A 72,089-nucleotide genomic window follows, 5' to 3' on the forward strand; every position below is an offset into this window, starting at 1 on the left:
TCCTAAATCATCAAGGGAAGTAAAGATGAGAACTGACTGCAAAGAATTCCATTACTCTAAGCAACAGGGTAAGAGATCCAGATTACTTATGTCTACATTGATAAAAAGATGCACTGGGAAAACACAATCCTAATTTTACTTACACAAGGAGGAACTCTGAGTTACTATTACCCACAAATGAGATTTTGGGATTATAATAGCTAGCTCTATGAAAATGTTAGCTCAGTATGCCATGGCAATTAAGAAAAGGCAAATTCAATGCTGGGAATTATTAGAAAAGAAATAAAGAATGAAACAGATTATTATGCCATAACACGAATCGGGTGAAGGATTTACATCAATGATTTTGTGCCTGGTATTGCAATTCACAGTACATCTCTGGAGAGAAGCATGAAGCAGAGGTATGCACGAAGAATTCCATTTACTTCCTGGGTTTCTCTCTCCCGCTTATCTGAACTCAACAACTATGACATTCTCTGGTAGAACACTGGAGCCGTAACTGGAAAGCACATAATCACTAGAACATGTTCTCAGAAGCTGTAATTAAGGGAATAAATATTATAATGAGCTTATTTATAAGTAGACAATCACCAGGTATGATGCATCTCTGTATTTTAAAGGAAATGGTTCGATAGCTTGGGTGAAATTCTGCCTAGCATTGATTCTAACAGACTGAAATGTGCCCGTTATGAAAACACAGCAGTAGCTAAGACAATCATGGCTGTTACCAAGATATAACAGTAAAACATCCATGCAATTACTACACACAGCACGCACTTTACATTCGTAATTTAAAGGGAACTTCAGGCTTGCAGCAATCAAGATCACGTACCTTGAACAATTTGTATTACACAAGCAACTGGGAAACAGTAGATGCCTATTCAGTGGAGACCAAACACAACATTCATCTGAGAAAGGGAACCAAACAGGCCTGTTTTCCTTCTACCCTTGCACAGGTAAAACAAGTCATGTTTGGCAAGTTCTACTTCCAGCTCCTTTGGTGAGAAGGCTTCAAGCACCAGCAGTCCCTGGTTAGTAACACACCAGAACACAGAGATCCAAAAAATGGAAATCTTCAAGTATATACATTTAGTACCATGTGGTACCTGCCGGAAAAGTCTTTTGTTTCACATTGACTATATAAGGAATTTAAGTCAGACACCTTAATGAACAATACTGTTAATATCTTATGCCTTGACTCATTACAAATGTGAGGAATGTCATTGCTCAGCCACATCTGGCACAGGAAAAAGTTAATGTGAAGATGTCAATTTACAGTACATCAGTTATTCCATTGAAGCTGCCTGTGTATTTACTTTTTGGGTATATGCTCACAGAGTAATTTACTTCACAGTCACCACATGTGTCTGTGGAATAGCATCACAAACCTAATCAGATGCACTGCCTCAGCTCTTCAGTAGTAAATTCATACCCCTACTTATCTTGCTGCGCCTTGAGCAGATAACTCTTATCCTGACAAAGCACCTCATCCAGAAGGTAACATCTACTGAGATTTTCATTTCTGAGTTGTTCTTTGTACAAAACTGTCTGCCTTGCTGATAAAAGGCAAATGGAGCACAGCGCTAACAAATAAATTACCTGCTGTCTGATAATAGAAACTAGTGATAACCTAGGTCACCTCAGAAATGACAACAGTTTGTCTTGAGGAATGATTAGTTGAAAAACAATACTAAAGAGACAATAAGCACTATTATTAAATTCATTTTGACATCATCATTAGAGGAATCAACTTTTCTGTTCTGTGTTAATTAAATCAGTTAGGAGAAGCTCAGAAACAGAAACATTAACCAAGTCAATCTGAAACATCCCGGGGACAGATGGAGAGAAAGTCAGAAGGGATTTTTGGATACTCATATGAAATTTTGGAATCCCCTTAAACCAGTCTTTCAAGTCGAGACAAATGAATTTAATCCTTCCACCCCCTCTGGTAAAGTACAGAGTACTTTGTCAGGGAGCTTCTAACTGAGGCCATAATCAGGTAGTCTGTTTTGTCAATCCATTAAATCTTCTGCACCTCTGACAGAAGTCAAGACTTCCTCTCATACATTACTGTGCTCCCCTCTCAAAGCCAGTGTATTTAAGTGATGATAAAGATGAAATTTAGATCCTATGAACTTTTTCTGTTAACAGACCCCATGGGTATAGAAAATGACTTGTTAGACCAATATCACAATTATTTATAGCATAAAAAGTAATGTTGTGCGGGACAAAATAAAGTCTTCTGTACCATAATAGTTAGGAGAATGACACCTACCAGAATAAGCCCACCCCTGCTGCAAGTCTTCTGTGATTGCTGCTTTCTATCTGAAGTTTGCAAGCCTACCAAAAAGATCATTATTTATCCTAGAATAAATCCAGAATTAAAATCTTGCAGTGCTTTAATCATAGTACCCTTGATATGGTTGATCCTCTTGCATCAGGTTGCCTTGGAGGCCAGCAGCCAAAATCTGAGACAGATGACCCATAAACCTCTTCTTGGAAGGAGAAAAGATCCTTCTCCTCTACCAGCCAAAGAACATTTCAAGAGAAAGGTCCAGAGAGAAAGATTCCTAAATCTATCTCCAGATTATCTCTACTTTACATAGAGGCAAAAGATTAAATATTACTCAGAGACCTCCCTTTCCTCTCACAAAAGGTGTAATAGGTACAGACAGAAATCAGACTCTGTCTTGAGATCTATAGGATAGGACACGAGTATGTGTTACAGCACTGATGTGATTTGTATACAGCAGTCCAGTAAAGCAACCGCAGGACTGTACCCTTCCCCTGCTTGCACTCAGCCAAAGGAATGACACAGAGAAGGCTGCACCTCATACTACTGAGGCACATTTATCTGTTGTCTGACTTCATACTGCACATTTGTTACTATTTTTTTCATGACACTGATGTTTTATACACAAGAGTACCTTCTGAGCTTTTCCCTCTTTTCCAAATGCTTGAGCACCAAGGTGTAAAGATTTAACATGATTTAGAGCAGGAAGCAGTTGAAGAGGAGCGGCTAGGCAGAGAAGAACCTAGTAGAGGGAAACATTAAGTCTGTGACACTAGGACTTCATTCTCAGTTTGGTTTTAACACTATTTCCATTGGGGAAGGTCTGAGAGCTACAACAATCCAGACAACTGGATTTCTACGGTTTCTGGTAGGATCCTGTCAATCCAGGCAAGTGATACCCTCCATCAGAGATATACTCGCATATCATGTAACAGAGAAGGCTAGTATGCTTTCAGGCAAACAGTGGAGTTTTGTGCCATCAGACTTCTTGAAAGCTTTGCCTGCAGGAGGAGCTTTCAGGAAGTGAGAGCCAAGACTGACAGGAAACTAACAGGCACAAAACTCCCAGGTAAAGTTACCAGAATATGGAGATGCGGCTACCAACAGAGTTGGGCATCTCTCCTCCTTGTCTCTTTATGAACAGTATACAGAGAATAAACAGAACCAAAAGAGTCGAAAGCCTGCAAGTAATTTTACCCCATTAGGGCCTTTAAACCGTGTTATCTTAGGCAACACTTTAACAGTAACTAAGACCTACAGCAATTTCTAGGTACATGCCTATGCTTATCTACAGAGATAGGAACGAGCATCCCTCACCACAACTGCTTTTCTCCTTTCTACACAGTACCCTACTGACAAAATGGAATCAAGAAATAAGAGGTGTGATTAGTTTGCTGGGCAGCCCATCCCTGCAGCAGTTAGGGGTCTTTACATCAGTATCTGAGGGCACAAGAGAGAGGAAGAATGGATGTCTTGTTTCCACACACCTTTCTACATCTGACTGGGTAGATCGGCTTCACACTTCCTACATGGCTTCTTCATTACAGCACTCCTTACAGCATCTCCAAGTTGGTCCTGATAAAATATAGCAGAATTATTCAGCAAAGCAGGCTGAAACTGGACCTCCAGTCGTGTTCCGTTTTGACACCTCTGTACTCTGCTGTATTCCAATGCATCCCCTCTTCTTCCAACTTAGAGTCCAACATTTGAATTTGTATTATGATGGGCAGCGGGTTCTGTGCTTCAGTTTGTGTGTGTGTGTGGGGGGGATCTTGATGCCACAATGCTTCTCCAAAAAGGATACTTGCTGCTCCCCTTAAAAGCCATTTAAAACTCATGTGCTCCTTCAGACCAAGTAGCATCTCACACCACTTGCTTGGCTAAGGCTGAACTGTGTGGAATCCGGAGCAGATCATGCAGAAATCAAAGATTTAAAGCATTTCTGGTACACAGGAAAAGGTGGATGACTGGGTAGAACCATAATCCCCAAAGTGTTTTAACTAGCACACAGTAGACTGAACCAGTTGCCCTCTGGATATTGAGTGCCTGTGAAGGCATCAAAACACCTTTGTTTTCTCTCAACTGGATCTGCTTTGAGGACAAGAGTCAAATCCAAGCAGCTGTTTTTTATTCCGTAGCTCTACAGAACAGTCCTTTCACTGGGTCTGTCATAGCCATACATGAGAAACATTTTTCAATCATTCAGAACATTGCTTCTGTGGTTTTATTTACCTGTACAAGGGCAACAATCACGTCTAGGAAAATTAAAATGGATATAGATACTAAGCACTGATTCTTCTCTATTCAAAGCAATTCTGCCAAAGGGATGAATCTGGCTGATCATATTTCTATCAAACAACAAGAGTCAAAAAACTCTCCCTTAAAAGTATTCATTTAAATGTGCTTCCTCAAAAACTGCATAAAGGCATCAAGGAGATCCAACTGTACAAGAGTCGAGTGATTATCTATGCAGAATGCCCTTCATCATCTGCATCAAAGATCACCTTGGCCACACGTGACAATTTCCTAAAAACACGGTAGTCAGCAGTATAAGTTGAAATATTTAAACTTTCAAAAGCAAGAAACGAAACTCATCTAAAAATATTTTAATGTAGCAAGTTTGGCTATAGAATCAATGCAACACAAAGAGGTCACCCACTGTATAACCAACTTTACTGCTTAATCTTAACAGAGTAAGCTACAGATGCAACTGCAACAAATTTACCACAGGTTATTAGGGTAAATTAAATAGTGTAGTTAGGACCATGCTGTTTGTAGTCGTGGCTTTACAGTACCAATGTTCAAATTGGCTGTGTTAGTTTTACTGTAAGTAAAATGCAAGTTTACAGAGAAAATAATTTAGTATATTATGCTGTATTCTGTTTCATGCTCAGTCACAATGATAAAACCTTAGACAGATAAACAATATTTCAGCATTATGTTAATAATGCCAAAACATACAGAATTTTTAATGCCAAATTTACAACATAATACAGTGCATTACAAACAGATGTCTCATGTTTCATGGTCAAGTGAAAATGCTACATAGGACTAAAAAGCATTCAAGCACTATTCATAGTGGGTAAGCGAACCACACTAACAGGAATGCTTTACTTTTTGATGGAATTATTGTTCTAGAAGTTTGTGTCCAAACATAATGCAGTGTAAAGTGAATGTTAAAACCCTTGCCTCAAACATGTGGCAAAAGTCCTACACATTATTTACAAACTCAGACCAGTAAAACCATCTTAAAAATAGAAAGAATTGTGATCACTTGATAAAGTTGACAGAGATTGTATACTGTATTATGTGAACTAGAATTGTAATGAAGTTGTAAACAAACTTAAACCAAATTAGGTTACTGCATCTATTCTTAACTCAAGAATATTGTCATCTCAGCACACAAATTTATAAAGCTAAGGACACTGTCAGAGGTTTCATTTTTGTTTAAAGCCAAAAATGATTAAAAAGGAAGATGGCAAACCAGTATTTGTTCCCTATTAGCATGCGTTAACTTTTCCATTGTGTTGAGCTGGATTTTCAAAGCCCCTCAGTTCTAGCCTAATTCTGCTTCTACTGAAGTAGCTTGGTAACAAAGCTGGAACAAACACTAAGAACATTTGAAAACTCCTACTAAGAGTGGTTTTGTTTTCCAGTATTAGGTATGAGATTAGATTGCTGACATTGTTCTACAAAGAAAAACAAAAAACAAAAAAAACCCCACCACACACTAAAGCATTCATTTTTAATTTAAAAAGAGAAAAGCTTCCCCAAAATTAAATAGACTTTGCAAATATGCAAAGAAATATATAGGTAAGTCAGACTGGAATCTGTCAATCACAACAGTATCCTTTTCATTCTCGTCCCCTCCCCCTTTTTTCCCCCCCTCCCCCCCTCCAAACTGAAGGCATTGCCTAAGTGGTTGATGTGAAACTGATAGAATTAAATTCACTCACATGAAGTCAGGCTACAAAGTAGAAAGAAAAAGAAAATTTGTCCCTGCCGCATTTATTTTTTGTCTTTTTCCTGCATTTTGTAATGAACTCATGCAAGCATAAAGGTTTTTTTTGTTTTGTTTGTTTTTTGTTTAAATACAGGCATAAGATTTGTGAGACAAAACTGAACAAACTGCCATTTCACTTCAGAAAGGTCTCACATAACCAATTCATTTCTCTTCATAACTAAAGCTGATAAAAAATAAATCCACAGTCACCAGTTAATAAAAATCTGTAGTCAAGCTGCTCTTTCAAGTACGTTTCTCCCCTCATGAATGAATTGCATTAGCCATACTACTGATTAAAACCTGTGTCATAATCATCAAGATTCAGACCATAGGTCCAGATCTACTGGATCTCAGGTCTCCTTAGCTGGATCCCAGCTGAGTTCATACAAGACTGGAAGCAGGGAGGGTGATGGGTACATATAGATACATTATGCCACATTTGCAACTTGCTGTTTCTTTTCTGTGTCTCTGGCAATTCAATGCGGTGATACACTGACTGCATCTACTATTACACCCCCATCACATCCCCTAAACAAGAGAAATGGCACAGGAGCCACAAAGCGATCTCTGAGAGGTACCATCATCCTCTGACAACCAGGTGCAAGTCTGCTTCGTGCTGATGGAGATGTACTTTGTAGACCTACTAGACTGGAGAATTTTACTCACAATCCATCCTAAAAAATTTAACCATGACAGTTGTTTCTATACAACATGGTATAAAACATATCTTAGCATTTCATTCAGTCTGGAATTCACATCTCAATCTATGGCAATTATGGAAGCCAATGAAAAGTTAATGAGAGGGATTCTGCAAGAGTTGGTCCCAGCATTAAACACCAATACATATGAAAAATAAAAATGGACAAACTACCAAGTCGCTGTTAGCGACAGTGGTAAATTCAACTTTTCATCTTTCCTTCCCAAATTCATCTCCTATTGATGCAAGAGAAAATTGCGACTTTGCAGCATGTTTGTTCACATCAGAAGTTTTCCCTCAGGAACATATTTTGCAGTAACAAAATATGGTCTATAAAGTTGCAAAGTGCACAAGCTGAAGGCACAGAGTACAAACATATAGGAAAACAGATTTTAAAAACAGAGGAAGTTACAAAAAACAGGTGAAAGAAGATCTGAAGTTTAAAACTCCCTGACAGAAGATACTTTTATATGGGACCAACTCTTAAAAGGTGACATCATTTTTGTACTAATGAACAAATACTGCAAAATAATGAAACTTTATTCTTATTAAGTAAAAGCTCCAGAAAATACCTTGAAGTTTAAAAACTAATACACTGATGTGTTAACTAGTTTTAAGAACGTCCTTAATATTAAGAAAAGAGTGCAAAAAAGATTCTTCCATTCTAACACTTTTGGAAGCTGCTGATTTCGGCTGCCCATTTCCACTTTGAAAGGATTGTTTTTCAAGGTGCGTTCCTCACAAAAATCGCAGAACAAGAACTTATTGAGAGACTAGACCAAGGAATCACGTCTTTCAAAGTCATCCCAATTGTAGCAGCAACTGACATTTTATTATATAAAGAAGAAAGTCCAAAACTCTTCTTCGAGGCATAGTTCGTGTCAGAGCTCGAGTATCAGCAGTTGCCAAAGGAGGCTCCGGATACCACCTGTGCTCCTCCAGTGTCTGTTCTGGCTAGGAAAAGAAGCTGATCCAGTATATTCACTATCTGTACCCCCTGGAGCTTGCACAAGCTGATGAGCCATCTGAAATTATACAAAAAAGTTGAAGAAATTCTCTCATATTAAACTTCCACCCCATGTCCTTTGTCCCCCCCACCCCTCTCAACAATCCTAAAAACAACATTACCTGCAAAACATTAACAGTGTAACCTGAAGCTGATGTACCAATTAAACAGTCATTCATTTATTTCAGATTGTAGTAAGAGTTCATAATGCTGTATGACATTTTAGGGAAGGACATAAAGTGATCATACCCTGCTTTATTAAAGCACAATAGGAAAACAGGCAGAAAGAATGCAATAAAGTGAACTGAAATTAACAACAACACCAGAATAGACACCATTACTTAATCCCCAAGACTACTTAATGACAAACAATCAGGATCTTATTTCTAAATCCTGACCTAGAATATATGGGACTAGATTTTCTCCGGTGCAAACTATTTACTCAGCACAGAAGATATAACCAGTCCATCAAGAATCAGTGACTGACTGCACACCAGTTAGGGATCTCTGGAATAGAGCAGCCAACTGGGAATGGAAATATCACTCCTCTGTGTGTCTCTCCCCATTCCCCACCCATCCCCAATTTATATCAGAGGAATTAAGGGAATAACAAAGTGAAGAGCCTCACAGTTAAACCTGCAGCAACAAACTTCATCTACAATTGGAAGAGAATTTCCCTGCTGCAAGACTCTTGAACATTGGTAACCAAATTACAGCTTTTAGTATCTCAGCTCAGATTGTTTTCTATTAAAGACATAATTGACCATTCCAAGTTGAAAAGCACAACTTCTCTAAGCTTTCTGTTCTGTCTATATATAGAAATAAGCAAAGGGTAGTTTAGACTAGAGGTGGACTGGCTCATCATTTCATTGCCTGTATGTGTATACAGGCTAGGTAGAGACTTCGGGCAACTATGCTCTTTCCTTAAGACCTCAGCTGTGTGCTTAAATGAAGCAGAAGCATCACAGGCTCAGCAGCTAGGATATCTTCCTACCTTAAAAGGTGGCTGTGGGAGCCTGGCAGAGTCAGCCAGGCTCTGCACCTAAGAAGTGTGTATTATTTCTCAGAATGCTAGTGGTTACATCAGCAGACAGCTAGCTGCATGCTGAAGTGCAGCCTTTGACACCCCTTCCTTCCTCTCAAAACCCAAAGGCCCCTTATTACTTGTATGCCCAGTCTGCAAGGGACTGCAGCACACTGCAAGGAAGGGTTAGAATTCACATTCAGTGTGTGCCCGCATTATTCTTTTCCAAATTTGTTCATAAATACTGATTACTGTACCTCTGCAGAACCATATCTGACAATGACCATTTGACATCCCTCAATTTGATAGAGAAGCTCTGCTTACTACTCTGAGAATACTCTACCAGACAGTTCTGCAACTATCTAGTTACAGCTGAGCCTACACTTCCTTGACACACTTATGCAATTGTCAGGCAAGACTATCAAAATCCTCATTAAAGCCAAGACTACTGCTTCTAAGCTGCCCATGAGGTCTATTATTCTATCATGAAAGGAAATTAGATTTGCAATAAAATCTAAGCATGACAGTTCAAGAGGATCACCTGCTAGAGAAACACATGCACAGAAATAGTCTGTCTCTTCTTGCTTGCTGGCATGCACGATAACCAGAGCTGATAAAATACCAGAGTACAGGATTCATACTTACTGTAAGTTAACTCTTCTCCAGCTCTCTTGCGTGACTGGTCACCCCTAGGAAACAGCAGGAAGATAGATACTTATTGTATGTCTACTTGGTTTCAAACTGTCTCAAACTTACTTCTCAGGCCAAATGCACAGCTTTTCTCAGCCCAAGTTCTTATGGCTTTGTTTTCAATGTCTTATTTCACATACAAATCTATCCAAAAAAAGTTTTCTCTACAGAAAGCCAGTGAACAAAAGTACTTTTCTCTCTCCTAACTTTACAAAGGGTGGGTCTACAATAGCATTTTGGGGGAGCGGGGATATTACCTTTAGGTGAAACTAGAGCATGAAAGCCAGTAGTAGGTTTAACATTTACCATACCCATATCAGGTGGATGCTCAAACTATGGGGCCCAATTCTCACTGTTCCATTGGTGACAGTAAAGATGAAGATTTTTTTTTTTCCCTGCAGAAATAGGTATAGCAGGAACAGAGCATGTTAGCTTCCCCAGCCTGATCTTGGTTTACCAGGCTACTGCAAAAGTAGTAAAGTATTGTGGCCAAAGTGCTGTGCTTCTGCCTACACAGTTAAATAAAAGAGCAGACAGCAACAGGCACAGTTCTGCGCAAACAACAGTATAGCTAAAGAACATTTTCTGCTGTCTCTTTTACTGTTTGCTCATTTTTTTCCAATTCAAGACCCAGTCAGAAAAGAAATGTCCATTTGAAATAAATACTAAAAATAAATAAAATTAAAACAGTACAATTGACTGTACTGTTATAAATTGCTTCTCCCTATCCCCAGAGCTATCAACTGACATTTTCAGAAACATCATTAAAAAATTATCAAACTATCAGTTTATAGAAAATAAATGGCCTAGGTACAGGGCTGAAAGAATGATCATGCATTAAAAGTTCAATCAAAACACAGGAGGCATGAACTGTAAGTGATCTGTTTCATGAAAATATTTTAAAACTGATGATCTTCTACCTCTTATTACCATCTGCCGAGTTTGTAGGGGAAAATTAGGGCACATTTCAGATACTGAGCTTTGAATATTCTTGATTAACTCAGAATACTTCTCAATATTTTTAGGTGTATCCATTTTTACAGTTTCAACATTGTCCAGGACAACTGCTGTTGAAGGCTAATAACTATTACCTAGTAAATCCATTCTGCATAAGCTCTCTTTGAAGTTTCTGATCTTGAGCAGCATATTCCTGAAGCTCAGATTCCACAGCAGGGGGTAGAATGTTTGGGATGAATTTTGAAAATAAAGCTGGTGCCATTTGTACCCATTCTGTAAGAAGAGAGAAAATAAAACATGTGAAAGAGATTTTTTGTAAAAATTTTATACTCTAAAAAGAAATGGTACCTTTGGTCTATTTTAAATAACTTTTAGGATCCTGAATTACATGTATCAGGCAAAAATCACATGTATATTTATTCAAGAACTTTCCCACCAAAAGTGGGCATCATCACTGGTACTAAAGCTATGTAACTGTAGGATGCATTCTTTGAAGTCTTTCACTTTTGTAGTCATTTGCCACAGCATAGCAAAATATTAAATGCTATTAGTTCACAGCAGTAATTATCCACACCTTTTAAACCAACATAAATAAGCTAAGKTTAAAGTGCAAAGAATCTGGGCACCATTCTCAACATCTCTCTAGACATCTAGACTTCAGAACCCAAGTCTTAACTAGATTAAGGATTTTTTTTTTTTTATTGTCCTCCTTGTCATCAAGGTGAAATTCATTTCTTGCTGTGCCTCACAACAAACCCTTGCAGATAACCTCAGTTATAACATTACAAAGCTAAACAATCCCAAGGATAGACACAACCACTCAGCAAGTATACTTTGACAATCAGATCATCTGAAGCAGTTTACTTGGGGAAGTAGAGTCAGAATTCACACACATTTTCCCAAGCCCTATTTCTAGAAAGCACAGCTATATCACTACACAACCCTGGTTCTCCTTCTCCCATTTCAAATGAACTGATGCAATTCTCTCTACTGAAGATTTACCAAAGTTCCTAGATGATGAGCACTTTTTAATGTTCAGATAGTTTTAAACTGTAGGAATTCAGCTTCAGGATAACAGATATGATCTAATTTCACTACACTGAATGTTGCCTTACAGAAGCAAGACTTAGCTTAAGCAAGATTACCTTAAAACTTCTTCTAGGCTGACAATAAAAGACCCAGAGAAGACTGAGTGAAGGCTGAGAACTGGGTTTATAGCAATTGTGTAAGAAGTTCTGAGAAGAACAAATAATTATTTTTAAATCCAGATTCTTAAGAGGTTGTAACAGCTTTCTTAAACCTCCTCTTTACATGGAAAAAAGGGATGCTTTTAAGTATGCTCACTAAGGCACACAACAAGTTTTTATCTAATTCCAGAGCATGGTTACTGGTTGAGATAAACCAAGCTTCAATAGTCTCCCCTTGACCAGTAAGCATATTAACAAAGCTGATATAACATGCTCATAAGAGAAGGTATAGGATTCCTGGAGAGTGTTCTGCTGAGACATGTCGTAACTGGAGTCCACTCTCCAGCATTAAAAAGGTCAGACAGTCCTGGAGGATTTATTCCTTAGCCAGTGAGAGCTTATGAGTCAGGTTAGTATTTTACAAGTTCTTTATCAATAAAGAAAAGTTTTAAACTGCAGCCAAATGCTCTAATAAAGCAATCCTCTAACAGCTGTATTCCTAAAGGGAAAGAAAAATGAGAGGACAGTTCCTAAAGAGATCATCTGCACACTTCTGTGGGCCTGTTGAGGAGAGCTGCTTTGTGCTCCCTGAGTTCAGGTGACAGGGAGAACATTTTTAAAAGAGTGGCAAAATTCTCCATTCCCATCACCCTTCTTGCTCCTCACCAGTTAGTCCTGTTACTCTTCCCACCTCACTGTTCTATACAAGTATTTTGAGACAGATGCTGTTCTTGAAGCTAAGGCCTCTGTGTTTCCAGGGCAACACCATCGATCGTGTGGAAACAAGTTACTCAATATCTTTGCACCTCTAAAATTGCTCTATAGTCTCCTAGACTCATGCTTTTCAAGTGCCCTTAAAGGAAATATTAGTAGGGTGTCACTGGAGAGAATAACAGGGCATACTGCCAGGAGGATGGGGATGCGTCAGGGAGAGGCATGGAGACTGCAGCTGTGCTTAGGAATGCTCTGGGAATGCAGTGCAGACCACAGAAGAAGAGAAAGCCTATGGCCACCAGCAGCATCAGCACAGCTTCTCCTCCTGCTGTGTTGTCTAAGCAGAGGCTTCCCAGTGCTGCTACAATCCCCCAACCACCTCCCAGCAGCCAGATTTTCTGCTTTACTGCTATGGTTCCCCATTTAGTCCCCTATCTCCATGATACATACAAAGCAACATGCCCCACTGAACAAATGCAGCACATCRTACATACCATGGGGAAAAAAGAGAGGAGTAAGGAAGAGACAGGCCAAAAGTTTGAGAACCACTACCTTAGACAAACTCTTGCTCTAATTGTTTTAGAATTAATTCTCAAGGACCAGCACCAAAGAACACTCTTTCATAATAAATGACATTAAAGTTCCTTATTTTCTTTCTTTTCTTCCCCCCCATTCGAACAACAATGGTTAGTTTTGCTGAGAGATTAAACGATTGAACTTTATTTAAAATTAAAAAAAAACCAAACATGTAAAAGCTGAGAAGCAGTGCATATAACATATTGAACTGTTATACTCTGCTTTAATAGTCTTTCCTTAACTCTTTCCAAAGACATTCTGCTTTATTCCAAAAAGATAGCTATTCTTCACAGGTTGGCCTTCAGATTGGCCATATAAACCCTAATTATCACCTGCACATAAATCAAACTTGCTCTTAAAACTTACCTGAGTGCTTATTTTGCATACAACATTCAAAAACACTACATAGAAGATAAAATTTGTCTAGCAAAATATGAACTCCAATCCTGGTGTCAAATATTTAACTGAAGCATTTAAAAAGATGACATGTTCAGAGTAGGCAACTCTAACTCCTGATTTTATTGGAAATCTTGTTGGGCTGTGTTTGGGCATTTGCACCTAAAGCCCAGAACCTGAACTTATACAAAGTGGTTTTTAATCTAAATTACTAATTCTCAAAATTATAAAGAAAGACTTTCCAAAATTAAAACTTCAGATTCAGAAGACAAGTGGAAAAAGAAACAAGCAGTATTTTAGAAGTCTTCCACTTTCCTAAGGCATGACTTACAACATATAAGCATGTTGTGTTAGAAACATGAAATCCAGTCACTTTGAACTGCAGTAAACTGGTTCATATGTTGTTGAGTACTTTGCTTAAAAAAATCTGGCTATAGAAATTAATAAACTTAGCACCTCAAGAGGCTGAAAAGTTTGAAGAGCAGGTAATTAAAAGCAAATCTGTACCTGTGTAAGCAAGAGCTTAAGCTGAACAGAAATCAGTCCCCTGGGTGTTCCTACTAAGCCGTGGAAAGCAGATTTCACAAGTTTAGGAACAACCTGTACACTTAAAGATCTTACAGGCTTAAGACAACTATTCAAATCTGATCATATCAGCAATACCAAGCCAAACTAACATCTACCTGTTAAGTAAACAGCAGACGGGGATCATCTGAAATAGACAATAAGGAAGTCACAGGTCCATCAACTATAATGGACTTGTGCAGTACCACAAAATTACACTGAACTGCTTTCAAAAGAATCATACTTTTATACTTAAATATATACTCTCCCTTTCCTTGGTATCGAACAGTTTTAAAGTGATATTCATTTCATTTTTAAAGTCATGACCAGGATGTTAATTTTACTGTTGTATGAAAACAAAGCTTACCTACTAAAAGTGATTTATCTACAGGTTTTGTAAAGGGACAGTCCACAACATTCATAGCTTGTATACATGCTGAATATTGCACTACAAAAAGAATCTGGGGTTTTTTGTAAAGTTTTATCATCCTCATTTCTATTTGTTTAATTTGGGATTCCAAAGGAAAAACAGATTGCAGCTAGGGCACAATCCTTCTCTCAGTTACCCCAAGATAACTGAGAGATGGTAGCAGTATTAAGAAAAAGAGGCAGTGGGGGGGGAGGGAAGCAGGCCCAATTTGGTCATTTAAGGTTTTTTGTTTTTTAATATAGGAAAAAAAAATAGACAAACATTTTGATTCTGAAACTTCACAAAAAGGCCAAACCATTTCTTTTCAGTTGTCAAAGAAAGATACAGCTGATAAGAGAGATTTACAGCAGGAACTGCAACGGATCCTTAGAGCATAAGAAATATAATTTTAATATTGCTAAAACTATACATCTTACAAGCTGAACTGCCATTTAAGCACAAAAATCAAGTTCACAGCAAACTTCAGGCACCATTTATTTGTGAATATTTTAAACACTTCCTGCACTGCTAAACTCTTTTCTAATATAGACTAGAGTTCTACTCAAGTCTCCAAACCTCACAGCATCACAGTTTTCAGTACAAAATTGATTAAAATCTACATGACTGGCTTCCTGTCAATTATAATTATTGTTGGGCAAGTTGCCTATTATGTACCCAGGAGTTAAGCTCTTCCAAGAAATAATATCAACCAAATAAGGGTTTCATAGAAGAAACAGTCATTTATTTCATGTCAGAGATCAGGCCTTCTGAAAGACTACTTGTAATAGAACTCTCACCATTTCATTAGTTCCTATTCTTAATGCGTCAGTCATGGCAGAAATTTAACAGCCTTCTTTCCTTATTTCTATAGAGCACAAGAATTATGTTTCCCTGTTGTCCTCAGAGCAGAGGGTTTTCTTAAAATGAATTTGATATCCCTGTGGTTATTATTCCACCTTGTGCAGGTCACAGAGATGGGCAGTAAGCAGAGCCAGGGCCTTTACACAGTACAGCTGAGCATTATGATGGATAGAATCATAATTTTTTTATTTTATTTTATTTTTCAAATATGCATTACATAGTGACTACATATTTAGGGAAACATCTCAGAACCACAATATGAGCTACTCCTAAAAAGATTTTTCTTTTTTACCTGGTCTTAGTGTATACAGGCCTTTCACAATATTTGCCATGGTTGAAGGAGTTATTTGAAACGGTGTTGACTGAGCTTCCAAAAGTAAAGCTGAAATAAAATTAAAAGACATATAATTAGCCATCATCTTAATCAAAAATACAGGCTCTTACACATGTAGTTTTGTGTAAAAGAAACACACTAATACTTTTCCTGTTATCTGATGTTCTCACAAAGGAAACAGCCAGGTATCTGACTGACAACTTAATTCAAGAGTAATAAAAGATAACCTTATGTAAGAGTATCCTATTCAAATTATGCATGATGAAAGTGTGAAATAAGTTATTTTCATCCCTTTTCAGCTAGGTATCCGGAGCTGCAAGGAGGAAAAAAAACAAGGAAGCAACAGCTTTGTAAGTTTTCAGATACAGAAGTGAAGTAAATTTATTTTTAGAAGCATTCTCACACTACGAACACTGCTGTGGTAAATGCCAACAGGACCACAAATCCTTGCATTATGGTATTTAAAATCTCGTCCATAAAACTGAGGCTGGATTGAAAGTCTATGAATGAAGTACAAGTATGAAAATGAACATGAAATCAAATAAGAAAAAGGTGTTTGTTCTTCAATCAAAAATGAACATTTCTATTTCGTTCTTGGTATCATCTGTAGTAAACATATCAATAACGGCATCTGTCTCTTGTGGAAAAACCTGTTAGTAGTAGCAGATTGTTTATATTATGATATCGGAGCCTTTAGCCTGGCTTGAATTTAATTTGAGGTTTGTGCATATATATGAATCATAAAATAGACAAACTAATAAAAAGAAATGAGTAAAGTTATGCCAACTGCTGCTTCTCAGTTTTTGTTTCTACAAAGAATTTGTACATTATATAAGCCACTATATAAAGGAGAAATGACTGTTACCATTCTGCCTAAAAGGTATATCTCCTCTGCTTGCAGTACTCTGGTTTTTAACTCCAGAGCTTCTCCAGTTCCATCTTTAGCATCTGCCACTATGACAATTACCATAAAAAGGAAAACACTTTTGTATTACCCTGAAACTGGGTAAAGCGGCTCACAAAATAGGGAGACTAAGGAAATATTTTTCTCTAACCTCTTGGTCCAAGTTATCAAAGCAGTTATATTTAACTGTTATAGATGAATTTACTTTACAAATAACTTCATCTTAAAGGGGCTTGGTTCTTCCACAGCTGAAGCCTTGAGATGGTGAGGGCCTGTGATTTGTTTTGTAATGACACATTTACAGTCTCTTCCCTAAACATTATTCTTGAAACAACTTCCTGGCAGCCAAGAAAGTTACAAATTGTAAAATTAAAAAGGGGAGAAGGCTTTATGAAGAAGATATGTAGACAGCCATACACAAACCATACACTATACACGTTTTTAATTAGACTATAGCTATTTCAATACAAGTCTCACCAAAAGATTTGTAAAATGGCCAGAGAACTGTAAATTTGTTCTTCATATTTTCTATGATGCCCTAATGTGTTCTATTATGCTCATGCCACATACATATAACAACTTATTTAAAACGAAGTAAGTCTAAGCAGTTATACAGATGACAAAATCCGGAGTTAAAAAACACTTCAACATTTAAATTTTAACAAATGTTAAGAAACAATTTGATTAACATAGCTATTTGAGTTTATTACTGGCAAACTGAGAACTGTACTCACCAATAATGTCTAGGTTATAACCAGCAAGAGCAAATTAAAAATATTTCGGAAGCTATTTCATATACTTGTACATGGACAGAACATATTGTAGGAAAAAAAGCCATTCAGAGCTGCTTTGGGGACAAACCCAAGCTTTAAAGCAAGCTACCCCACAGCTACATAACTAGAACGCATGTCACCATTTACATCCTCTGAGTAAATGAGAAACTTCAGGTCAGACATATTCCATCCATTTCAGATGAAATCTGAAATAAGATGCCCATACCTTGACCACACCTTCACATATACTGTCATCCTACAATTAATTTTTTGAAAAATAACACAGAACCAGTAGGTGGCAGAGACAAATGAAAGTTGTATTTTATGGTATATATGGATCAGAGAGAAGAGTTTCCAAGAGGCTAAGAGTCCATCAGACTGTCTCCCCACCCCATTCCTCTCAGATATGTCTCATGTACTGGAGACATGCCAGATGTGTAAGATGTTCCACCCTTTCTTCTTCTCTTCCAACCAGTGAAAGCCACCACTGCAACCTGTACACACACACACCCACACACCCCACAAGCAGTCCCTTAATATGTTCAAAGTGCTGCCGAATGGCAGAATAATTTGCACAAGTAATAGTTTAATATGATAATCAAGGATAATTCACTACTACAAACATGCAATATTTCTCATAGGTTTCTTCTGAAGCTAATTTTCACCTATAAAACTCTCAATTCCACTATGATCCTATCAGATCACCTGTGAACAGATGTATTTGTGATAGGAAGCAAGTGAAATGATCAGCAATTTGTTTTTATTCTAGATTGCTGACCATACCCCCTGTAGAAACCAATTTCATGAACAAGATCAGTGAGAGAATTCACCTGGAGATAAAACCTCTTAGTACAGAAGTATCTTCTTCATCACTCTCTATTGCTGCGTGACATGTCAACACTTCTTTGTTTTGGCAAACAGCTTATACCACATGCTACAATACGAGTGCAAATTGCTCACTCCTGGTTTACAGTCATGCATATAAATATGATAGTACTATATTCAACAATAATATAACAAAGTAAGGGCATGTATTTCCTGTTGTTTCTCAACAGGATAAAGAAAACAAAGAATATTTCATTTATTAAACCCTACAGTACAAACTAATCCAGCCAACACTTTTTCTAAAAGCTAGATGTATTTTCAGAACGATTTCCGTAAGAATGAACAGGACTCCAAGTCTCTCTGGATCTGAAAATCTCAACTTAGTTTTATAGACAAAGATATAAATATATAATAGATGCAAACTCATTCACAAACAAATTCATCTTCAGTTTTGCAATGAAACCTAACCAATTCCTACCCAAACTTTCAATCCAATATTACTTATTAACAGAGCACCATTTGAAAGCTCAGAAAAAATAAGAGCAGAAACATCTGTGTCAGACACACAGAAGTTAGCTATGTTGTTGTTTTACAATCTTACATTACAAAAGACCTGCAATTCATAAGGTTTAAGCTCTTGCTTTTTTTAGAATAATTAGCGAGTCTACAACAGAGAAGCTACACAGACTCCTTCTACCTACTTCCAGACAGCTCTGCCTGCAGCATTTACACAGATAGGGCAGGGTGAGGCAGAATAAACTCAAATCTCAGGTGAACAACAGTGGTAATCATAGACATGATACTATCTGACCACCTCCACAATGCTTAGTTTGTAAAATGTAATTTTACTTCACAAGTAACCAATATGCAAAAGATTTAATTAACCTGCAAATAGCCTTGAAAATAACCCATGGCAGAATCAAAGAAGTGCGGGTTCCCACGATGAAATGCTTTGAGTGCAGAAAGCTATAAGATGCTTTAAAATATTGTTAAACTGAGGTAAGACACAATACCCATAATCACCTCAGGACACTAGAGGAACAGTGGATGAACCATACTGGAGTCACTAAGGTATGAACCTGCAGCACTTCAGGTACTCTGCAGTAACCAAATGTATGCTGTTACTCCACAGTAATACTGTAGTAGATTACCCCTGAATGAAGGTTTAAGCTACTTCATAATTACAGTGGGGCACTTAAGGCAAGATGAAGAACTCCAGTAATTACAAGAGGAGCAGACAATATGTTACAAGTTCACTTGTTCATAACGCAAGATTTACTTGCAAGAACTAAGGGTTTGCTATTCTGAGACTCTTTTTCTATCCTTCAAAATTCCTTTCAAAGTAGAGTTATTTTACTCAGCAAAGATGTATTTTTTTCTGAGCAAACAGTGAAACTTCTGCATGTAGGCTCACAAGATCTTTCTTCCTTTGTGGTGATCAGGTAGAACTTCATAATAAGATATTGTAACAAATCATATATAAGTATGGCTTAGGGCAGACGTGCTCAAAACCATAATTATTCAACACACTTTCAAAAACTGTAAAACATATTCACACTAAAAGCAACTCCAAAAACTTTCACAACTAAGGCATTAGTTAGCTGTTTCACTCAAGTCTCTCTAGAGTAACTAGAGACTACAACAGAGAAGCTACGCAGACTTCTTCTACCTACTTTCAGGCAGCTCTTCCCGCAGCATTTACACAGGGCAGAGCGAGGCAGAATAAAACCAAACAGAACTAAACAGAAGCAGAACTGATATGTGTAACAAAGCTACAAAATAAAATAAATTTATCAGAGAAAACTTAATCCCAATGCATGAACTCTTTAGTACTTAACTCCAGTATTTATACAATTCCACTGAACTCATGGGAATTAATCTTTGCAGAGTAATCATTTTTACATCTCCACAGAATTTGAGCCCTTACACAATGGTAAAAATGGAGATATACACAAATGCACAATAATAACAATAGAACTATAAGTACACAGTTTAAACAAAGCTTAGATCCTTAGTACAGGCTTATATGTTTTATAAGAATAGAAACCACTTCCCAAATGCAAAACACTAACATAGAAGGGAAGAAAAAATGTTCACAAGTGCACACAAGCACACAGGCAGAAATGACTGAAGTATCATAATGATATGCTAAGACTATCACTTAGCTGGAAGTGCCATAACTAAGCAATTTGACACATCCTAGTCCCTCCCCACCCACAACAGAGAGAGAATACTACTGCTCTAAACAAAGAATAAGAAGAAATATTTTCCTCAGATTCCCTCCTAAATCTCTCCTCACCTTTGTGACCAGTTTAAGTTACTGTTGTTTCTCAATACCAAGATGTTGCAAGAACCTCCCAGAGCAGGGTTACAGCCTAATGTGCACCTTCCTTTCTTTAATTTCTGGGAAGAGAACAGAGGTAATTGCAAACTCTTGTAACTGGAAACTAATTGATCTATCCACAAGTGGAAACAACAGTACACTTATTTATTTATTTATTTGTTAAGATTTAAAAGCAAGTTTGCTTTGGGCACCAAGTTGCTGATCTCCAAAAAGAGAAAAATAGCTGTTACTTATAAACCACTCTGCCACTGAATTTTACCTACTGCAAACACCAAAGATTACGAGTTTCAGGAGCTATTAATCTATTTACATCACCAGTGACACTTAAAGTTCATAAAAATTAACATTCTTCTAGACACAAAAAAGAACAAACAGGCAAGATGTTTCCATGGCACTGAGACTATAGGTCAGGAAACCCAGGTCTACTCTACTAGAAAAGACAGTGACTGCTCAAGGACAGAAAACCTGTATTTTTCAAATTTTACTTTTTGCAGACTCTAGCAGGAACAAAGACAGCATTCTCCTCCAGTGGCTAGTAGGTATTATCTGCATCTTTTTGTATTTTGGAAGGTTCTCCTAAATAAGATGCTGCATCTTTGCTTCTTATGTTCAGTTGTTTTGCACACAGCAAATTCTCCCAAACCATTTAATACAGTGGCCTTATCAGCAAGAACCAGCTTTAGGCTTCATAAGGAAAATAATCAGGTTATATTCACTTAGTTCATATGGATCCACTTTAATTTGAAGAGCACTGCCTTGACAAGTATGTGTGAGTGTGTAAGTATTTCATATAAACACAACTGTGTTCATGCATCTGTGTCCTGTATAATTTTTAAGGGTATTTAAGAGCCCAGAAGTGCTCTAGATACTAACAGCCATTATTTTTTTTTTTTTAATTTCCTCTGTCCAAAAACAGAACCAGTGTTTGTGCAAAGTTTGTGCAAGTAAAGTTCACTTATGCAATACTTCTGCAAATAATGAATTCTCGGCCTTGATCACAGGTACTCTCCATTTTCTTTCTGCAACTAAGTGTTCAGACAAATTCTCCCACAAAAACCTTTGTACCAGGAGTTCATTTTGCATCTTCCTACCTTCGATACCCAGCACAAGGACTGGGGCCTGTTTAACCAGGGGGAGTTTGAGCAAGATCAAACACTAAGAAATCTGTGCTTCACTTTCCCTTTCTGACAGTTTTCTTTTGATTGGTTGTTTTTTTTAAGTGGAGTAGGAGCATTTCCTTAAATCAAGTGAACTTGAAATATAGTCCTTCCTGAATACAACTTTAAATAGAAATACCAGCTTCCAGGCTTTGACAGAATGACAAGATTCTACAAACAAAAATCCCTGTGTATGAAAAACATAATAATAAATTTCAAGAGCAAAAATAGATGTTATTCTTTCCCTCTAAGTCTAGATCTCAAATTGATTAAACTGATTTTTTTTTCTAATATATGGAGGGGAAGGCATGCTTCTTCCTGCTGAAGTGGCTGCTGCAGCATCTCTAAGAAACATCCAAGAATTCCATTTTTCTATATAAACTAAAAATTCAGTGACTAATTTCCTAAGCACATCTACTCAAAGACTTAATCTTCTTCCTCGTAATAACACTTTTCTGTTGAACCAAATCTACATTCAAGTATCAGAAAATAGTATCACACGTAGTGGAAAACTATGCCTGTAAGTAAAGGCATAAACACACACTGATATATATCCTGTTTTCCTATAGCCTTTATACTTCTGCAGATGAAATTAATAAATTCACATCTATTCTGGTATGAATTTCAGTAAGCTAAAAGAACATGTGAGAAAGGCAGAAAATACAATACTACAACTTTTCCAGTACATCTGCAGTACTACATCACATGCCATGCATCTTCAATTATTTCTCAGTAAATAACTGAACTTCCTAGTTAGCAAGTTTAGACATTTACTTAGGCATTCTTCTACTCATTTTAAAGATCTAACAAAATCAGATCACAGTTAATAGTTCATAAAAGTCTTCAGAGTAAAACAAACGCTAAACAACTTAGTTTTAACAAGGTGAAAGTAAGACTGAAATGAAATCCAAAGGTTAACAGTGCTCACCATATATAGCAACAAAGCAGGTGGCAGCTTTTTTATTTTCTCAATGTTTTCTTCTTTTGATTTCTGCAACTACCACATAGGCAGGGAAAAGTAGGAGATACCAGAATTTTTTGTTCTCACTGCACAGTACCTTTCCTTTCATTACAACATTATTTATAATTTCTATTTGATTATCATAATTACAAGTCACAGAAAATGAATTATATAGCAAGACAGTTCTGAAGATACTCATGTCCTAAGAATTTGGCTGCACGCGTTACAAAACCTTTGTTTTCTCATTAACGTACAGTTCTTCACTGTCTGGAACACAGAATTAAAATGAGGTCATGTGATAGGCAGTGTTAGCTGAATTTTCCATGATATGGTCGCAACAGCTTCAAAAAAAAAAAAAAAAAAAAAATCACATTACCACGTTTCATGACATTCTTAAACCTCTTTAGCACAAAGTAAAACATCAGGTCCATGGGTTGGCACTTCTCATTCTTCTGCTATTTGCTTGGTGACCTGATCTGCTATAAGGCTAAAAGCTGTTCTTAAGAGATTTTTTCAGATGATAGCAACAAGTTGGCATTAGAAATCACCATCTCCCATCATTCCAGAGCACCAGATTCCTTAACTCCAGGATATTCATCTTGTTCACCCATTCCTCTCCCAGGATGCCCAGGTTCACAGTGACCCAAAAATACAAAGCTGCTTTCCCCCAGCCTTTCACTGAAGGGAAAAGAGCATTACTACCTAAACAGAAAGAAAAGAGAAATACAGCTTGACTCCAGTCACCCTAACTCGGTCTCTGTTTAGCATACAGATAGCAACTGCTTCAGAGAAGAGATATAGGGAAGTTGGATGAAACCAGAGACACAGCAGGGCCAGATGACACACCACAGCAGGGCACAAGGCTACACAGTGAACTCCATATAGTACTGAAGAACTATCATACCACACAAAGCGCCTACAACTGCCACATTGCCAAGGTGTTGGTAAATTGTCCATCACTAGTGCAAACATTCTCCAATTTAAACCCCAAGACTGGTTACCTCAGCCTTTGCTATTTGTCCTCTCGAAGAATAACTCTGCCAATACCACAATCCCTATGCCTACCCCAACACACACTGATGTCAGCAGGGTTGCAGGCAAGCATAGAGGTTCACAACATGGAGTTAACTGCAGGAATGCTTAAAGGGAAGCATATCACTTTAAGCATATTCTATTTGCATTACTCCTTTAGCTTTACAGAGAAAGGGCTGTCAGCGCTATGCAGTTCACTAATGAGCTGGGAGTTCTATAGTACATCATGACAATATCCTGCATCATAATTCTTTGGCTATGCCACATTCTTGATGACATCCATTAATATTTTGACAATGAAATTAGAAAAACAAAAGCATAAGCAGCAGCACAATAAAGTGTCAGTTATGTCAAAATCATGAGTCTTAAGAGAAAACATACACTGCTTCGCCAACATACTTAGGCAACTATGACTTCATACAAAATCATGCTTTAAAAAAATAAAATAAAATAACATCTAAAGTGTGCCATACTCTTTCATAGGGAATAAAAGAAACTGCAAATGTTGTAACAAAGACTCAACTTTAAAACATTTCATTTTTTACCAGTAACTAAAAACAAAACAGAAAAAAACCAATCTTCCTTCATATGCCTTGTAAAGGAATTTGTATTTAAGTCCACTAGCCATTTGCCATTTTCTCCCTATTTGCTGTGGATTTCTACAATACCTGAAAAAACTGCAGTTTTCCAGACTCCCATTTTAAGAAAAATTCAGTAAGTTTACTTACGCATTAGGTTGTAAATGTGCTTTTCTGCAACATGGTCCGTAAACAGCTTTATAAGGTCATCTTTTAAGTCTCTGTTAAGCTTGGTTTCTATGTAAAATTTATTCTGGAAAGAGAGACAGAAGCTTTTATGTTTGGTTTTCATAACAGTAAATTAAGTAAACTTACTTTCCCCTGAGTAAAAACAGTTCAAATTTTTAAAACAGAAATTAATTGACCATGTAAACTGCTTACTTCGTAATTGCATTTATGTTGTTCAGGATTGTTCTATGCAATAAAAACATGCATTTAGAATTATGTGCTACTATACACACTAATGAAACTACTTATATACTTCAAGTTAACAAAAATAAAAAATAAAGAGAAATATGTCTAAAAGACCTGTGGGAATACGCTTCATTTTAGAAGTTTATGTACGCTATAATACCAAAATAGGGCTGGATATCATGTTTATAACAAAATAAGCATTTTACTAGTGTCTAAAAATGATTAAGCCATTAAAACAGGTATATTACAATAATAAATCATCAGTAGAGCTAGCTGCTTTTGTGCTTCATTGATAATCTCAGAGGATCAGGAGTCAAAAGGAATTAAAACAATTGCAGAAATAAGTGATATATGCAAAGTTATACAAAATTGAACTATGTTAAAATTTTTAGAATTTTATTACCTTGACCCACTTGGCATTAATAATAAATTCTTTTCTTCACCCCTCAGAGGAAATTCTATTGGTGGGTTCCTTGAGGAGTTTTAAACCTAATATAATATTTGGTGTTATTCCTCAATTCCAAGCCTGCAATAAATAGCAAGATTTCCTGTCTACATTTCATTCATAGGTGGGTTTTAGATACTGAAATAAAGAGCTGTTTCAGGATAAATCTGCTGTCTTTACAATACTAGTATGCAAACAGACATACTGACTTCATCTGGACAAGATATATAATAAAGAGTTAACTAGACATAATAACAGAGGATCAACTTAAGTGTTCCAGTATTTTTGATTATTTGGGAAAGATTTATTGTTGGTAAAGGGTAGTTTAAGGGAGAAAGGTTTCTCACAATTCAAATCAAGTTTTTTCGTCTATCTTCTGAAGCACTGAGCCATTTAACAAACAGAACAAACCCTCAAAAAACTATTAGAACAATTTTTAATTTTTTTCCTGAAATCCATACTCTTAGCTATTACCAAAACTATAAACATATTGTAATAAACTTGCCATTCAGAAACCATTTAAATGTTCAAAGCAAGCATTCGGCATCAACTGTAGTTATTTATCCTTAATCAAAATTGAACCTGTTAAAACAAAGGCAGTCTTAGGGCTGAATTCATGCCCCCATTGAAGCTTAGGTTTCCATTGCAGCAATGAACAAAGTCATAAAATATTTTTAAAAATTTAGTAATTTCCTATTGCCAATTCTGTCACTTTAGTAACTCTACTATATAGCCTTTAATAAAGGGCTAATTACTCAGTTGTTTCACCCTCATCTGGGCCTGTTCTTTGTAAAGGTATTGAAGAAAAGGCTCTACAGACAGAGCTACTTACATTGTGAGAAAAAGACTAACTTCATTTTTAATGTTTTCTTGTCAAGGGTTAATTCACTTTGCAACAGAAATTCACAGTAAACAAGGGTGGTTGAACACCAGAACAGGTTGCCCAAAGATGTTGTCAGCCTCCACCCTTCAGGATACTTAAAACCTGACTGGGCGTGGGCCTAGGCAGCCTGCTCTAGCTGACCCTGCTTGAGCAGGTGGGTCGCACCAGATGATCTCCAGAGACCCCCTCCAACCCCAGCTATTCTGTGATTCTACGTAACAGCAATTGGAAGAATTTTTCCAATGCATCTTCTACCAAGTGCTAAGAAACACAATGTAATTTAGTCTTTCACCATACTTAATTTCCTAAACCACTTCTGTCTTGAGCTTCCTGAGTTAGCACTATCATGTAGGCATTGGTGCAACATACAAGAATGACCACAGTATCACAAGGCATCAATCTACTGATTTGATCCAGAATATGACAGTGTCAAATTAATGCACCTTTTGAGCTGACAAATGAGACACACCCAACTAAAGAAATAACCGAGTCCCTTCCTTTCCTAACATCATATCCTTCTTTCATGCATCTGGCAACAACATGCATAAGCAGCAACGCTTTCTTTTCTGCAAGAGCTGAAAAACCTATACCTTAAGTTTTATAACTAGACAAACAACAAAGAACAGTTTTAAGGAGGAGAGATACAACACAGCAGTATTCTGTTGCAAAATACTCTTCTCATTCACTCACTTGGAAAGACATTTCAAAAAAAAAAGTTACACTTGCAGATTTAAAACTATGAAAAACTATGTAAAATGAATACTTTGTTTCCAATCAACCCTGCTGAAAGGAGACAGCACAAGAACTGTAGTCTTCCCATTCTTGTTAGTGAAGAAGTAGGCAGACTTTTCATATAAGATGTCACTACCTAAGCTATATCAATATTTCTTGAAAAATTCATCAAGTCACTTAAAGGCTTAACAGACAGGTAGAAGGATAAGCAGGTGTCAATGCCCATGAAACTCAGGGGTGATTTAAGCATTTCTTCTAGAAACCACCTTATCATACAACAATCTGGCCAACATTGAAGACATGATTGTGTTAATGCCATTAAGAGGGAAAAAAAATTGAAAAGGAAAAAAGCAAACTACACAAGAATGCTTACTACCTCACTTTTTGTGCGTGTCTATATACACACACTGTTTATGTATGTATATATTATATACACACACACACAATGTCCTCTAGTTGATAAGCACCAAAGTGCAGTACCATCCAGTAAGAATGGTAACATTTTAGAGGCAAAGAAAAAATTCTAATCTCAACTATCTTAAAACCACAGGACTCATGAATGTTAGGCTTACTTCATGTCACAAGATAATAGATTCTCAGCTACCTCTCTAAACATAATCAGCAAATTAGACTATCACAAAATGAAAAGTATCTTCTGAATGTTCATTTGAATTTTTCTTGAAGTGGCAATATGATTCTTTTTTATTCATGTGTGCAGGCTGCTGTGATACATACAACTTCTAAGCTTCCAGAATAACCACATTTAGAATTATAAAGCATACAGAACAGTTATTTACTAGAAATTATTCCTAGGAGTAAAGCCTTTTGTACTAATCTAACTTCCAATTTAGTTTGGTTTAGCTGTAGTTCCAGCCTGAAATTTTTGAAGGAGCTTAAAATCAATGAATTTCGGGGAGAGAAAAGTACTTTGGCCCTCCATGCTTTCTTGAAAAGTCTACTTAAGCAGCAGAAGTCAGAGACAGTAAAATACACCGCCCTGTAAAAAAGAAAAACATTAGTGCTCCTAGCAAAATTGGGAAAAAAAAGGAAACTCTCTCAATCATGGTGTCACCCCTCTCAGAAGTTATTCAAGATAGGCTTGGAAACATACCTTGGTCAACATGCACAAGCAAGTTAAACTAGTAAGTTTCCTATATTTCTACCATTCACGTGCAAGAATATGGTTTGATACATACCAGGGAAATGAAGAAAAGTGCTGCTGTTGATTTCAAAGCATATAGGAATAAGCCTAAGACAAAATACAATGTCTCTTTCGCCAACCAAGGCACAAAAATATGTTCCAGTTGTATTAAGTCTTTAGGTTTTCCTTGGCTTCCTACATTTTTTAATGTTTAAGTATATATATAAAAAGTTTTCTTAAGTAGCAGTGTAATTACCCTTTCAGAACAAAGTTTCAGTGCAACTCAACAACCTTTGTTAAAACAATTACATCACTACCAGAAAAGGAAAACATTGTCATTTCTGATAAAAAGGCAGATTTCAACAACGTAGTCCACCCCACTTTAAATATACCTCTTAATATATTTTTAAGTAGCTGCAAAACTGTAATTCATAGTACAGAAAAATTAGGCTTTCAACTCCTGCAATTTTAATTGTACTAATTTGTATAATTTTATTTTCTTGTCTAAATAAAGGAAACTGCTGCTGCTCCTCTATGAATGAAAACTCAATTAGACTCAATGTAAGAATTGCAAAAGTGACTGCACATAAAGCACCTTTTAAATCATACAGAAAAACTAGAAGAAAATATTTTTCATCCTATCTTTTCTAGAGATAATTATCTCTCATGTTACAAGCAACACTGATAAATAAAATATTTGGGGGTGGGGAAGAGGAAATGAGTCTTAACTTTATATTATCCTTCAAAAATACATATGGAGGCTGAGCCAAATTAGCACTGCATTTGGCATAATGAGAATCGAACACAGAAGTCACTAGCACTTAGTACCAGCTTGAATGAAGTCACTTAAATGAGAAAGTGTTAGCAAGAACAGAGATTTATTACCTGATCACTAGCCATGTTTTAATGAAGCTTCTCCTTTAAAATAATAAACTAACTAAACTTTTTTTGTTCTCAAAGAAAGGAATAATCACTATTAAACTATTCATTTTATAGGCCTGCTAATTATTCATTAATAATTTTGACTATTTTCAGATATCAACTATACTCTTAAAAACCTTTATTTATTGCTTGACAAGGTGTAACTGCTAAACAGATTTCAATATCCTCCTTTATACGTGGCTGTAATGAGTGGGCTTTGTATCTAAAAAGGAGGAATGTTCTGAATTTAATCATTACTTGATGTTTAGAGTTTTTATCATTATCATGAACATTCTCTTGAATGTGATAATTACTGCAGTCTTAATCGATGAAGATGGATTTTGATCAAGAACCTGACAGATGTAAGCCTTCAATAAAAATACACACCTGAACAGCTTATAATTTAATATCCATTTACAAATGTAGATAAGTATGAGATTGCTTAAACATCTGCCTGCAATAAACAAGTCGAGCACATACAGGTGGAGAAATGACTAGCATCTAAAAAAATGTCTGAATGCAAGAAAGAAAAGCCTCTTCCTATTTTTTCCCAGCATTCCAGGACAGGAAACAGGGGAAAAATCTGTAGCAACTGGATTCTGTTCTATATTAACTAGATACAGAGTGGATTAGAAGGCATCCAGTTCAAGAAGAAAGCCAAATTTTTCTTTTAATATAACAAATCTACATGGTGACACTGTACTGAAAGACCATACCAAATTACTTGGTTTCAGGTACATCTGCTAAAACACAGATCAGCTTTTTAAAAGATATTGCTTTCCAAGTTCTTGAAACCTACCAATGAAAATAATTTCAAAAATTTAATAGTTACTTAATCAAAATCTGTTTAAATCCTTTTTAAGTTTCTTTCCGAACAAATATTTCCTTTATTCTTTATTTCTGAATGATGCCAATGCAAATACCATTTGTGAGAAGGTCATAATCCAAACTTATGTTATTCATTACCATAAAAAGGCAATAAAAATCTTGGCACTTTGACAAATGCTATGCAAGTAATAAACTTCAGAGATATGGAAGACTTCATAAATTCCAAAATCTGCAGGACAAATGGTTATAGCCAATGGTTTCTGAACTTCTGCAAATAGGCCTAACAGAGCTAAGAAAACAAATTTGCCTTCATCCAGGCAATGCTCTAAATTGCCTGACCAAGTGACACAGACATTTCCAATAGATAATACAGACTACTTTTCTGTCTGAAAGACAGAAAATGTTATCTGTCTTGTCTGAATTGGTGCAATTTAGAGCAAGAAATCTTCATCTTTGTAACCTGCCCAAGCTATCAAGCCAGCATATAACAAGCCAATAAACTATCTCTGTTCAAAAAGATGTAAATAATGACCTAACTACCTGGGAAGACCCTTTTCCAATCAAAACAAAAAACCTTTCCCCCTCCCAAGAAAGAAATACCAGAGAAAACCAATTGTAAATTACTCAATTTAAAAGCACTGGTTTACCTTCCTTTCCCCACAAGATTTGATCATAACTGTTACGTAGGTAGCAAAATCAGGCATTAATAAAATTCTACAAGAAAAATAATTATAGCTGCATTTTACTCTCTTCACTTTCAGTTAACATCTTGTGTATGGACACACTTTACTTGAAAAGAATTTTCTAAAACTTACCATATATATGAAAAGAGGCACAATGCTCTGCAATGCTCCCATATACTGTCCAAGAGCTACGTTAAATCTTTCAATATAGAGATCTGGAGGGCTGGCCTGCAAGAAACCGTAAAAGTCAGGTTGTAATTTGAACAAGAGAAAGATCTGGAACACCATGGGCTATGCTTTCATAGCAAAACTCCAAAAACTACAAAGTATTTGATAGATTAAGTCCACACAAAGCAAGCCACACATTATTCCAGAGTTTCTACTATAACTCCCTCCAGCAAAAACGGTTTTTAACAGCATTTGGTTTTTGCCTAGAACGGTGTGTCGGTGCCTAGCAAATGGCATGTCCAATATTAAATATGGTATGCCTATAATAAACTAGCATTTAGCATAAGCAAATCAAAACATTTAAACACTAGACATTCTTTTGAAAAAGCTCTATGTCAAGACTAGAATCCATAAGCAGATTTGAACAAGTGCTGTAGTGTGTGCACCGATCCCTTTGCAGGCTTTTACTCCAAGACAGTAGGGTGATATTAAGCTGCTGCTTTGCATCTGAGCTGGCATACAGCACATCCTTCAGCTCCAGGAAGCACTGTCCTTCACAGAAAGCATTTCTAAGTGTTTGCTGGGTCACATAAGGCAAGGCAAATATTCAGAGATGTTGAGCTGGAGGGACTACAAAGTAATGCCTCCAAATAGAGCTCTGCATCTGGCATCCAAATCAGGCCCACTAAGTCAACTACAGTCCTCCAATAGATAGCCTTACCCTGCAGCCCCAAGCAAAACATTGTCTTTCAAAAATTAAAGGAGCCTGCTTTACGATTGGCCCTGCTATATTCTGTAAAAAATACCATCCTTTCTAAAGGAGGAAATAAGGAAGCTAGAAAAGAACTATTTTCAGCAAGCTCAGTTAAATGGAGAAGGCAACCAGGAAAATGGGAAGCACTAAGCACCATTTCTTTCACAGACGCTTACTTAGAAGGAAGCGGACATTACAACATTCAGGAGTGCTCACGCGCACCCAGGGAAGGAGGCAGAGCTGCAGAGAACAGTATTCCTCCAGTATCCCAATCTCTATCCCTACCTACCCACATACAGTACTCTGCCTCTGGCTCACTTTCTTCTCCCTTCCCCCACCCCTTTCCCCCTTTTTGTGTGCGTGTGTGTGTTTGGGGGGGGGGGCAGATGAGCTGTCCTACTTCCTACTATTGATATACCTACACCATCACCACCCCAAACCCCAGGGCAAAGCACTGCTTGCTTGTAGAAATCAAAGTTTGTCTTCCCTTGCACCTTTTCCTCTCTGACAGTGCTAAGCAAGAAGAGCATGAAAAAAAATTTAGCAGCAACTAGAACCTTGTAAGAAAACAAGCTCAAAGATTTCTCCTCCAGCTAAAACATATAGTATTTGGTGTTAGAAACGCTCAAGACCAACTGCACCTCAACCACCACACCACTACTTAAAGCCCCTATCTTTAAGGAGATTTTTCATTCTTTATACACACATTTATCAGGGGCACTAAGAGGACAATTCAAATTTACATTGACTTTTTGCTTTATGAATTGTTCGGAATTTATGATTTTTTTTCTTTACATTAGCTTCTTTTACCTCCCTCCTTAATAATCTTAATAAACATGTGGGTAATGTTATTTTTCACAGTAAACACCTAATGATACAGAATAGACATTTCAGAAAGGAAAGCAAAACTGGCAAAGGAATAAAGAGGGTTATTCCATATGCTATTGCCAAAGGTTATTGCTCATTTTGATCATAAGCTTTTAATCTTATTGCAGATGCAGTTCTCAAGGGTGGCCAAAGTGCAGTTCACAATGTTAATAATGTATAAAAGTGGCTACCAACTCCAGCGGCTCCCTTTCATACATAATATATATATAATTCACTGTAAATAACATTCAATGAAATCTCCATTTCTAAGCAACATGTATTCCTGCTTCCTCTCTCTCCTGCTCCACTTTCTTTCTAAACCTCAATTTTAAGTATGATTGTACTAGCTGATTTGACAATTTCTGACTTGTCAAGACTTGGTATAGTTTCCCAAGATTAAAGAAAAAAGGAAAATTCTGCTTTAAAGAATGTGTCGAACAAAAGGTGACAACAGTCTGACACAGGATGCTGATCTCCTTACACTGAGAGCTTGCACTTTCCGTTAAAAAAGACAAGAGTTATCTGGAAAGTAAATGATTTAGCCACATTCACAGATTCTATCCAATGGAATAAGTCTAGTTTGCCACCACTGTTTACAGGAGACATTAAGATTTTATTTCTTTTTGCCCACTGAAGATGAAAACACACCCTTCCCTCACATCACAAAGTCCATGTCATATTGAGTTTAAGAGAACAGTTTTAAGAGGAAACAAGAACTGTGCACCACACTGTCTTCCAATAACAGTATCAAGAGTCCTTTGTTTATTAACTATTGCAAATTTACACTTTATCAAGGAATACCTAGAAGTTGTTGACTACCACCACCTTATAACCAAGCAGAAAACAATTGTTCTCGGTCAAGACCAAAAAGCATAAGACCTAACAGCTTCAGGGAAAGCACTCACTAGTATTAAGTAAATATTAGGCCTTGGTCTTAACCTCTAAAAATGCAAAATCATAGTGTTAACCGCTTAACTAATATGAATTATGGGGGGGGGGGGTTGAGTTTTATTCTCCTAATAATGTTTCACAGCAAGCCTCACAGCTTGACAGTCAAGACATTAACAAGAAAGTACTGAACAGGCATTTCCATTTGTTTCCAAATAACAACTTGACAAATCAAGCTCTCCTTGTTTCTTGCTTGACCTGTAAACAAAAAAGCCAAGCCAAAGAGAATTCAAGAACAGTTTTTTCAAAGTTTATCTATGAATGATTGTAATCCATGTGACGGAAACATAGCCACCTCATTGCTCTCATTGTTTTCTGTTCAGTGTGCTACTGTATGGCTGCTCAAAACTGCTAGACTGAAATCAATTACTTGTTTCAGCATAAGAACTTTCTGCACACATCTGTATTTATACTAATAAGACAACGACTAGAGTGGGACTAATTTTATATATACTGCTGATACACCAGAGGGCTGTGCTGCCATTCARAGAGACTTGGACAGGTTGGAGAGCTGGGCGGAGAGGAACCTCATGAAGTTCAACAAAGGCAAGTGMAGGGTCCTGCACCTAGGGAGGAATAACCTCATGCACCAGTACAGGTTGGGGGTTGACCTGCTGGAAAGCAGCTCTGCTGAGAAGGACCTGGGAGTGCTGGTGGACACCAAGTTAACCATGAGGCAGCAATGTGCCCTTGTGGCCAAGAAGGCCAATGGTATCCTGGGCTGCAGCAGGTCAAGGGAGGTGATGCTCCCCCTCTACTCAGCCCTGGTGAGGCCACATCTGCAGTAGTGTCCAGTTCTGGGCTCCCCACTACAAGAGGGATGTGGCACAAGTCCAGCGAAGGGCTACAAAGATGATTAGGGGACTGGAGCATCTCTCTTATGAGAGAGCTGGGCCTGTTTAGCCTACAGAAGAGAAGGCCGAGAGGAGATCTTATTAACGTGTACAAGTATCTGAAGGGAGGGTGTCAAGAGGATGGAGCCAGACTCTTCTCAGTGGTGCCCAGCGACAGGACGCGAGGCAATGGGCACAAACTGAAACACAGACAGTTCCATCTAAACATGAGGAAAAACTTCTTCACTGTGAGGGTGACAGAGCACTGGAACAGGTTGACCAGAGAGGTGGTGGAGTCTCCTTCTCTRGARATATTCAAAACCCACCTGGATGCGATCCTGTGCAACGTGCTCTAGGTGACCCTGCTTGAGCAGGAGGGTTGGACTAGATGATCTCCAGAGGTCCCTTCCAACCTTAACCATTCTGTGATTCTGTGATACTTGAGTTTTATAAACTAAAAAGCAGTGCTTACCACCAAATCTACTAAATACATGCTCTCCTGACTGCACAGATGTTGCTAGGTTTCTCCTATTTAATGGCCATCATTAAAGTAGAGCTCACATTTAAAATCTCTATATATTCAGCTATAACCATGACAAAAATAAAGAAACTGTTTAGGCTGAAAGTTTTCACTCTTGGTCTTAATCCAGAAAAGACAACACATCCATTCAGCTGTTTTAACTACGGGAGGGGGGAAATAAAGTATGACACTTGCTTCTTAAAACCATATGTATAAAAACCACTCTTCTCTTACCTGAGGATCTGTACTAAAGCAGCTGTTCAAACAGAGAAAGAAGAATATACTGCCAGCCTAAGGTTTTCCAGGAAGGAAAAGGATCCTTCACTCCCCATATTGAATCAAACTGACAGTTAGGTTTATCTTGTTCTAGATACTCTATTAGGGGAGACAGCTTAAGTCCTCTCCCACAGTTGCTCTCACCTGTCACTCACAGTGCTAAGAACAGTTTTCTAGCAGCAACCCTATAATGCATCTGCCCACAGGAGCTGTGAAAGTTTGGTCAGATTTCTCAAATTGTGATGGATTGCATTTAACACTTTCAGTTTGTTTTTGAGAAGACCTCTTTCCTAGCATGACTTCCTATGGCTGCTGTTAAAAGTTGATGTTAAGGACATCATTTAACCTGCTCACATACTGGACCACATTGGACATCTCACAGCACTAAGAGACATGACAAATACTAACAAAAACACATTTGAGGGAGGATGACATGCAAGATGTAGACACCTTCAAACAGAAGTAGTTAGAGACCCAGCAAACTAAATGACCTCTTATTTGAAATCTAGTAACTAGTCATTCCAATTAACCTGTGAGCAACAAACTGAGCTATACATGAAAAAGGTGTTGGTTTTTCAGTTTGAGAGTTCAAAAATATTCTTTGAATATCATGCTTTGATTCAACATATGAAGGAACACCAGAACACAGGCTGCTAGCTCGAAACAACTCAGAAGCGGCTCATGAGAAACAAGGACACATTCTTTTGCTTGGGAAACACAAAGTTAATCTGTTCATAAACAGTATTCTGGCACAATCGGCAATATATTCAATAAGGCTTGCATTCCTATACTGAATGGGCAGTTCAGTTTTTCTGGGAACACACTCACTGCCAAAATTTCAGCATACATGCTGCAGCATCTCTCCCACATCTGCCAAGTGAGAAGGAAAAATGGCTTCAGCTACACAAATTAACCCGCTATTCATGCAAGAAATGGTCTGAATCTTTTAAACTAGTTTTCATTGTTGCTCAATAAAATGTGATTTGTTTACTGGGCCTTGCAGAGCAGATATGCGATCCCCAGGTCAATGTCACTAGATAAAAGTACTATTAAAACTTTTTAATGAAAAAACAGACATCAAGTCAAAGTACAAATCATCCAAAGAGCAACTGCATCATCCTGCTCAAGCGTGCCCTCAAAACTGTTCAAAGCTGTATAGCATCATGACATAGTCTCATAATCGTCTTGGAGCATTGTCAGTCAAAGATGTAGGCAGCATTTCCATTTCCTTTTTACATAATGTTTATGAAACAGAAAGACATAGTATTTAAGCATCACCAAAATTCTGTTTAAACATAAGAAATCTTCAGAATTTTTTTCATCTAGTAGATACACATTCATTCATGCTACATTTGCTTACATCTTTCTTTGATTATATCAGGGTCTGCAGCACACAGTTTAGTACAAGAAAGTAAAAGTGAGAGCATGAATGCAAGCCTTTTTGAAAAGCTGCAAGTAAGGACACTTTTCTCAGGTTACCTCAAGCAATGTAATTTTTAAGGGCAATTCTGATGATGTGGTAACTCCTAACCCCATCTCCAGTCAAAAGCCATCTTTTTTGATGTCCATATATTAAGATGCACACATTTCTACCACTTCTGGTTTCTGCCTTCAGAGTTTTATTACTGTACCATTCATTTGATTCAGTTCAATTCACTGCGTGATCACAGCATCAAAGGCTTGTTTCATGACAGTTAAACAACATTCCCCTTGCAAAACTGATGGGTGAATGCCTACAGCACTGGAGATAAGGGGTTTTCTTCTTTTAAAGACCATACGCCAGATAAAAGAAGAGACTCTGATTGGCTGTTTAAAAATGCATAATGGACCACAGTTATTAACAGGACATTCCAATGACCCAAATGGACTTCAGCAAACACTAATAATTTAATGCATTCAGTAACAAGAGTTAGGAAATGTGAGATTTCAGTTTTCCACCTCTACTGCTTTTTTCAGTAGGCAGAACATAGTGGCGGCAGAGCTGGTTTCTAAGTATTTGAGAAACTAACACATCTCTGAAGTATTTCAGGGATGAACCAATTTTAAATTTGAAGTTAATTTCAGTATTATTTCTGTGCTACAAGAGATGAGTCATCAGTTCCTGAAGAAGGCTTTTTATTTCTCATTTGGCTAGCAAGCTGAACAATGTTCCCACACAATAAAAAGGATAGGCTTCTTCACATGGATGGTGTATATAACCTGGCCTTACATAGCTACATTAATAAAGTCTGGTCATAAGCTCATTAGAGATCTGATTCACTAAGATTATAGAAAAAATGGAAGCACAGATGATCTTGTCAAAAGTTCTGTCATACAGCCTGGTATAACTCTTCAGTTACAATATATACCACTATATAAAGGTAACCAATGTACCTTAGAAGGAAAGCAAAATAGATCTACAAAGCAATTTATGGTAGAATTAGGCAAAGGAATGCCCATCAAGAATCACTGCGAGAGGGTAACCTGACACACAACATGGCACAGTCAGTTCAGTTTCACCAATCACTCAAAGCACTATTTGGTCACACTTTTACACCACCCAGACGATATGCAAAGTGCATAACAAGGTAAACATTACAAGCCTCTTCTAAGGTTTATACATCTTCTATAATCAGAAGAAATATTGAAGGTTATACAACCGTTTCTAAAAGATTAAGAAGCACAAAAAGCAATCCAAGGCTCAGAGCCAGGCCTCTGACAATTACTAAGCTGATAAATACAATAAGGCTATCAGATTAATATTTCAGGACAAGATGGGAAAGGAAATTACAGTTCCCTCACCACTGGATGGTGGAACCCCATATAATCATAGGGAACAAGCGGAAGGCAAACATGAAACACAGAATGGAAAAAAAGAAAGAACAGAAGCGGTAAGGAAGGAACAGGTTACCCACAACAGGTATGCTGCCAGATATTTTTGGGAACAAAAGATGATCAGCTGAGTGGTATGATAGAAAGCGCTCTATTCCTAGAGATTTGACAGTCCTTAAGGCTAGGATAGCAGAATGTTTTTTTTACCAGACTACAATACATATTCTTCCAAGTAAACAATGGCTAAAGAGGTATTGTCATACTTTTAGACAGATGGAATTCAGCTAGGGAATTCTGGCGTTTTACCTCTACTGCTTCTGTTTGGTTTGAACTAAACATCATGCAAACAAATTTGTGTTTATTTACTTAAAGACCAATTCTCACATATTAACTTCACTGAACATAGAAATTACCTACAGTTAATGAACTCAGCTGTTTCTGGCCAAGATTTAGAATTGATCGATTCCTTTTTTCTCTTTTGCTCTAAATAAAAACAGTGTGCAAAATGACAAGGAACTGCTTTTCAGCTCTCAGTCACTTCCTAAAGGAGTTGAGATTATTCTAACTACAATGAAAATATTCATCTGCACTTGCACAAAAAGGCTACTGTTATCAGGCACCAGCTCAACATGACAGTGCATTTTGACATTTTAATGTTTTGAGTCATAAGAGGAGTCCCTGTCTCAAAGAGCTGATGGTCTCATGACAAGCAATTAATATCACCCAAGTTTATTTCTCCTTCTCAATAGATAACGTTCACCGCTCTTCACCCAATGTCTAACGTACAGACGTATCCATCGCTCTGCCCACATTCTCACAATGCCTCTGCCACCCGCGCAGGGCGGAGCCGCGCCGCCGGGCTGCCCTCTGCTGCCACCTAGAGCGCCGAGGGCGCGCAACGCGCCCGCGCCGCGCAGCCCGCCGCCGAGCCGCGGCGCGCGGAGAGCAGACACGGCACCACGAAAATCATGCTATCAGGAGGCTCTGCAGTGAATGCAGCGCAGGAGGAGGATCAACTCTAGTAAGGCTAGAAACAAGCCAGGGTAAGTCTGGCCAGCCCCTGAGATGCTCCTGCTTTTACATTTTGGCATCTGACAGTTTTACTGCTTTTGCAGCAGATGAGTTGCTCCTAGGAAACAGCTTGCTCTGGCTTGTCGCTTACATGCAAATGTTCTGCAATCCACCTGCCAAAGAACTATTGCACTTTTATGCAAAGAAGCTGCTCAACTTGTCCAGAATAAGACACTGCACTTGACAGCCATTTTAGTTTTCATGATCACCCACTTTCTCACCCAAAACTGATATTCCTGCCTGTGTTGGGCTACATATGTGTCCCTACATGAAAAAAATTATCTTGCATCAAGTCACACATTGCCAGTTAAACAGAGCTCAGCAATTACATTGAATATTGCTGGCAGTTGGGATGACTTTGTCAGAGAAAGCAAGACATCACACAGTGTGCATTAAAAGCATTCACATAAATAATGCTTTATTGTTTGGCTGTACGAACTAAAAACTTCCAGGAATTCAACAGCAGAAGTGAACAACATCTACAGAGAAATTGGGTAAAGGTCTATCACCACTTAAGAACAAAGAAAGTGAGTCAACATCACCAAAACATAATAAGATTAAAAACATATCAGGATAATGAAGTATGTTCTAGGAAAGTAATTCCTTAATAGTCAGTTTCACAATCCAAAGTTAAAGCATATAGTTTCTTTACAAGACAATTTTCTGAGGCATCCAAATTTTACTTCAAGATGCTCAAAAGAGGGATTTAGCATCCAAAAACGTAAAGTCATATTTGCTTTAGATAAAAATCACATCATACACTTAAATCAAAGATTATATCATGTTATATTACAGTCCTCTTTCACCTGCCATAAGGTGTGTCTAACCTATGTAAGGAAACTTTTGCAAGACAAAGATTGCATTAAATAGTTGTCTCAATTATTCTTTCAACAACTGATGTTCAACAGGCAACCTTGTTTTTAAGCAGATGCATTTTAGTGCATCTATGGGCTACAGCAAACTTAAACTAGCTGCTTCAGTCAGTTTTAAAACTTAAGAAGAAAGTGCCAAGGACTGTCACAGAGTTCTGAGTTTTCCCAGATTCAAAATAAAGCAGTACACTACCACGGATATATCAGAAAAACTGGCCAAACCTGTACAGCTGCAATGATTCTTAGTTCTCACAATCAGAGGAAAAATTTACAGGCTACACTGGTTCAACAGGACCAGGGGAAGACTTTATTCTAAATATTATGTCCATCCATGATGACCAATTTTCACAGAACAGCTGAGGCTGTCACTACCTGAGGAACAAAGAATTGTAAAGCAGAAAAGAAACAAAGAATCTCGCTCAAGATGAGCTAAATATTTCATAGTCAAAGACTGTCCCAAAGACGACATCCATTAAATTTAGGGACGTTTTTTTTCTTTTAAGGAAACTAAGAAGAGGAAAAGGGTGAAACAAGCGAGAACATCAGAATGATAAAAATGCTGTATATATATATGGACATACATGTTTAGCCATAAGTATCTGATATGGCATATGAAACTAGTTATCAGTTATTAGAAGCACTGTGAAGGAGCTGCTGTGGTTTAGGTTTCCTGCATATTTGGAGTCTCTGCTTGACTCACTGCTAGTCAGCACAGAACTCTAACACCAGTTTTGGAAGTGACAAAAGCTGTAAGGAAATATAATAGTGCTGCTGCTACAGCAATGACAATTTGGAGATTTTAAAAGGAATTTTAGACAAGGAATACACACAAAAACAAACATGGATGCACAAATAAGATATGCAGAGAAGGATAGGCATACACAAGCTGTATTAGGACTGCTGTAAACCACTGACATCTAGAGATAGATACAAAAAATGCAGAATAATCTGTATCATAAAATTTTCATATGCAGCAATTCATTATGTATACTTCATAACTCTTATTTAATTCACTTCAAATATTTCCTCTAGATATTCACTTTTGCGCTGCTTCTGATGCACAAGGACCATAAACAGTTTATATAGATTAACCCAATGTCAGACATCAATATCATGTGCTCAGATCCTGTTTGACTGCAATATTTACAGCCTAGATTACACTCTAGATTTTCTAGTATCCAAACTTTGATTCTTTATTATATTCAATTTTAGCCACTGTGGTTCATTTTTCTAAGGCTAATCAGATGCTGTATAATTTGACCTAAAAGTTGGTATTCTGTCTGATAGCCAGTTAGTAGTGAATCAAGTAGTCCACAGCTCAGTAAACTAGTGTAAATTAGTCTTAATAGCAATCCCCTCCATGGTCCATCTACATGCTGCTCCGATATAACCACAGATCCCAGGAAAGACAGAATTAGATTGTGCAGCTTCTTACCTGCAGCTCCTTTGAGACTCTCTCTAAGTGGTTAGTTATCTTTTTTATTAGGTCACTATACATCTGTTCCGAATGCTGCTGGCATACACACTTATACACACAACTGCAGAAACAAATATAGGAACAAACGATGAACTTACAACAGTTTGCAATGAAGAGTAACAGACTTTAAAATATTTTGTTTAAGTCACAATTTAGAGGATAATAAGGTTTAATGAAATGATTGCTGAAGTTTCAAATACAACCTAAACTTGCAATGAGTTTCAGAACACTTCCCAGTCACCCTGGAAGCCCCAGCATCCAATCCCTGACTTCACTTTAAATTTACAATGAACTCTAACAGTGTGCTTCTGAAAAGCTGGGATAATTGTCAACAGCATACCTCCAACTCTGGCTTTTGTCTCTGTACTCCCCCCCCAAAAAACCCCTACATGAATAAAATCTCCAGTAAGTTTAAGAATTATGTATATTCTAGGGCAAAATCCTTACTAAAAGATGGGCAACACTGAGAAGTAGTTATAAAAGTTGCACCAAAATAATGCTAGTATTTTAAAGGAAACAGCAAAATTTATAAAAATAGATCCAAGGATGTGACTCCATCCATTGTTACTTAAATTCTAAAAACCCCTGTATCTTCATAATATATGAAGATGCAGTGAAAGAGCAACAAACTTTAATTCTACATTCCATGGCTTGGCTGTATTAACTCTGATCTTCAGTGTTATTTCTGCTTTTAAAAAATATCTTAATATTCTCATATAGCATGCAGCTAGACTTACAGCTTGTCTGCAGTAAGTCTATGTACTAAGAATACATTTAAAACAGTTATAAAACAAATGTGTGTATTACTTTCAGCAAGAAGTTACATTAACTTAGTCAATCTTCAGGACTGACACTAATGTTATTTATATCAAGCAGCTTTTAATTTTCTTTTATGCTTTCATTCTTTAGGTCAACATTTTGAAAAACTAGCTACAAAAATCCAGAAGCACAAGGGAGACTTCACCTCATAGCTTGGACAAACTGACTCTCATCCCCACGCCTTTATTTCTGCTCTCCTCTCTCTATCCTTCTATATGCACTACTCTGACAGCAAGCACTTTCAACCAGTGACTGCTCCTTTAGCACATACCCATAAAAACTCTATTTCCAGTAAGGTTCAGATCCCAGACTTGAATTCTGTCTGCTTTTAGTAGTACTTAAAGGCTAAAGCCATGGCACAGCAACATTCTTTATGCCTCTCTGGTGCAGTGACTTGAACTACAACATCACAACTCTCTTCTGATGAGGTGGTATAAAGAAAAACAAACTGCAAAGACAGGATTAAAAAAAATTGTAAACTAAGGGCTACTGTAATTCTGTAATGTAATGAGATGTTAGGCACTAATACCAAGCTTTCAGGGGCCAAGACAGCTCACTCAGTCGGTAACTGCCACCATCAGTCTTCCTGAAGAGGGTTCAACAAGCAAGTTATCACCAAAAGATCCTAACAGTCCTTTATACTCTAGAATTCTACACATATTGCCTTTGGAAACTTCAAAAGCAACAAAAATACTCTGTTCATCCCTATACAAAGTCTTCACCTGACAAACCATACTGTTTCTTAAAAAAACCAAACAAACAAACAAAAAACACCTCTCATCCTATTATATTTTGAAAGTAATTATCTGCAGTTAGATATTATTAATCTCCGGGCAACAGAAGTCTATTTTCTTTAGCATCGGGTCTGCCAATAGCAGAACCTATTCTGGAACAAGCAAATATAAAAGGCATTTTTGTATGATGCAGTAACAGCAAAAATAGCAATCTAATTTGGATCAGAGCAAAACACACAGGTAAAAAAAGACAAACTGATTTTTGCGATCTCTTCAAAACCAGCCAGCTAGGTGATAACAGCAAACTGCTGTACAGTTTTGTTTACTCAATAACTAACCAGTATATAGCCACTACCACAAGTTGACAGTTTCATTTGTAACTATCTAATTAAACCCAATTTTCAAGCACGTCTGCTTAATGTTACACACAATATTACTGTACCTACTCTTGCAATACATTCTATAGTCAAACACCAGTCTTTGTATGTACGTGCACAGCGTGTTTACATTTTATTTGAACACTTCTACTTAGAGGTTATTTCCCCATTTTCAGATCCTGTTTTCAGTTCCTGATTGTGGGTTGATCCTCTGAATCATCCTTGCCCTCCTGCCACCCAAAAGAAGTCACCAGCTTGTTAGTCCTTTAGCACAATTCAAAACCTTAACAAAATCAAGCCCGAGTAGGACATTAGAAGATAGCTAATTAGTGAGAGGAATGCAGATCTGAGATTTTCAGGTTCTCTTGAAGAATAATGATATAATTGCATTATACTTGAGAAGTAGTTGTAAAAGTTGCCGAAAGTACAACTTAATCATTCACATTTTCCTCACCTCATAAGTTTCCTTTACAAGTTTCTCCCAAAATATTTGAGCCTTTTAATAAGAAGTGACTATATACAGGCAGGCTTTGGGCTCAAACATGAAAACGAATCACACTGTGGTAACTTATGTGCTAACTGATCCATGTAAATATCTGTATACACACCTCTTTCAGTGCTGTGGACTAGACACTTACAGATACCACTGATCAGATGAAATACAGTAGTTCTACTATCTAAAAGGGTATTTCCAGTTTGCATTATAGAAACCTTGATTCCTTTAATCAGCACAAAGGTGATCAAAAAGACCACTGTATTTTCAATTCAGCCTCACTATAAGAAATAAAGATATACAGCTGTTTGAACCACTGGCATTAAAAAAAAAAAAAAGAGCACCCCATCTTTCAGACTAAAAAACTAGCCTAGAGAGGCAGAGAGAATCCAACCCTTAAGTCTGCTACAGACTTCCTGTAACACTCCAAGCAAAAGTCATCACTAGAATTCAACAAAAAAAAGCAGTTTTTATTCTGTTCTCAAACTATTTTCTCTAGATTTTAAGTTTAAGCAAAGAGAGACTTCCTGAAAAATAAAACAAAAACTCAGTTTTCAGAAGAGGCTGTGTCAGAGTAATTATGTCCATAAATATAGTATTTAGGAAAATTCAAAAATTGACATGCTAGCTTTATCACTAATGCTGAACTCTAGACAATAGCACTAATATTGCCCCAATGTATACATATTATCTAGGAGAAACTTAAAACCTGTTATTCCTTCAGTATATAAAAACTTTTGAAAAGTAAAAAGATGACAAAGATAAAATCCATTTATCTGGAAACCATAACTAGGTATAGATCTACTCCAGATATGATAGCATTAATTTTACACACCTACTGTTCAGCAGAGATCACAATCAATAGATGTCAGCTTAACTCGATTGCTGTATGCACAGAGGAGATTTTGAGCTGGGGAGATTATTTTGATTACTTACACTGAAGTTTCAACAACATTTCTCTTAACTCAAACTGACCATCTCAATTATTCACACAGATGCTGCTGTCTGAGTCCTGGTTAAGAACAGTTCCAATAAACTTCTCCATTCCTCTCCCATATTTTTTGAAGTTTTCAACTGGAGTTAAAAGGGAAGACCTGCCATTGTTGTATCTGTACCTACTCTAAAGCTTCAAAGTGGAGAGACAAAGCAGCTAAGAGCATGTGGGCAAGGAGACAGTAGGGCTGAGAGGCTCAAAAACCTCAAAAAAGAATAACAAGTGACCAAGATGCCTGTGTAATTTTTTGGAGTGTAACACAATGGCAGGGAAGAGAGCAGTGCTACTTGTAGTGCTAGCAAGGGCCAGTGGTTTTACTGGCATCTTGGCCAGTAAAACACAGCAGCTTCTCACCAATTTCCCTCATATTAACCTACACCCTGGGTATCTGTTCACCCACACTGAATATCAACAGAAAAAAATTCCCTTTTATCCAACCTGCTAAGAAACTCTCAGGTCTCTAAAAACTGCACCTACTTTAGCAATTTGGTTTTGAAGCAAATCCCCCTACCAACACAATTACTGTGCACTGGCTTAATCTGTAGGGCAATTTCAACGAGTGACCTAGATTCCTTTTGGAGCAAAGTACCAAACAAAAGCTCCATGCCAGGTGCAAATCAGATGTTGTCCAGATCAGAATGAAGACACAAGGGTCTGAACCAAAACTGGTCCTTCAGACAGCCTCTAACCAGGAGTGCAGCAGGCTGGTTGGTCAAAGGGAAAACTGAACTAAATCTAGTCTGAAATCAAACACCCAAATCACAGAGTTTAGACTGAGGAATCTCAGTAACTCTGATTTACTTCTGCACTTCTATTGCACCAAATTAATTGCTATTAAACATGACAAAGAAGCCCTTTGAAATATTATATCAAACATCTAACATGCCATTCTTTTCCTCCCCTATAGTTAATGATGTTGAGATTTTAATTCACTTCTTAATATATTACATTGAACAACTGTGGTGGAGATTACTTTAAAGTTAATGTTTTCAGCACTTAGGCATTTGTCTTCTTTAACATTTATTCCTGTTAACACGAAATGTAAAGATATTTAGAGAGTATTTTTACCAGTTTAAGTATCCCGTACCTTTCCCCTTTCCTACCCATACACACAAAATATGATATATGCATAGGCTGCAAAATAGAACAAACATTTAATTTAGCAATAGTCATGTAGCATTTAAAGATTTCCTTACCTGTATATTTGTTCATAGGAGATAGGGATGTAGTCACCAGGACTTTGAGTTAAAAGCTGATCTATGGCACTGTCCAGCTTTGGCCAATATGTGCTCTTATAGTCTTCAATTGTTATAACATTCATTACTGCAAAGAAAAGACAAAACTATGTTTAGTAACTTAAACTAGAGAGAGCAGAAGCAAGGGAACAATCAGCAGTTTCAGATCACACTGATAAGCTGGCCAAAGAAAGGGAAGAGTTCACTTCTGCTAGGATACCCTCATCTAAAAATAAAGCCCATAATTGAAATTGTACCTCTATATTTACAAAAATCAGAAAATCAGCCAAATTAGTGCCTGGATACCTTTTAGGGTCCCATGCAATAAGGAAAAATGAACTCTTGGGAGTTCTGATATGACAAAAATAAATAAATAAAAGCAGCTCAGGGACTTGACTAATAAATTACACAACTCTGTAGCAGACCAGAATCCACAATTAACACTAAGGTTCTTGCATACAGAAGAACAAGGTTCAGTCAGGATTGGTGTTTTTTAGAATACTCCTTTCCAGCTAAAGTATCAATTTTACAAGTCTCCGATGGTGCCAGCAGCTGCTTCCCCCCATCAGGCACAGTAGTACCTTTTCCAGATAGGAATCAACCCAATGAAGAATGAGAGGCATTTACTTTCGTGTTCCCCATTACTCCCTGATCTTACTCCTGACCCAACCAACTGCACCTTTTCCTCCAAGCCACTTTGGGTGCCTTTGCTGACACAGAAGAGTTTCAAGTTCTCTCTTTTCAGGCAAGATTTCTGAATTAAGTACATATGGCTCAATTCCAATAGCACCCATCTTAGAAGAGTTACTAGAGCACCTTCTCCTCCAGAGACAGACTTGCAGGACTAACTTGCTGGCTTGTCACACCACCATAGCTTGTGAGTATCCACCCAAAGCCCTCGATAACCAGCAGCACAGAGCATATTTAGTACCAAGCCTGACCAGCGCAGGGAATCTAAAGTCATTTCTTTATTTGAACTCCATAGGTGGGCCAGCGCTGTATGGAACAGAGAATGAAGGTAGTTCCCACCTCAAATAATGCAATTTAAACACCACACTGAAAAGAAATACCTTGTATAAAGATGCATTTTAAATACGTATCTAAATGTACATTCACAACTGTTTTTGAGGAGCAAGATTTCTGAACTCAATTTCATTAAGGCTTGAAGAGAGCTTGGTTTGTCACTTTGTCTTGGCAGCATTCGGAAAAAGAATTTCAGGAAGATACAGAGAGAACAGTTAACAGCGTCACAATGAAAGAGGAGTATAAAAAGAATGTGGACTAAAGAGAGGTATGAGACAAGAAAAAATATTTGAATGCTATACTTAAGAGCAGGTATTACAAAGATTCCCATTATATGTCTTTTTTGGGGTAATTTAGACAGAAATCTGCTAAGTGAAGAATCTTAGTGCAGTACTCCCAGTCGCCCTTCACATTGTTCACTCTTGCTTAATATCTCATATAGAAACCAATACAGTGAAGGTCACCCCTACCAGGTACTGTAGGATGCTTTCCCAACACAAACCTACAATCTGAAAGCACACTACCCTTTGCTGTCAAGTTCATAAATGTCATAAAGTTCATAAAAGGTCCAAGTACACAGACAATTACTAAGACATAAGCTGCATGTCAGCTCCGCGATGTAAAAGCATCCACGTGATCAAGAGCAGCATCGCAGCTACTTGACAGTAAATTTACCCCCTCATTCATCTCACAATGACCTGAGTTCTCTTCCCTTACGAAGCCCAGGCTCTGGGCAGGTATTCTCAGCAGCAGCTTCCACGTAGCAGCTTTGGAGATTCATGTTTACACTCAATAGCTAAACTGAAGCATTTGTATTTCACTTGGCCACCAAAAAAACGTGGGTCTCCACAGAAGTGCTCTGCTTCACAGAAAATATTAAACTCAAGTCAGCGTAAATATTAGTCCAAATTTTGGGTTCAGATTTGACTGTATAATTACACCCACATCTGGTTTAGCATATTAATTAAGCTCTACTCATTTGAAAGAAAATGAGTCAGGTATGAATTGAACCCTGCAAAATAAGTTTTTAAACAGGCTGTCGAAGAGTCAGTGGTTTTTTATGATATAGAGAAAAGAAAGTAGCAGCAGACAGAAAGGCCTGCCCACTAGAAGTGCTACACAGGTAAAGGATAAAGCGCTTTTACAGACAGCATGGGAAAAACTCATGGGTTCAAACTAACATTCTGTAAAAGTTTCTGTTTTATTCAAAAACTCTTATAAGTATTATTCATTCCATTTGATTTCCATAGTTGAGCTCTGAATACAAGTTTATGTAACTGTTTATGTAACAGAGTCCAAGGACTGCGCATCAAACAGTCACTACTATTTTTATTCTTCTAATCCAAAAACCAAATTATTCCCAATTACAAGTCAGTAACATCCTTTCTTCACCAGCAGTGCTTCCATTCACACAAAGCACAGGATGACTTAAAGAAGTTTATGAACTTATGAACTTTGCAAGAACAACATCAAGACTGGGAAGGAAAGGAACTACACACAAATATTAGAAAGAAAAACACATCATCCCTTTAGAAACATCTTTAATTTTTATTATCCATCTTTTTAGAATGTCATTCCTAAGTGTTTAGCCTAGGTATTCAAGATTTAAAAGAATATTTGTCCAACAGCCTCCACTTCCAATTTGCAAGAAAAGGGTATTTCTAAAAGATGAGTTTTATTTCCTTTTGATTTATAAATTTCTAGTAAGCAACATAGATATTTAGTAGTAAAGCATGCTAGAAACCATGATTTTATCCAACTACAGTGGGGGGGGGGAGGAGGAGAAATCAGTCTGTGATCAAATGGAAAGGAAAAAAGCCAATATTCTCTGACAAATTATAAAACTAAGGTATCACAAGTAAAGCTAGAGAAGCAACTGCTGCTTTTCCTTACATAGAAAAATTCCAAAGAAAAACTGTTGTGGCACTAAATCTATTTAAGTGAAAAGGAATACCCGTGAGCTTCATATAATAACAAAGATATTTCAATACCAGAGCTACAATTGAAATATATCTTGTTCTAGGCTACCATATTCTTTGATATCAACTTTAATCAGAAGAATGGCAAAAAAATACTAATGGTAGCATTGCTTCTGTTATTTACGGAAGGCACCTTAACCTGAAAAGCTATTCAAAAAGTTTACTACGTTCACATATTAACCCTCCCCCCATCCTTTTACTCAATATATGGCTAAAAAAGGGGGGTGGGGAGGAAGGGAGCAGGTAACAATGTTCACAACGAAGCAGACATGGTCTGACAGTTATCTGTCATTTATTCAAACAATAAAAAAAAGCGAGACAACAACTCTCAGAAGCTTTGAATATTTCATTTCAGAAAGTGAAATATATGACATTTTACTGCTTAAGTAACAATGCTCACTATAATCCCAAAATATTTTGTGAAGTCTAGGAACTCTTCGAGTAGAAGCCTGTGAGTTTTACAGTAAAAATCTACAGATTGTAGCTACCTTTATGGATCTGTTGTTTTCTTTTTCTCACTAGAGTCATATACATTAGGAGAATAAGGATCTATACCCCCAACACGTTCTAGTATATGTTAGCAAGTTTATGAATGCATTCTGTAGTGACTTTCTCTTATACCACTACCCAGTCTGTACTAAGAATGGTTATTAAAAATGAAGTTTAACACCTTTTTATTCATCAGACRATTTGTCTATGCAACAAAGCATATACACTGCATTAAACTACATTATTTGACTGGGTTGTCAGAAATTTAATAGATATGCCAACATTCAACAGTCACATGTGCCTACCCTAACTGGGCCTTGGATTAAATACATTTATATCAACCTTGCTTAAAAGGAATGCAAAAAACAAAAGGGAAAACTCTATATTTGCCCCACAACTAGAATATGCTTCACTGACTAGCATAGATGATGTTTCCTTTAAAACATTAAAAGCTTTTACTCATCTTTTCTCCCTTAATGGCCTTTAAAAAATATTTTGCATAACATTATCCCTTTATAAATTGGTGACTACAATTGAAGCTAATCAACTATAAACAAACATTTAGTTATAGGTTTAATACAACATGGAAAATTCTCTTAGGTTGTTTTTAATGAGGAAAAAAAACCACTAAATGAACTATGCATTATTTTATCCAATTTTAGTTACCAGTCTTACCAAAATTTCAAGAAAGAATTGTATTTGGCCTCTTAGAAAGATTTTGAAGAGTTTCCATCTAACCTTCTTCCTCCATTACTCTGTAAGCTGAATTAGTCCAAAAAAGGGCCCACTAGACTGCATTAGTCTGCAACTAAAAACAGGAACAAAACCATTAAGCCACAAGTAATTACACAGTAGAACACAGGCCATGATTTTTTGTTTCGGAGAAAAGAATTAGGAGGGATCTGTCTGAAGGTCACTGAAGTTCCAAATTACCATGGGATTGTAGGAAATCATAAGTGACCCACATTTTTGAAGTTCACCTGTAGGAGAAACACGTCCAAGACTAAGCCTCTGCATGACACAAGCAAGGAATGAGACCTTCTTTGCTGACTGAAAAGCTTTCTGTTCCCCCCAAAAATCTAACTAATGGATACTGAGCAATTCAGGTCTACACAGTCAAAAGCATTCAACATTTTTTTTCCTGACACCATATCTTACCAAAGACAACTTACACTTCAGTTAAAAAGAGTTTTGTTTTGTTTTTTTTCCCCCAAGCACCCTTTGCAACTAAACAACTTTCAGCACCATTTTCAGCTATATTGGTCATCAGCATCAATTATACACAATATACAACTTTCTTATCAGGCTTTAAGACTGACAAGGAACTTCTAAATACATCTTCTGCCACTGTTAAGACACAGTAGGCAGAAGGGGAACTAGCATACTCTCTCTTCCCTTTTGTTCTACATTTACCTCTTCAGAGGATCCTCAACCTGAACCAAGTTTGAAGTGACCTCCCTCCCAATTTCCATATATGAAAATTAAACTGGGGAGATTAAGGGACCCTCTGTCAGAATCAGGATTGGAATTCACAGGGTCCAAACTCAGCTACTGTACATTTTTAGTCCATACTACTTCACAAATACTGGACTTGTTTTGTTTATATATACATAACATCAAAGGTACACCAGGCAAAGGAACAGAAAAGTTCTAATGAATGCAATACCTCAGAGAATTTCATGTTTTACATGAATTTTGAATTTCTTCAAACATATATTATCTATATACACACAAATACACTTATCAGCACCAATAAGACAGATATTGTGTTGGGATCCTGATGCTTGAGAAGTGAAAACAAGAACTCAAAAACCACACGCTAAGCAAAATCATGCACAGCTGTTCCTTCTCCCACTCGGACTTAAGCTGTAAAGCTAGATGGAAAGTCACCTTTCTGTTTTGGGGAAGTTCCAAAGTTTAAAAACTATTTTCATTCTGAAATAAAAAAAAAAACTCTAAACTCTCTAAACTTCTGGACTGGGAATTCAACATCTCAGTTTCATTTCAACCTTCTCAAATGTTTACAAGCCACCCCTAGGTACCTGGAGCCCTGACAGCCAGCCAGGCAGAGAGCCAGAAAGCTCAAGGTGTCTGGGAGCCTTAACTTCAAAGCAGCTGGCCTTGGCAACCTGCCTACAGCCAGAACCTAGGCTACCAAAGAACCAGGAATCTAGAAGCCTGAACTTCTAGTTTCTGATCTGCTCAGAAGATGAGCTGCTGAAAAGCTGCGCAGGTGAGCTGACACAGGAAAAAAAGGGGAAAAAAAGGTGCGTTTCCCACCAGAATTTCATCATGGCAGTTACGTTTCCATACACGTTTTTAAATTAACCAAATCCAAGTTTTCTGACAGCCATTATAGAAAATGATATATTTCACCCAGAAGCAAGACTTTTAGAAATAAAAGTAGAATTGAAATGAAGAGCAGAAAAATCTTCCCTAGATCTTAGTTCAGTAAAACCACAGAAAATTCTTTGTGTTTGCCATTACTGTCAAGAGTTACATCCAAAAGATTTCAGAACATTTCAGAACCATTTTCTTGGTTAAATATACCTTCTGTTCTAATCAGGCTTTCACAAACATGTGTATCCCCTCCCAGATAGTATATGCTCTGCACATATCACCATTCCACAGTTTCAATAATCAGAAACAGGTTTCACAGCCATCTTTGGGGCATTTGTTCCTATTGGTGTCAATCAGCACTGGCTACCATCAGTTTTTAAGTCAGAAAGAAAAAGTCTTTAGGAAAACCCTGTCCAAGTAAGGTTTCAGGAGAAGACACAGTATCTCCATAGCTCTGAAAACCCAGAACACTCGCTCTTCCAGTTCTAACACCCAACATTCAAATCTAATGTGTCTCCTTGCCATGAGAGGAAAGCAGCAGCAGAGGCTAAGAAGCATGCAAGAGAAGCGATATTTTCTCCTTCCAAGGAAGCAATATGTGCTAGCACATTTGATTTTAACTCAAGAAGATTTTCAGGCCACTTAATGGGCCTGTTCTAGGACAGGCCTGAGACCAGCCACAAGCATAGGAGAACATAAAGGGCAGCCGAAGGGAAGCGGGGCAGAAGGGAGGGAGCAGCAGCGGACCCCTAGCTAAGACGGCGAGGGTGACAGTGCCGCAGAGCCGCCCCGGGGGCGCAGTCCCACCGGCACCCAAGCCCTGCCGGGGCGGGCGCGGCCGGCACGGCTCCGCAGGCACGGAGGGCACGGGCGGGGCCCGCGGAGGGCAGGGGCAGCCCGGCAGGCGGTCACTCACGGAACTTGGAGGTCGAGGCGTTGATGTTGATGGCGGCGGCGATGGCTCCGGCGCCCCCCTTCCCCGCAGCACCCCCGGGGTCGCAGCTTCTCAGCACGCCGTTGGCCTCGGGCGCCATGGGGAGCTGCGGCGCGGCCGGGGGCCCGGCGGGGCCCAGTCCGCCGGCGGCGCCGCGCAGGAAGCGGTCGCCGAGCGGCGCCGCGGCGGGGCCCAGCAGGTGCCGCCCGTAGCCGCCGGCCCCCCAGTTGTTGTGGTTCTGGTCGTCCATCATGGCCTCGCAGCCGCCGCCGCCCTCCTCCTCCATGCTCTCCTCCTCCATGCCGACCGCGCAGGGCGGCCCCCGCTGCGTGCCGGCGCGGAGGGCAGGGGAGGGATCACCGCCCGCCGCCCATGGCCGCCCGCACACCGCCCGGCGGGGCACGGCTCCGGGCAGGGCCGCGGCGCGGCGGCGAGCGCAGGCTCCGGGCGTAAAGCGCCGCGCCACGACACGACACTTTGCGGCAGGCAGAGAGAGGGGGCGGGAAAGCGAGGAACCCGGCCGCGAGGCGTTGTGGGGGGCGTAGTTCAGCGAGGCAGAGCTGCGAGAGAGCGGAGGAGGAATCGTAGTGGCGCTCTCGTCACGTGGCGCGCGTGGCCGCGGGCGCCAGGGCAGGGCGGGCGGGAGCGGCTCGCTCGCGGTGCACTGTGGGACACTGGCCCCGGGGCCGTTGGGGCGCGTAGCCGGTGCCCTAAGGGGTTGCGGGATAGCGCCTTGCGGTGGGGCCCCCCGCGGAGGAGAGACTTCTCCTCGCTCCCTGGAACGGGGAGGTAGGCGCCCCGGGCGAGGCCTCACCTCGGATGCGCTCGGGAGTGGGAAAAGCCTGCGTGCTGGGGTGGCACGCACCAAAACAGCAGTGGTTGCAGGAAACATGTAGATGGGAGTCGCCAGCAAAGTACGGATGAAGCAGGCATCGTTATCTGCTTGTAATTAAATCCCAAGTCACCGACTTGGCCCAGTCTTTAATGCCCTGGTTCCTGCAGTTCTGCATGGGAAAGGAGGATTTGAAAGGAGAGCAGCAGAATGAATCCTTCGTAATCAGAAAGCATGAGGGAGGTTGCTCAGTTTTGTTGTTTGCCTTTTATATTTACATTTCTAATTCTGGATCTGTTATACAGATGAAAGCTAAAGGATCATAAAACAAGAAAGCAAATAATAAAATCTACAGGTATTTTCTGCAAAACCATCCCATTCAAGTGTTAAGTTACTTCCTATTTTTGAACACTTTGGGAGTTAAAGAATTGGAGGGAAAATGACATTTAGCAGATGAGGCAATTTTTTTTTTTAAAAAAAGGTGGTTTTTGCATTAAAACCACAGGCCCACTTGCTATTCATCTGCCACAAGCAAGTAATGCAGTGCATTTTCATGTTAAGACTTCAGTTTTCAGTCAAGACATTCCAGGCCCTTCTTTCAGGCCACAACAGAGTGCGGAAAGAGAGAAGCTATCTCCCTTAGAACAGGAGAGAAAAAGGAATTGCAGAATTTCTCTACCATTTCTCACTTGTACTGTCAGCACTAATGCAAGACCTGCTGAACTTGATTTTTTTGGAAGTGGAAAGGCTTAGCTGGCATTCATATTCAGGCCTTTGGGATACATCTCCCTCTAGTGGGAAACTGCTTTTACTTATAGTAAGTGTTTGGATAGAACAGTCAAAAGACACCACCAACTCAAAAATCCCCATTATTTTTAGTTATTTTAATGTCACTGTAGATGTTATACCATCTTTCCAACTCTTACTAATTTGTGATCTTTAACATACTTGCAAAATCTCACTATTTTACAGTGGGTTTTTTGTCCTATTATTGAGGAAAAGCCTGCACAAATAATATATGTAACTGCATTTTCCTCACCAATGTAACAGCTGAAAAAAGGAAACTAAAAATATTGTCTAGTTTCCTTCACGTATAATTACTTTAGGTCTTATTTTCATTTTCAAATAAATGTTCAGGTTGCTCTCAGGAAAGAATGGAAATGAAGTTGGGTTTTTACTGAAAATAAATTTCCACTGTGTTGGTTTTTGCTCTTACTTGAAAAACAATAGTGAAAAATTTAGATAAAAGCAAAATGCCTAGCCTTCTTTGCAAAATTTCTTATGAAAAGAGCATGTCTAAGATGCTGCAAATAAAAACACTGATTTCTATTTTAGCATGTGACAAAACTGCCCTATTTTGTAGGAACAGAAGATGCCATTGATTTTGCTGTTCTTTGAAACAGGTCCATTTTAAATTGCATGGATAAAGGCAAGTGATGAAAATAATTTGTCCCTACTGCATTTTTATTGTATATTTGAACTAATAGTATTTTTCTCAAATATTAAAAAAAAAAACCTGAACCACTAACAGTTTGGTCAAACCAAAATTTAGTATTTTCCATTTTCCATCTTATTAAGTGCCAGTGAGTCATTAGATCTTTGATTATGGGTTCAGAGTATTTACACTACTGCTTTTTTTCTTTTTCACTGGGGGTTACATTTGGTCTGTGAAAATTCCTCCGGGGAAGCGACATGTGGTGCAGGAGGTTGAGCTGGTGTGTGACTGCTGCTTGCTGCCCCTCTTCCCTTCCCAATGGTTTCCTTGCTGCTCTGTCCCTTGCTGTCCCTGCCCCCCCAGCACGGGTCGCCCACGGGGTGTCCGCACCCCTTTTGGCATGGTGCTCCTCCCCTCTGAGAGTGCATCGCCAGCCCCCGTGGCTGCCAGTTTCTTTCTGAAATAACATCCCAGCAGGACCATGGTGTGTTCCTCTGAGTGACTGAAGTTCTGGCGTGGGAGGGGTTTTTTTCCCCACTGTTGTGTTCTCTGGTTTGAGCTGGCTGGAATCAGTTCCTACTGGCCCACAGCAGGTCGCAGCCTCCTCCCACACAGGAGAAGTCACTTGTGGCCATTACACATGGCTTTATCCAGAAATACCCTCACTGACTTCTGACTAATGGTAGTGTAAAGTACAACATGGGTAAGGGGGTTAGCATCTGTCCCTAGATATTTTTTTTCTTTTTGTTTTTAATTGCAGGTGAGGAATGGATCTCGTAATCAGTGGTGGTACCCCATTCCACTCTGTTTGTAAATAATGAAAACAGCTCATGGATTTCTACATTTAGAACAGAAAAAGAAAAGCATAAAGATTGTGTAAACTACAGGGGAAGACCTGCTTCAGAAACATATTTAGCTTTGGATGTGGTGACCTGAGGAGGTGGTCTTAGGTGATTTCTTGCCAGAAAGCACATTTATAATAATTTCTAATAATAAGAGAAAAGGACAGGTCAGGATGCCAATTCAGTCAGTGATCCAATACTGAGCTTGTGGTTAGTCAGTTAACCTCACGTACTAACATTTATGTATTCATTTTAGACACATAAATCCATATGTAATTATGTAGGCAAGTAAGGTTTTTTTGTTTGGTTGTTTTTTTTGCTTAGCACTTGAGGTCACAGCCTCAAGCTTGACTACAATTTAAAAGGGATGCTCAAGGTTGCCTAACAGCACCCATGGAAAGTGAGTCATTAAAGAAGTATTTTCTACACTGAAATTTCTAGAAATAAGGCTTCAAAGGAGCTTTATCCCTTATAGGCTTTCAGAAACAGGCTGTGACACTTACCTCTGCTGCATGTTTATCTTTTGTGTAATTTCAATTTTTGTATGAATGCTTGTATCAGTCAGATATGGGCGTTTACTTCTCCCTCATATATGTGTTTGTAAAGCAGCATTAATAGGTACCCTGTAACAGCTGTTGCCCTCCACCTCAGAGCTGGGTGCATTTGGGAAGCAAGTAAATGATACACAAAGCATATCTAAAAAGGATATATGTATTGTTTTATTTCCTGCTATTGATCATAAACATGACATGGATACAATCCTCCTTATTTTAAAGTGACCATTTTGCCTTATTTCCCAAGTGCCCTGTCCACTGAAGTCAGTAGGTAAGTTTTCATTGATTTAAATGGGATTTCAGTCAAGCCCTAACACAAGATGTAAAACACTTTCCAGATTTATAGCCCTGGTTCTAAACAGCAGTGAAGAAAGAAAATAATTCTGACAAGAAAAAAGTATGAATGCTAAGCAAAGCCTTAAACAGCACACTATTGGGAGAAGAATGAAACATTGCTCTTTCAATGGCAAATAAGACATCCTCTTGCAGAATACTGATGGAGAGCAGCTAGAAAAGGAGGTTCTGGTGCTTGTTATTTCTGAGCCCCTACAGTCCCTGAAAGGTGACCTGCTCAAGCTCAAAGAAACAGTAGTTCCTCTGCAGTCTGGTAATCTGTGACATACCCCTTCCAACAGTAACTAGCTTTTAGGACTAGCTGATTAGTGTAATGTTTTCATGCAAGTGTGCTGGTTCAGTACTGCAAGCTTAGCTATGGATGGACCACTCAGTATTTCTTGACTGAGTGCAACAGTCTGCAAACATGGTCTGTCTCGTTCTGTTACAATCTTTCAGTCTGTTACTGGACAGAAAAACAACAGCTTATGTAATATGCCCTTAGAACTAAAGGCTGTTTAACATTTAACATCCACGATACTACTTTCTGAGAGTTCAGAAGAAGGAAGCGCAGAACAAAGAGGCATCAACTGCCTGAAGAGAAATGATCCTTGCCGTCTTCCACAGGCAGAAGGAAAGCAAAAGGAATGATATATTTTGAATGCAAGGAAATCCCAGCTGCCCACCACTAAGACAGCAGGGATGTGCTCGTGCCAGCACAGCGCCTTTGGTAGAGATGGGAAGGGCACAAACAAACACAGGAAGTTCCATCTGAACATAAGGACGTTTTTTGCATTTGGCAAATAAGACTGTTCTTCCTCTCCAGCCTTAAAAAGAGACCATAACCTAGGTTTGTATAAAGCTGTTTATAGTGTAAATATGCTTTCACACAGCTCCCTTGTCTCTGCCCAAACACTGATGTCAGCAAAATATGTATACAGAGCACAATGACTACGGTAGTGTAACATCTGAAATTTTCCTGACTTTCCCACTAGTGATGCCATTCCCTGAATTGTCTATGGTGTTAGCACCCTGAGTGCACTAATAGACCTTAATTACCCTGACTAGCTTCACCTGGGGTCCCCATCCACAAACCTGCCCCTTCATTCAGGAGCTCCATTTAAGCTCAAGACGGGGGGTTCAGTCCTCACCTAAGCTATGGGGCAGATGTCCTGTTGCCTCTTGCTGACATGTTCCTGCATGTTACCCTCTCTCCTTCATGAATTATTCGACAGAATTATTTCAAGGTCTGTGTCACTCAGTTCCTGGATATGAGGATAATTCAGTCTTCAGGCCAGGTGAATTGTACCTAGTAATTGCCATCTGCCTTCTAGCTGAATCTAGCTACTTTGTTTGCAACATTCACATCTGCCAGAAACACTTCAGTTTTATTTTCAAGTCAAGGCTGGCTCCATCCCCAGGCATTTGCTTAGGGAAGTATCTTGATGGTTGGTGGCAAAATCACAGCCACCCCTTGTCTGCATTGGTTCAGTAGCAGAGCATCTTCTCCAGGCTTCCTGCTCCTCATGTGACCCAGGGCACCAAGGCAAAAAGTTGCTCCACTCCATTAAAAAATAGTTATGTTTTTACTGTCTGGTTTAGGTTTGTCTTTTCTCATGCCACCACTCTGTCCTTATCTACTGCTGGGAGAAGAAGCCATGCCATTGAAAGAGGCATCCCAGCAGCTGGGAAGGGGTTGGAATCTAGCCATCCAGCACTCAGAGCCAACGGCAGTCTTGTCTTTGTGCACATGGGTACAGAACTAAAACAGACAGACACAGACCAGGGCTTGACCACGCTGTCCTGGGAAACTTGCATGATCTCAGTGCCCCAAATGGTGAAAGCAAAAGGGCAATCCCTCTGCCACTACTTAAAACTTAATTTTGAGTCCCTGAGTAATACAGAGCCAGACCTGTGTCACTGAACTACTAATGATTTGGGGCCAGTATTGAGTATGCCAGCTTGGATATGGTAAGTAAAAGTGTGTAAAAGTAACACGCTTTTACATTGCTCATTAAACTCAGTCCTGGCTTTGAGCTCTAGCTCTGACACATACTGCTAAAGCCACACAGTCACATCCCAAAAACCTTGAGTCAAGTTCTGTCTCAAGTCTACCTGCAATGCAAGAGCATTATTGCTTCTTCCCCAGGATGGGGGGCAGGAGGAGACACCTGGGATCAGCTGAAGAGTGATGCTGTTACCTCCCACAGCTCAGCTGATACCAGTTGCTTGCCCATAAGAATACGCAGAACAAAAAGAACTACACAGTCACTTTCCCTGCATTGGGGCCTATGTTTAACATACACTGTAAACTTTATGTCAGTTAGATTTATAAAGCAATGGCTTATTCAGAGCCATGATGACAGAAGGATGGATGGCAAATATATGCTGTAATCTTACAGCATGTATATTTTGCTCATACGGGTTTAGTTTTACAGCACCAGCAAAAAGCACAATTCTTTCAGCATAATTACACTAAAAGCATGTCTGTGGTATATGATATGGGTTAAAGCCCTTCTAACTATGGATGTGACCAGACTGTTCTGTCCCATAAGCCAACATCAAAAGGAACTCATGCTTAAATAGCAAAGTGACTTGGCTATTATTCATTGGTAACCTCATTTTGGTTGGTTCTTGGACCTTTAGTCAGATCTAGTACATCTGGACTACACTAGGGCCAATGCAAGCAATAGAAAGGACTGTCTGAAAATAAGTGTGTTCAGCTGCCTTCCTCCAGGACATGTGAAAAATCTAAAGCACAAGGTACATTAGTGCTTATGCACCAAAAAATATAAGGATAATTGAAGCTACCACCAGGGAATGCTTCAAATATCTAAAAGGTCCTGGCCTGAGTCCAAGATCGAAATATTCAATAGGCCAAGACTCTTTCAAGGCTCTGAAGTGGTAAGAAGGAAAATCCTTTACTAATTTACCACTCAGAGCTGAAGCTGCAGTGTGCACCATATATTGTGCATGGTTAGACAAAACAAAGGTTTTGACAATATATTAACTGGAGAACGTAGAAATCTATTACAGGTAATAACATGCTGAAAATTCAAACTTGTCTAGCTATTTCATGACATCACTGAATTAAAGTGTTCGGACAGCAAGGCTGGACTAGCTAAGAGCTGAACAAATCTGGTTCTATTTCTTTCTATCTGCCATTTCCACCAGGGGGCCTTTATGTCTCACAGCTAAAAGGAATGTCATTGTATACCATTTGCAAAGGTAACATTATGCAACTTGTATATGGACTATATTTAAATCTGTGGCTTTCAAGCCAGTGTGCTGTAGGTTTCTCATTGAAATTTCCTCCCTCAAAGGCTAGCTGCCTGTCAGAAGCTGGCACAGGCTCTGGCCTGCCCCATCAGAATGAGCTGGCTCCATTTCCCTGCATAACATGCACCACCTTTGTCCCAGGGGAACTGAACCAGCACCAATTTGTTTTCACTGAGGCCAAAGTATATATATCATTTTGGCTCCCCTAATGGTTTTAGGTTCTTCATGAGAGGTCTGGTGAATTTTATGTGGTAAAAGGCTACTGAAGATATTTCACCATTTCACTGACACTTTTTTATGGCCTGTCATTAGATGTCAGCACGCTCCCCCATGGGTATCACAGGGCTGGCAAGGGCTGTGCAGGTCATTAGCCACACAAGTGCATGCAGCGACACATGCTTATAGTGTATCATTTAGCAATAAACATGATGGCCCCAATTTTATTAATGCAAAAAGAAAGAAGCAAAACAGTATGTAAATTTTCTGCTGTTTCATCATGTTTTTTCATTTGACTTGCTGCATTATCTCCTGGTAATCTTCTGCCATTCCTACACCTCCACTTGCGTGTGCACTCTACTGTAAGCTCTCAAAAAGCACACCATTTATCAAACAAGTGCTTCTCGACTAAAAGCAAAAAGGAAACTCTAGACTTCTCAGAGCAGATTTTGTTTACTGTATGATAACGAACGTTGTTTCTTTCTCAAAATGAATTCAGAGAATATGCACAAGTCCGTGAAAACTTTGGTTGCATTAAAGTAAGTCTAAATAATAGAGTACATAACATTTTCTAAGAACCTACCAAAGCTTTTTCGCTGTAATTTGGCTGTGCTTTAATCTTCGATCCCTCTTTTATACCCTGTATGTATAAAAGCACAATAATTTAAGCCACTCAAAAGAAAAAAATGCAAAGGATTTTGATACTAACCAATGCCAATATGATTTTCTCAGTAGTGAGGAATTTATTTGAAAGGGACATTACCAATACATTTAAGCATAAAATTTAGGAAATGTTTGGGAGCTTTTATGAAGACTCACTTGAGTGTTTTACCCATGAAAACTTTCAATCCTCCATAGACTTTCCCCAGATATATGAAACAGCAGCATTGTGCCAGTTAGCGAGAACCATCAGTGTAACTAGACCCTCTGGTTTGCTTTTCCAAAATGAACAGAATAAAAAAGCAGCCTGAATAGTGATGGGCAGATCACCCTGTAAGGCCAACTGTCATTTGCCTAGAGGTGGAGCCAGTCCTCTGTAGTGCCAGAACACAGAGGAATGACATTTTCTGAGCAGTAATGCAGGAAAAAAAGAAAAAAATTTAACTTGTGTATTTGCTTGAATAATGGCTATGTATAAGTGATACATCCTAACCAGTAGTAATTACTGTAAGTTTTAGAATACATGTATGTGATAGGCACAACAGTATTTCTCAGGGTAAAATGTGGAAGGGGAGATCGGGGGTGGGAGGCAAAAAGTAATTACACAAGCAAAACCAGGATATAAATGGGAAGAAAAATAAGACCACCGTTATAATGTTTTGCTGCCTTACCGTATGGAGCCCTACTAATGTTTTTTGTCTTGCACAATGCTTTTAAGCGTTAGGCAGCACTTCTCTTGCTTTTTCAAAAATGGGCCTTCCTAGGACAGTTTAATCAGAGAGTAGGAAAGCTTTCCCCCTCACACCTTTCATTTGCTTTCACATATAAGACACTCTGAAAAATAATTTATGCATCACATATCTGGCTGGTATAAACCACCAGCATGCAACAACAGAAAAACTGGTGCCTAGTCTTTGTTTTGGATTAGATACTGGATATCAACTGCCTCATTCTTGGTATTTTCTCTGAAAATGGAAAAGCAGTGTCCAGGGTTCCTCCTGCTGGAAGACAATGCATGAGTTCACCCTAGGTTTTAAAACTGAAGCCTTATCTTTAAGAAGAGAGGAAATACTGATTCATTAAAACTTTTTTTTTCCAGTAAGTTCTTATGCTGGGGAAGCTTTTAATGATAGTCTTTCTACACTTTTCATACCTATAGCATGTGATTTCTTGGACCATATTCAATTTTGTACTTAAAAGAATTCCCACCCACATATTCACCCATATATTCTGTGGGATCTGGTGCTGTTTCCTGCTTTCCATTCTACATTGTTCAGGTTCAGAAGTTGACATCTGCCCTGATCTGTTCCAAAATCTCAGCTGGCCAAAATAATCTCCCATCTGTAAAATCCTTTAGGGTGAAAGGAATTATACAAGTGCAAAGAGTTTTACAGCCAAACTTAAAACACAGAAATAAGAAGTGATAAAGAGATTTTTAAATGTTCTTAGTGAGGAACAAAGACATGTAAACAGACTCCAGGCTCTAGACCTCATGATTAACTGAAACTGTTCTCACCAGGCTGCAAGTGACTTTCTCTTAATCGAACTTCACAAAGAGTGCTCCAGCCATCAGGGCTTTGGCATCATTCAGCACTTAAAATTTTGTCCTGCCTGGCTTCTTTGCTCAGTCTTCTGATTTTCTTCCTACTTCTTTAATTATTTCTTACCTTCAGACTCTTTTCCCCATTCAGGTTCTGTTTGCAGTCCATTGCTTACTTTTTTCCTTATCTCCTTCTTTCTAGCAGTAATACAATTTCATCATATCAAACTATAAGCTCAACCTCAACATGACCTAAAGAGAGCTTTTAGTTTCTCTCCCTATTCATTAACTTCCCTTACCTCTTTTTCTTGGGTGCAGTACCCATGCCTGGGTAATGTCTCGGCTTAGGTGTCTATATCCCACATTCTGACATTCTTGGAAATTCTGTGTAAGTAACATTTTGGCATGCAGCCTCTCTTACCCATCCAAAGATGTAAATCTCCTAACCAGATTCTCTCCTCTTTCCTCAATTACAGCGACGTCTTTTTCGCCCTCAACAAATGCAGTCAATGTACCACTGTTACCCACTCAGACAAACCATGTTATTAAACCATGTCAGACCCCTTTGAGTTTTTCTGGATCCTCTTTTCTATTACATCAAACAAAAGTTTCACTTACAAAGTTCTTTATGATCTAGTTATTGTCTTTCATTAAGTATCAAGAAGCAGCTCCCTCCTTCAATCAATTCGTTATAAAAGCCATTATCTCCTCCTTGTTAAGATGTTCAGTCAGGCACCTTTGTGCTTTTTCCCATGTTGCTATAAGCATCTGCAAAGCTATCCTCATTATCCAATCTCGCCTTAAAATTCTCCTTTGACATTATGTCAATAAAACCCTTAAGTGTTAGGCTGTTGGTGTGCTGAAACCATCTGACTAACAGTGTCTCATATTTCTTTTTGCCTCCCTGTCTGCCTATAATCCATTCATTAGTTCTTGTTTGATAGTGAGATTTCAGTCTTTGAAGGATGGACATTGCCTTTCTGTTTAACAACCCCCACCACAATAGGGTCTTGATCCATGACCAGCTGCTGTATTACAACAGTAAGGGAGTAAATTAATCTATGATCTCATTCCATCAAAATTATGTTTCAAGATGCTTTCTAATTAATAGCATGCTTGTCACAAGTTCACCATGGACTACAGGAATCTTTGTGCACATAGCACGTATAACATAATAAAAGGAAGCAATGAACCAGCAAAAACATAGATGAACATGACTGAAGACCAATTCTGAGTTCATATCAGAATGAAATAAAAAAATAAATATAGAATTTCCTCATAGCATACAAACAGAGAAGTGATGAAAACATGCAAGAGCATTTCTGGGAGTTGAATACATATAATATTTAAAATTCACACCTTTACTTCTGTCACATATTTGTGTCTAATCACTGCTACACCTTATCAGGAAACAAGAATGGACAGAGAAGGAGGCTTTTAAAGGATTCCTAAAAATCTAGCACCCTTTAAATGTCATCGTCTCACATTGCAAAAAATATCAAATCCCATCCCAGTTGCTCTGTGGTAATAAGTACCATTAACAGATTATGCTTCATGACAATTAGTTTCTCTGCTCTTGTCACTCCTTCTTGCAAGCTGCTCCTTCCCTGCTCAAAAAATGATTCACCAGGACAGATTTTATTTCTAAGTCAGAGCCCTATCTTCTTGGCTTCATAGAGATCTCCCCTGAAGTCAAAGCAGAATTCAAAAATATTCTTTCATACTAATATGGTCAAAAACTTGTGATTCCTGTTAAGCAATAATTTCTAGGTCATAATTCTTTTCCAGGGAGACTTTTGCTGGCAGAATTACAGTGGCAGCAGAACTACCATAACATACGTAGTGTTTTACATTGCAAACACCACAGGTTTTGCATATGCCTAAGCCTAGAACCGAGGGACTAGGCTTTTAAATTGCTTAAGCCATAGATACAGTTTCTTTGATTTATACCAACTGAATATGTGGCCCAGGGTCATTGTCATAATAAAGATACTACAAAACAACAAAGTGAATAGGAAATGATACAGGAGCAAAAAACAAAACAAAAACAAAACCTTATTTATGGTGAATAACAGGACACAGGGAAAATAGCAAACAAATAACTTCTTTTTATGTGTGTTCATTAGCATGGCTTAAGGCGTGTGAAAATTTTACAGAATAGAGAGAAATATCAACTGAATCTACTTATCTTTCACATGGTTTTCTTCAAGTGTTCTCCGTTGAGGTATAATGAGAATTATTATACTGTAGGTGAACTTTTATGTGCTGCTTTATAAAAGAAGTTAGCTTCTATGCAAAAATAAATAATTAAATCACAATGGAGGATTTGGTTGAATTACACGAAGCAAATAAATACGTAGTAACCAGTTTGCTTTAAAAAAGGTAGCAAGTAGCCAGCCAAATGGGTTAGCTTCACAGACAGGAAATGACTCTAAGTTCCTTTTAAATGTTTCTTCTGTGAGCAAAATAGGTAAAGAAAAGTCCATACAAAAATAAGGGGAACTAAGTCAGCTTCTGAACTCATCCATCAGTGTAAATGCAGTACATCTCCAGCTCATTCAATTCAAAAAAATCATTTAAAGTGATTGTTTTCAAGTCAATCTTCCACCATGTACCTTTTTTTTGCCAGGGGCCAGAAATAGCACCTCATAATTTATCTTCTGTGTCAAGCTCTGCAATAGCTGCCCCCTTCTGAGCCACTGAACTCTGTTTACTGCATCTACTTTCAATATACATGCTAGAACCATATTTTCTCTATTACATTCACCTGTCAAATATGGTTTAAGGGAACATGCTTCAGACAATGCTAAGAAAAGCTACATAAACAAGACTACTTCTGTGCTTATAATTTAGTGTGTTTGTGAACTACTTTGCAAAGCTCACAGAACTTCATCACCCTTCAACACATAGCAGAGAAGTAACGCTGCTAATTCGTATTTGGGAACTGGATGCCAAAGACAAGTTAAGTGATCATTTTTAAATTTCAAAATTGGCAGTTCCCTTGGCCCCGAACTTTCCAAATTTCTGCCAAAAACAAGTGGTGAAAACTCTCCATGTTCTTCTTCCAACTTTCCTGTACTGTGACTGACCTGGGAAGCCATATCTCAGATGAGTCCCAAGAGCTCTCGCCAGGCCCCAGGTCAGAGTGCAAATCCCCTCTGCATTCTGGCTCCTTCAAGCTGAGACCTAGGCATAAGAAGCCCTTGCCCCTCCCCATACCGACGCTGGTTCTCCGCTTTGCACAGGAACAAAACTTGGGTGAATGGGTCAAAAGGGAGCATATTTTGGACAGGTCCCTGTTCTGGGCAATCAGGGGTGGGATTGTACCATAATTTATACCTGCTACTCTGCAAAGATATAGCACCCTTTCTTTTATAGAAGCCTATTACATAATCCCAGTGTATCAAGGCTGTTATGCACAAGTTCTTCCTTCTGTGCAATTTTCTCAGAAAGTCTCTGTCTTTTCACTTTACCTAAATGAAATTTAGCCTGGTATAATCAGAATAACAGTGGTGGAAAGGACCACCATGTTCTCGCTATTTATTATCTTTTCTAGAAGTGTAGCTAGATACCCAGGCCCAGGCTGCTACCATACCAGGCACGAGACAAGAAAGTAATCTAGCAACAAAACTTTTCCCTCCACTGTTTACTAAGTAGATGTCGGACAGGATTAAAAGAATAACTTTGATGGCAGGAGAATTCTCCCGAAGTAGAACCTCACCGCACCAGGCTGCTTATCAGTTTCCATACCCTTACTGTTCTGAATCATCATATTCACTATTCCTCTAAGAACGTGTGCAGTAAAATTCAAGGAAATGGCATTTGGCACATGGCAGTTTGTATCCCTTTATCTTAGTATCTGCTTCTTCATCTTTAAAAAGTAGAAACAGTAGCCAGGCCAAACTGGAATCTAACCAGCTTCATGTTGAAAGAGAAGAATTCCCTTTAAAAGGTTAGTATTCCACTTTAGCTTTGTTCAGTGACACCTCCTGAATAGCAAGAATTATATTTGAAAAGGTATGTTCTTTTGAGCAGTTCCTGAATAGGAAAAACTATAGGAGACTGCACAATTTTACAAAGAAAGAATGTGCTCTTCTCCATTTACTGATCCAATGCTCAAAGAGCACAGAAATCACCTCCTGCAGGTGCCAGGGTTTGAGAACAAAACAAAACAAAAGAAAAATGGATATTCTGGTAACTATGGAGAGGCTAAAAAAAAAAATTTTTTTTTCTAGGTCACTAAAAGCAAGCAAAACACAGGGAAATGTTTTCTATTTCTACTCCATTCCCCTCCCCTTTCTACTCCTCTCAAAATGTAAGTAGTACTATCCTGTGATTTATTGGAAATTTTTTTTGGTTGAATCTTGAAAAAGATTTATAATTGCTCTCTCCATGTACCAATAATAATGAGAGAAACTGAGATACATTTTTACATAAAGCAACATGTTATTCATTAAAATTATTACTGCATGAGTTGGGGAGTTTCTAGGAGAAATGACATTTTCTCAGAACATGTACTGAAAGGGACTGGATAAACAGAAGTTGTCTTCTCTTACTTTTCAGCAACACATTGAAAACAAAACCTGTCTTTCCTGTAGGATTTACAATTCTATTAAAATACCAGTCCATTGCCGGTATATACGTATTGTATTATTTTTTTAATTAAATTCTCCACTATTACAATATTGACCAAAACAGTTCCTAATGAAATATTTCATCTTCTATCATTCTTTGCATTTCAAGTGTATAGATTTAAGCAGTATTGGAGTACATGTATACTGTTTGTTATGCCACTGCAACTAAATGGAAACATAGATTAGACTTAAGGGATACATTTTTAACACTGAAAGTAAGTAATTATGAGTAGCGGCTGGTAAGGAAGGCGGTGGACTCTGTGTTACAAGTATCTTCACTCAATAAATCAGTTGATGCATGATGCATTATGGCTCATGTGTGACCTGATGATGCAATGGTCCTTTACAGTTTTAAAAGCTTCTAAGAGTGCTCTCCACCGATGCTGTCACCTCCCCACTACTGCCTGGCATACAGTATCAGCAATAGACCTGCTAGACCTCAATGGCATTCATTCCAAGAGACCTTGTATCATTTGAAATCCCAGAGCTCTCATGCAACCAATATAATGGCATACCCTTGGTCAACAGCCATTTTGTTTACTATCCGCCAGTTCCTTCTCTGCAAGAGAGGCATCACCCAACAGCAGGACCCAGTGCCTAGCACACAGGGGTGCACATCTTGGAGAGGAAAGTGAACATGCACCTCTTTTTTTTTTTTTAGAGCACCAAGCACTTACAGAGTCAGAGTGGTATGCCATCGCCTAGGATACACCTAGCCATACAACAAATGCAACACATCAATTGCTGATGTTATCAAAGGAAATAACATTTCCAGCCACATGGGAAATATGTCAGCAAAACAAATGGATTCAAATAAACAGTAGCAGAAGGCACATAGAAATATTGATTCATGGCTTTTTATCCTCTGTCCTTTTCAAGCGATCCCGTTCCAGCAGTCAAGCTGCCGCGATAAATATCTCCTTCCTTTCCTGCATTTGTGACTATTGAGGATATATTTTGTGTGATTTTCTGAGTGGGGGGGGAAGAGAGAGAGAGACACCTACATTTTTTAGTGATTCTGCTTCTGAGCCACTACCTTGCCCTGCTTTATCAGGTGTTGCTTTGAACATCTCCCTAATATGACAGTGGCTGATTTGTATCAAGGTACTTCTCAGTAACAGCAAGATATTTGAGAAAAATATTGAATCAATGTCATTAACAAGAAGATTAGCAGGAGAAGTGCATCAAAGGAAACAAGATCAAAACCACTAGAGAAGTGAACAATTGAAGTAACTGGAAAAGTCCTTCCCATTCAGACAGGTCACCTATTCAAATCTACCTAAATCAAAAGTGAAAATTAGTCTTCTGTAGCATAGGAGAGATGAGAAGAGAGGTGTCTTTGCTGGGTTTCCATTTGACAGACAGCCCCATTAAAAGCACAGTTACTGTCAGTTTTAGCAAAGGACAACATAAGGTGGCAAGTTTGGCATAATTCATTCAAAACATTTGTTAAAAAAAAAGATCATGCTTATTTTTGGAATCAACCCCACAAGTACATTTTTGCCACCTAGAATAAAAGCATGCAAAAGATACACAAAAGGTTTTTGTTGGCTGCTGTTTTGTGAATGGAAGCGAGAGAGGGCAATGATGCAGAGGCAGAATCTTAGGACAGTGAGCCTGAGAAACCTTGTGGTGAAGGTGTCAACCACAGAGGACTATGAGCTACAAGCGAAAGTGCCTTCTCCTGCTCTTCCATCATAGTCGTGTCCAGGGAAGCACAACTCTGTCCCCCAGACAAGACAAGTTCATCTTCAGAATTCAGACAGCAAAGGACATTGCTGATTCAGCACCCTTAAGGCCAAGTCACAAAACATTGCTCAATAGCTTTGCACTTTTTACCTCACATTTGCTGCAAATTTAGGTCTCGCTACTTAGGTCCTATGACCGTTTTATGAAAAAAAAAAAAAAAAAACACTATGTAAACTAAAGTAACACTATGGAGCTACTTTATATGCTAATATAAGCCCATTGGACTTGCTGTTCTAGCTGACACTGATCCTGGGAGAAGACAACCCTTCCTGCTTTAGGGGAAGGCAAAGACTGAAACTCCTCCTTAAGCTCTGGGGTTCATGGCCCATAGCACAGTTCTGGCAGAGGAAAGGAGTAAGCTTTTTAGTGAGTGCGTGCTGTTCTGCTAGGTGATCTGTAAGTGCTTACTTCCAGCACCACCCCAGCTGTCATTTTTACTGCCATAGAAATGTCAATGTGATTGCATGAATAACTGCCCCAGATGAATTTCAAGAGTTTTAACAGATACTTTAGAAGCAGAAGTCTTTAGCAAGTATCTATTTGGCCAATGACAGCTGAAACAGTGAGAAAAACAATCATTTAACAACAGTTAAGGTTAAATATATTCCTGTAGTTTATCATCATTCCTTTTCCCTAAATGCATGACATCAAGCAGTAAATGTTGAGGAAAAGGACACTGTGAATTGCACAGTGTGGCAGATATAACCATCAGCAACACGCTTTAACTTCAACCCAATTCAAAAATGGGAGTCTGACAACGCCAGGGGATCATCATATTATAGTAAAGTCTTCATAATCTCAGCATCTCACATAGGTGACATATTGGAGGCAGTTCTTTGGTAGTCCGTAATGGCACACCTGCCACTGCAGTGATATAGGCACTGTATGTAAGGGAAATGAAACAGGAATTGTGTACGAAGCATCATTTCTTTTGCTAGTGGGTTTGGGGAGGGAAGATTGCAGCACCCCATTTTTTCATGAGAAAATAGAGTGCTTAGTACTTTGTTGATATGAATGTGGGAGTAATTTGTGAGTAAAAGAATTATTACACTGGGGAAACAGAAATTCAAGGTAACACCATGGGCCAGTGAAAGAGAGAAGCAGAACCCTGATATCCCCAGCTTCTAGCCATCCACAGGCTAATTTAGTAACAAGTTTTTAATTACAAATTTCAATGGTTAGCCTATGGATTCTTTCATAATGAAAACTCTCCCTACAAATTACAAGTTTGAGGGTGCTGTAAGACCTTCAACATGGGTGGCCAGGCTAGAATTCCAGGTTCCTTTGACAGTCAGCAAAGGTGACTTAAGCTTCTCCAGAGGGCTATTCAGAGCACTTATTTCTCTCCATTAACTATATAAGGACCCTAAGTTAGAAGACTAAAACTAACCTGTGAACACACTTCTACATACAAAAATGCTTTACCTGAAAATTCTTACCTAATTTAAAATATTAATTGTATTTGCAAATAAGCAAAAGAAAATTCCATGTAGAAGCATTTGAACTGTATCTCTTCTCAGGGCATATTATTTACTGTCCTAATTTGCTGTTTTTATGCAAATGACACACCACTGTATAGTTCATTAGCCAATAATGGCAGTGGGAACTTGTAACCTAGTTCAATCTTTGCAAAAAGAGAAGGAGAGAGGTGTTTTGAATTTTGGTTCCAGAGGAGTAGAACAGTCAGTGCTGAGGAATGGCATTGGAAGCTGAGCATCCCTCTGAGCAAAAGGTTACAGACCCCAACCTATGCCACATCCATCCCTATGAGGAAGGCTTGGGACTGTCTCCCTCCGCTTCAGCCTCTACTCTATTAGAGAAACAGAGTGTATGTCAGACATAAACACTCTAGCAGGTGATTAGGACACAAAATACAACCAGCACACAGCCTATTATCACCTTAATCACACAGAAAGATTCTTTTAGTGTTAAAGAATACCAGGCCAGTTGATTTCAAAGGCTGTACCTGAAAAGCACAGCATTACTTAGTGTAAAGGAGGCTACACGAGTAGATTACAGATGCTGACCAAACTCTGGAGTCTTGCTCTGGCAAGACTCCCTGCTGACTGATGAGAATTTCGTCTGAGGACAGACTGACAGCTCAGTCCTGCTGCCTTTGTGTAGACACATCCTAGGACTGTGTAGTCTCCATGCATGGCAAAGGAGACATTTTTCTCCTTTCTTCTTCAGCTTACAAACTGTCCCTTCCATGGTTGCTTCGTTCTGGGGGAAGGCAAGCATTACTGCATAATGAAAACTTAGGGATTGGGAGGTGGTTCATAGCATAATCCACCCCTTCTCCTATGGCTGATCCAACAGTTGATGAAAATTCTACCTATGCTTTCTTCAGTTCTCTAATTCAATATTTAGAGGAGTTTCAGCAGAAGACAGAAAAGAGGAGATCTAAGCTCAACTCAATTTGTCATACAATGTTTTTTAAACCTGCCTCTCTTCAGAATCTTACCCAACCACTCACCCCAAGCCAGCTTGGAAAGCTTGCCAAAGTGCATGTACCTCTAAGGCAAAGCTGAATCAACTTCCAAGAAGATGCCCTTGTAAAATTAACCAAGCAGAGCACAGAGGCACCCTGACAATTTGCCACAGTGTTGCCCCATCTCATTTCAATATAAACACATACAAAGTTTGGATCACCAGAAGGCTGCCCTTGTCCTTTTGCACATTTACAGACAATTGCATGTACTCACCAGCTTTTCAAGAAAGCTACTTTTTCAAGTAGCAAGATCTCTGTGGCCTTCTATTTTGCATATTTACTCCATTCAGCCTGCAAAGTTAGAGGGTAAGACACCAGCAAAGAAGAAATCCCTATTAACTCACATTGATGAGAGGAACTTACATTGCTTTATGTAGGTGCAACAGACCTAGCAAATGAGAAGAAACAAATCCAGAAGGAAAAGATTTGTTTAGAAAACACTACATGGCATGAAAAAACTGGCTATTCTTCTCCCAGTCTTGCTGCTTAAAGGCTAACTTTACCTCAGAAAGGGAAATTCAGGGTAGCTCTTCCTGAAAAAATTATGTCCAACTCTCCAGCTATCACCCACCCAAACACACACCTTCACTCCCGCCAAGCTCTATTCCATTCCTTATTCCAAGGATGAGGCTGGAAGCTTGTTAAAGAAATTGCCACTGCTTCTCTGTTCAAAGCCTTCCGTAGTCTGTACTGGCTAGAAAAACTCATCAATGCTCTAGCTTATTCCCTTGCTGTAAGATAATTGAAGTACTTTATACCAGTAGAGAGTCAGGAGAACTAAACTCTAATCCACAACTCAACATGGCTTTCACACTAGGATGCCATTGCACAATAACAAAACAGAAATAACAGCCATAACCATCATCCCTGCAACAACAGACAACTTCTCAGCCCAAGTTTCCTATGTAGTCATTCATAGCAACACAGAGCAGGTGGAGATCACTGCCATTCTGATCTGAATTAGCATTTTACACCCACTCTGAATCAGTGTGAATCACTATAAAGAGGTACAATGTAAGAGATGAAATGCATAGCTCAAGTGGTCTCCTAAAGACAAATAATTGGAAGCAGCTAGTTTCCATGCCCACCATTGCATACCTGCAAAAAAAATTACTCTGACTGGGCAAATTGAATTGTGAGATGCTCTGGAGTGCTGACAGAATAGAGATTCATTTTAG

General features: G+C 38.5%; 1 protein-coding gene across 8 annotated transcripts; it reads right to left on the reverse strand.

Moving 5' to 3' along the window:
* Positions 1-7,512: 7,512 nt before the first annotated feature.
* Positions 7,513-52,771, reverse strand: CACUL1 (CDK2 associated cullin domain 1). Of its 8 annotated transcripts, none has more exons than XM_026067058.1 (9): positions 52,329-52,763; positions 45,543-45,669; positions 40,888-40,990; positions 30,465-30,560; positions 24,436-24,538; positions 15,670-15,759; positions 10,805-10,943; positions 9,669-9,712; positions 7,513-8,018 (listed from the first exon to the last, which is right to left on the reverse strand). In XM_026067058.1, the coding sequence occupies exons 1-9, from the start codon at positions 52,645-52,647 to the stop codon at positions 7,978-7,980; spliced, it is 1,062 nt and encodes a 353-aa protein (XP_025922843.1). In that variant the 5' UTR covers positions 52,648-52,763; the 3' UTR covers positions 7,513-7,977. The 8 variants fall into 8 exon arrangements, 3 of the variants coding, with proteins under 3 accessions (XP_025922843.1, XP_025922844.1, XP_025922845.1); XR_003253700.1 differs by lacking the exons at positions 7,513-8,018; positions 9,669-9,712; positions 10,805-10,943 and adding exons at positions 20,513-20,616; positions 22,643-23,016; positions 23,224-23,377 and having other exon boundaries at positions 15,673-15,759; positions 52,329-52,771; XM_026067059.1 differs by lacking the exon at positions 15,670-15,759 and having other exon boundaries at positions 52,329-52,766.
* Between the last annotated feature and the right edge of the window lie 19,318 nt (positions 52,772-72,089).

This window comes from Apteryx rowi, unplaced genomic scaffold (genome assembly GCF_003343035.1).
Source record: "Apteryx rowi isolate R43461 unplaced genomic scaffold, aptRow1 scaffold_253, whole genome shotgun sequence".
Taxonomy (NCBI): domain Eukaryota; kingdom Metazoa; phylum Chordata; class Aves; order Apterygiformes; family Apterygidae; genus Apteryx; species Apteryx rowi.

Excerpts from the sequence above, each read along its gene's own strand:
- CACUL1 (XM_026067058.1), bottom strand. The coding sequence starts at position 52,647 with ATGGAGGAGGAGAGCATGGAGGAGGAGGGCGGCGGCGGCTGCGAGGCC. Across the intron at positions 15,760-24,435 it reads GCACATTTACAACCTAATGC|CTTTACTTTTGGAAGCTCAG; the intron begins GTAAGTAAACTT and ends ATTTTATTTCAG. Across the intron at positions 10,944-15,669 it reads CCTGTATACACTAAGACCAG|AATGGGTACAAATGGCACCA; the intron begins GTAAAAAAGAAA and ends CTCTTCTTACAG.